Consider the following 70,832-nt stretch of genomic DNA (forward strand, 5'->3'; position numbering starts at 1 on the left):
TCATCTTCCAAAAGAAAGGATTTGGCTCTCAAAGCAAATCACGAAAGAAAAGGAAAAGCAAAAATACAAGTTGAGGAAGAATCCTCAAGTGATGATGACCTTGATGCAAACATTGCCTTGATGGTAAGGAAGACCACCAAGATGTTGAAGAAGCTAAATAGAGAAGGCATCAAATTTGATTCAAGAAAGAAGAAGTTTTTTTCCAACAAAAGAAAGCCCATTTCTGAGATGGACTGCTACAACTGTGGTGAGCTTGGTCATCTTGCTCATCAATGTAACAAGCCCAAGAAGAATAAGTTCAAGGGCAAGAAAGAAGATGACAGCGATGATGAAAAGAAGGAAAAGAAATTCTTCAAGAGGAAGGATGGGAAGCAAAAGAGGTTCCACAAGAAGAAGAATGGAAAGGCATATATTGTTGGCGACTGGCTCACCGACATCGAATCATCAAGTGGGTCTTCTTCAAGTGAAGAAGAGAATGATGAAAAAGTTGCGGCCATCGCCGGGGACTTCTCTTCACCACCACCATCGCCATCATCCACTTCTCACCTATGCCTCATGGCTAGGGGTGAACGAAAGGTACAAAATGATATTAATATTGATGATGATAGTGATAGTGATAGTGATGAAGAATTTGCTTCACCTTCATATGATGAGTTAGCTGACTTACTTAAAGAATATACTCAAATCATTAGAAAGTCAAAAGCTAAATGTGATAGGTTGAAAAATGAAAATGAATCTTTAAATGCCAAGTATGACATAGTTATAAAGGCTAGTGATGAAATAAAAGAAGAAAATAAAACTATGTCATCAACTGTAAATGAGCTCACAAACTCCCTAAAAGATGCTAAGGAAAAATATGACAAATTAAATGAAGCTAATAGGGAGTTGCAAAATAGACTAGTAAAGATCAAGGAAGACTATACTCAAATTAAATTTGATCATGACAATCTTCTTGTTGAAAATGAACTTTTATCTTGCAAAACACATGAGGCTATTAACCCTGTTGTTAAGCTTGATGTAGCAACCTCATGTGATGATTTGATTCAAGAAGAGCAAACTAGTCTACATGCTGAATTGACTGAAAAAGTTGAAGTCCTGACTTTAGACAACCAAAAATTGAAGAATTACTTGACTGATGCAACTACTAGAGGAAAAGTTGCTATTGAGAACAATGATTTCAACAATGAGTTGGCAGTGGATAATCAAAGGCTTAAGAATGAGGTCAAGAAACTAAAAAGTGAAAATGAACATCTCGCAACAAGTGTGCAAAAGTTCAACAAGGGTCAATACCTCCAAAATGAGCTGCTTATGAACACTGTTATGAAAAATAACAAGAGTGGTATTGGATACAATGCTTTTGTGCAAAAGAAAGCTATCACTCAATACAAGCCAAAGCAGACTCACAAGCCTATCAAATGCTTTGAGTGTGGAAATGAAGGTCATTTTGCCCACAACTGCAAAGCTAAACCACCAACTCCCTTGCCTAAGCACTCAAGACCATTTGCTTTCAATGCTCACTATGTTCTAAGAAAGGTTGCAAATGGAAAGATTAAGGTTACATTCCTAGGTCCACCAAATAAGAGTAGACCTAGACAAATCTGGGTGGCAAAGTCCTTAATTGAGAGAGTCACTGGTCCTATGCAATATAGGGCCCTCAAAACTCAAGCTTGAATTGTCTGTGAATGTAGGTGAACTACAAGATCGGTGGGAGCCATTGGGTTATTGACAGTGGATGCACACAACATATGACAGGCAACCCACGGATGTTCACCTCACTAGATGAGAATGTTGATGGTCAAGATAAAATCACATTTGGAGACAATTCAAAAGGAAAAGTGCAAGGACTTGGCAAGGTGGCAATCTCAAATGATTTATCAATATCAAATGTTCTCTTAGTTGCACCTTTGAGCTTCAATTTATTATCAGTGGGACAACTCTGTGATCTTGGACTTCAATGCTTATTTACTCCATCAGAGGTTATTGTAACAAAAATGGATGATGAATCAATGGTATTCAAGGGATTTAGATACAACAACCTCTACTTAGTGGATTTCACTTCAGAAGATGCAGACTTAAGAACTTGCCTCTTCACCAAAGCTTCTCTTGGATGGCTTTGGCATAGGAGGCTTGCACATGTTGGGATGAGCACACTCAAGAAGGTATTAAAGAAAGATATGGTTAGAGGATTAAAGGATGTGGTGTTTGAAAAAGACAAGCCATGCAGTGCATGTCAAGCTGGAAAGCAAGTTGCTAATACACATCCTACTAAAGCTTTCATGTCAACATCAAGGCCACTGGAACTACTTCATATGGATTTATTTGGACCTACAAATTATGTCAGTGCCGGTGGCAACCTCTACTGTCTAGTGATTGTTGATGACTTCTCAAGATACACTTGTGTGTTCTTTCTCCATGACAAATCTGAAGTTGCATCGATATTCAAGAAATTTGCCAAGAAAGCACAAAATGAATTTGATTGCAAGATTAAGAAGATTAGAAGTGACAATGGCAAAGAATTTGACAACACCAACATTCATGAGTACTGTGATGAAATTGGGATCAAGCATGAAGTATCTGCCACATATACACCTCAACAAAATGGAGTTGTTGAAAGGAAAAATAGGACCTTGATCACTCTTGCAAGAACAATGATTGATGAGTATAACACACCGGAGAGGTTTTGGGCCGAAGCTGTCAACACTGCTTGTTATGCATCAAACAGGCTATTTCCTCACCGGCTACTTGCGAAGACTCCTTATGAACTGCTAAATGGGAAAAAGCCAGACGTCTCTTTCTTCCGGGTATTTGGGTGCAAATGCTACATCTACAAGAAACGCCATCACCTAGGGAAGTTTCAAAGACGTTGTGATATTGGTTTTCTTTTGGGTTATTCATTAAAGTCCAAAGCATATCGAGTATTCAACCATGCCACTGGCGTGGTAGAAGAAACATATGATGTGGAATTTGATGAGACTAATGGCTCCCAAGGAGCACTTGAAAATCTTGATGATGTAGGTGATGAGCCACTTAGGGAAGCAATGAAGAACATGCCTATTGGAGCTATCAAACCAAAAGAAGATGAAGAAGAGGTGCAAATCATTGACATGCCTTCTTCATCAAATGTACCACAAGATGATGAAAAAGATGAGAGGCATGCAAATGAAGATACATTTGTCTCTCATGAACAAGCAAGGGTACAAGCCGAAGATGTTGATGCTCCAGGATCTTCTTCCCAAGTGGTTGACAGGAGAAATTCATCACTACTTCAAGCTCATCCTCAAAACCAAATCATCGGGAGTCCTTCACAAGGGGTTATTACTCGATCACATAGACATGCTAATTTTATTGAACATCACTTTTTTGTTTCTTGTGTTGAGCCTACTTGTATAGATGAGGCGCTACAGGATCCGGACTGGGTGAATGCCATGCATGAAGAACTTAACAACTTCACCCGTAACGAAGTTTGGACCCTGGAGAAGCCCCCACAAGATGCAAGAATCATTGGAACAAAGTGGGTGTTCAGAAACAAACAAGATGATCAAGGTGTGATTGTAAGAAACAAGGCAAGACTTGTCGCAAAGGGATTCTCTCAAGTTGAAGGCTTAGATTTTGGAGAGACATTTGCACCGGTTGCTCGACTGAAAGCCATCCGTATCCTACTTGCATATGCATCATGCTATGATATAAAACTTTATCAAATGGATGTAAAAAGTGCATTTTTAAATGGCTTCATAAATGAACTTGTATATGTTGAGCAACCGCCTGGATTTGAAGACCCTAGATATCCTAACCATGCTTACAGGTTGTCTAAGGCGCTTTATGGGCTAAAGCAAGCTCCAAGGGCTTGGTATGAGCGTCTTCGCGACTTCCTCATCGAAAAGGGCTTCAAGATCGGGACCGTCGACACAACTCTCTTCACAAAGAAACATAATGGTGATATTTTCATTTGTCAAGTATATGTTGATGATATAATCTTTGGCTCGACAAATGACTATCATTGCAAGGAATTTGGTGAGTTGATGTCGAAGGAGTTCGAGATGTCAATGATTGGTGAGCTAACATACTTCCTCGGCTTTCAAGTCAAGCAAATGAAAGATGGTAACTTTCTCTCACAAGAGAAGTATACCAAAGACTTGTTGAAAAGATTCAACATGGAGAAGTGCAAACCAATCAAGACCCCCATGCCTACAAATGGACATCTCGACTTAGATGAGGGAGGTAACCCGGTTAATCAAACTCTCTACCGTTCTATGATTGGTAGTTTATTGTACCTTACCGCATCTAGGCCCGATATTATGTTTAGTGTCTGCATGTGTGCTAGATTTCAATCTAATCCTAAGAAAGCTCATCTTCGCGCTGTTAAGAGAATTCTTAGGTATCTCAGGCACACCACAAGCGTTGGTCTGTGGTATCCCAAAGGAGCTACTTTTGATTTAATTGGCTATTCCGATTCGGATTATGCCGGTTGCAAAATTGATAGGAAAAGTACTTCTGGGGGATGCCATCTGCTTGGTAGATCACTAGTTTCATGGACACCCAAAAAGCAAAATAGTGTTGCCTTGTCAACTGCCGAAGCGGAATACATTGCCGCAGGTGCTTGTTGCACACAGATTTTATAAATGAAACAAGAGCTAGAAGACTGGTGATAAAATATAAGGTGAAAACATAATACACACAGTCAATCATACGCAACGAGAGTATATGACGAGTTTGTGAGCCAAAAACATCAAGCTAGTACAGAGAGTAGCAAGCACATATATTACATCAAAATGACTCTGACTCTCTACTAACTCTCTAACTCCCCCTAGCTCTCACAACTCATATCTCTCCCCCTTTGGCGTCAAACACCAAAAGGGACCTGAACCTAAACACCTGAAGCAGGAGGAGGCGGCGGGGGCGCATCCGGTCGTGGTCGAGGTAGCAGAGTGAACGCCGGTGGAGGGTCAGAGTCAGTCTCGGATCCAGGATCTGCGGTAGAAGCTGGAGCTGGTACTGACTCGGACTGAGGCCGCGCTGCGGGAGCTACCGGAACAGAAGCGGTCACAGATACTGCCACAACGGTAGTGGTAACAGCAGATGCTGGTGGCACTGGCGGCTGCGGACAGACAGAGCTGAGAACCGGAGAGGTGAACGCCAAAGTGACCGGCCGGAGCGGAGAGGTACCAACAGGGGGTCCTGACAAAATCGATGGCACCACTGGAGCGTGAAGCGGAGGAGGTGGAGCAGACTGAACCGGAGGTGCTGAGATACCAGAATGCTGAAGCATAAGGGCCATGAATGCCCTACTCTTAGCCCGATCCTGAAGTAACTGCTGCTGAAGTGCATCCTGCCTGTCCTGCATGCTCTGAAACATCGAGAGCATCGTCTCGGATAACCGGGCCTGCTCGGCTGCCAGGTTGGCCAGAATCGTCGCAAGAGCAGGGTCCATAGCCGGAGGAGGAGCAGGGGCAACACGAGAACTCCCAGCCTCATGATCATGTGAGCGTGGAGGCATAGGAGGCGGAGGCGGAGGAGGAACCCCAAAATCATCATCATCATCAGCTGCTGTACCCTGAGAGTCAAACACAGAAGCAGAAGCTGGCACAGGAATCTCAGGAGCAGGACGGTAAGATCCAAATACAAGGCGTGAGGCCTCAAGGGTGCTCTGAAAGCGAGGGGGCTGAATCAGCTGCGCAAAGATGTGGCATAAGTAGTGAGCATAAGGCAACTGCCGACGAGCACGAATCCCATCCAGAACGGTGTCCTCGATCTCACAAATCAGGAAGTCCACAACGTCAAACTCAGAGTGGGAGACCAAGGCACCAAGGAGCCAAAGCTGAATATGAGTGGTAGCCTCCCTGTATCCCATCCTCGGCAGAAGAGTCCGTCTGATGAGCTCATATAAGTACTTCGCTGCTGTAGTAAAGTCTGCCGGTGAACGTCGCGACCCATCTGTGAAAGGCGGGCGAAACAGAGCCGCGACGTGAGCTGTCCCTGGTGCCACACCGCCGTGAGGGCGACGAGGAGGGTCAGAAGAGCCGTAGCAGAGACTGTGTAGGCGAGTCGTCGACTCTGGGAATCCAAAGAGCTGACGGATCTGACTGGCAGTAATTGTGACATCCTCTCGCTCAAAGCGGAACCTCATCCATTGATGATCCGGGTCAATCCAAACAGAGGCGTAGAAGACTCGGACCCACTCCTCAACATATCTGCCGCTGATAGTCAGAAGGGTCAGAAGGCCAGGCAGATAGGTGAGATGCGCCTCAGAGTCTGCACCGGCAGCCGCGCGCTAAAATTCAATTTTCCTGTGCGCTGTCCGGTGGTTCACCGGACAGCTACTGTGCGCTGTCCGGTGTGCACCGGACAGGCACTGTAGACTGTCCGGTGCGCCCATATCGCGTTTTTAAAAAAAAGGTCTCCAGCCCGACCGAGCCAGAGGCTCAGTCTTTCTCCCTGCTGCGCTCGTTTCCACTCTGTCTCTGGCGTCTCCTCCCCGTCGCTGGCGATCTCCCCCACCGGCGACCACCCTGCTCCGGCAATCGTGTGCCTGGGCTCGCCTCTTTCCCCTCGGTGAGCAGTCCTTCCCCCTCTCCTTCCCTCTGCTCTCGGTTTGAAAGGCACCCTGGCACTCAAGTCTCCACCCCTGTCCACCTTTTGAATTCTTGTCAAATCCAGTGAATCCCAACGGTGGAATGTGTTCAGTTGTCCCCATTATGTATCCCTGCAGGATCCTAGCTCCTTCGGGAGGGTTCTCACTCCTCAAATGGCCGTTTCCCGGAAACCCTAACTCCCACAAACTCGTCATATACTCTCGTTGCGTATGATTGACTGTGTGTATTATGTTTTCACCTTATATTTTATCACCAGTCTTCTAGCTCTTGTTTCATTAATTTAACTTCACTTTTATATGAACAAGAATCTGATGATGTGTATGCGCTCACTATTATTATTATGGTACACATTCTTTCTGTCAAAGAATACTGAGTATAACTAACCATTCTTTCTATTGACAGAATCTTCAAAACAAACTACTCTCACAAAACTTGTAGGGTTGTCATCAATCACCAAAAAGGGGGAGATTGAAAGCATCTAGGCCCCTGGTTGGTTTTAGTGATTAATGACAACGTAATATTATATGTGACTAACGTGTGTTTTGCAGAGACAAATGGTAAGTTAGGTCGCATGACAGGTAAAAGTACTACAACGTGAAAACAATCCAGGAGATAAGAACTCGAAGCGACGGCTAAAACGACGGAACAAAAGGTGAAGGTCTATGGAGTCCGAGTGTCAAGGAGATGTGGACACTCGCGATTTAGTTAGGTCTTTTATTCTCTTTTAGCCGTACTATAAAGAGGGGTTGTCTATGAGTAGTTTGACCAAGAGAGTTCTAGTGTAGTGTTCGTGCACAATCACACTCATATATAGTGCTAGGCGTCACTCCAGAACTCACACACAAGTTAGAGCGAAAACCGATTTGAAAATCAGCTGAAAAACAAGACTTAGTGTTTCTGGCTTAGGGGCACCGGACTGTCCGGTGTGCACCGGACTGTCCGGTGCACCCTCTGCTAGGTGGGGCCAGGCTGGTCCACGGCAGAGTCTTTCCCTTCGCAGAAACCCGAGAGCGCAGCTTTCAGAGTTGAATTTTAGTGGCACACCGGACACCGCACCGGACTGTCCGGTGCACCGGACAGTGGACTGTTCACTGTCCGGTGCGCCATGAGTCCAACGGCTCTCTGTCAGAACTAGCCGTTGGAAACGACCGTTGGCGCACCGTTGGCGCACCGGTGGCGCACCGGACTGTCCGGTGCGCCATCGCGCAGTAAATTGCCTGTAACGGCTAGTTGGTGGGTGAGGGCTATTTATACCCCCTCCACCCACCATATTCAATGTCTTGCACTCCACATTTATTCCAGCACATTGCTAGAGCATTGCAAGCACCAAAAGCCTAGTGAGGAGATTAGAGAATCATAATCCGCGCTTGTTCCTCATTAGCGCTAGTGAGAGCCACCTAGAGCACACACCACTTGCATTAGGCTTCTCTTGGACAAGCGAAAGTCTACGACTTGTTACTCTTGGTGATCGGCATCACCTAGACGGTTTGGTGGCGTTGGGAGCTCGGTGATCACCGTGAAGATCTTGTTGGTGACCCGACTCAAGTTTGTAAGCGGTCTCGAGGGATCCACCGTGCCGGAGTGGCAAAGGATCATCTCGTAGTGAGCACTTGGTTCTTGCGAGGACCAAGGGGGAGCGATACCCTTGCGCGGGTGCTCCAACGAGGACTAGTGGAGAGTGCCGACTCTTCGATACCTCGGAAAAAATTGGAGGAGTCTTCTAAACTTTGCTTTACATTCCGCACTTAATTCAAGCACTTTACATTGTGTATTTGTTTAGCAAGTATTTGAAGTATTATCTTAGCTTTGTTGCATTTCTAGTATTATATTCTTAGTGCTAGTTGTTGGGGTGAAGTTGGGCTCTTGTTTAGCTCTTGCTTAGGTTTTAATTAGTGTTGATTTTTAGAAAAGCCCAATTCACCCCCCCTCTTGGGCATCGTGATCCTTTCAATGTCCATTATTTTAAAATTGAACTAACATTCAGATGTTACAACTGACGTCTCAGCATGTGATTATGATTAATAGCAACTCCACCTGCCATCTTGTACAACCTTAGTGACTTGATTAGAACATCTCACTATATTTCTTCGAAGTGCCTAGCTGATCATTTCTGTTAAACCATTATTGTCTTACATGATTTTGTCCCTTTTCTTTATACTAGATAATGAGGACAGGCCTCGAGAGAAAAAACAATCAAGCTCAGCCTCAGGGTCATCCCAAAATGCTAAAAAATCAAATTCAAGTAAGCTTTTTAGTGCCTCCACTGGTGCAGTGATGCTTGAATTAAAGTCTGAGGTTGCCCGCCTATGATTGTTTTAGAAAAAATATTGTCTTTAACTTTTCTATAGCAAGAATCTAATTAAATCTGAGTTATCATGTTTTCAGCAGAACAATTCAACACATTCATATTAGGGTCATGGATATGTTCTCAGTCAAGAGTCTCAATAACTACCTTTGGAACTGTATAGACTATCTCGACTCGGTAAATACTTTCTTCAGAGATCAATCTATTAACTTGTTTTTGAGGCTAGCAGATCACTTAACTGATTTTGTTCTGGCACATGTCCAGAGAAGTCGCACGGCGCACGGCGTACCATGAAATCTGAGGATAAGGTGGCGAGATACTGAATAAGTCTCAGACGACAGCCACCAGCAGGCATCAAGATCTCTGGTGCAGGTCAAGGTAACTTTGTTTGCTCCTTCTCCTTCCTTCGTCGTTAGTCAGATACATCATGTGTGGATTTTGGCTCGTGAATTCTGCATACCGTTTGCTCGGTGGAGGAATTGATGCCACCATTTTCTAAACTAGGACTTCTGGAGTAAATATTTGGGCTCATGAGAACACTTTATCTCCGTATTTAAGGTAGTCATGAGCTTGAATGCCACCACGGTAAATAATATGGTTCTTTCTTATATTAACTGAATTCATGTCAATGGAGTGTTGTATTGCCCTTCCAAGATGTAGTTTTGGGCTTGTTGTATGTCTCAAAAACATAATAGCAGAGAGAACAAACTTTTTTCGTTCTTTAGAGTGATCAAAATAAACAAATTGAAGATAGAGGAATCCTGAGACCTGATAGTGTAAAGGTGGATGCAAAGTTCATTTCCTTTGGGAAGGATGATACTCTGCCTATTTTCCTCATCATGAATTGAATGGTTATTAGAAACCTCAACTGTTTTCTGCTAATAGTTGAGAACAGATCGTTCTCTGTCTTCTTGGCCTATATTTGACGCAAACTTCAGGCGCATCGTTGTGGACCTATAGGCAGATCCTTCCACCGACAAGGCGTTCGCGCTACGCGAGGCGCTGGCGTGGCACCGACGCATCGTTGTGGACCTATAGGCGGATCCTCCCTTCCGCCGCCAGCTCCGTATAGATCTCTCTTCTTCTTCCACATTTTTCATTTTGCTTGGAGCCAATGGCGGCGAGAGCAGCGAGATCTTCTCGGGCGGGTGGTTCTCGTCTCGATCTGATGCGGCCCCTAGGTTCTCGTCTCGATCTGATGCCGTCTTCTGGTAATGACCATGACCATTCAGGATACGATGAAAACAAAAACTGCATCACTCACTCAAGCAATATGGATGATACAAACATTGCAGATGAAGGTTATAATTTAGAGCCAGCAACAAATGGTTATCCCATGACCCATGTCCACGATCTTGACTCTTCATCCGCAGACGAAAATAGTCCTCCAACATCAACAGGGCAGGATATAGTAGTTTTGAGTGACTCAAATGATGATGCTCTCATGGTGTTGTCTCCTAGTGCTGTGAACTGTGGCTCGATGCATAACAACACTGGAAATCTGTTTCCACCCAACACACCTGAAAATTTAGGAGTGTGTAGTGGAGAAACTGGTGGATGCCCCAAGGAGACATCATTCCTTGCATTAAAAGAAGGTTTTGGTGATCTAGGGTTGCCATTTTGGGAAAGTCATGATAATCCAGGTGAAGTGGACAACTACCCTGCCAATGATCAATCTAAGCAAGGGCAAGTTTCTGGGGCTGATTTTGGAGTAGCAGCAAATCCGGTGCCATTGGAAGATGGGCATGATAGCGCACTGCAACCTTGTTCAATGAGTGAAAGAGATAGTGCCATGGGTCTTGCTAGCCTGGGAGCGGATACTCAATCATGTGTTGATGTCCATTCTGACAAATGGACATGTGTCAGCATTAGTGGCCGTGATGAAGTTTTAACTGCTGCCAAAATTGCATCTAGGAAAAGGAGCAATCCTAGAGACAGAATAGAAATTTAGATGGTATGGAAGAAGTCTTCACTCCTTTTTGTTGTGTGATTTTTTTGTTATTATCTGTTCATTACAATGTTTTTTTCTTGCGCTTAGATGATTTTGAATCTGCGACCGTTGTTCCTACAATTTCATCACCATCACTTTGCCACTGCACAAACGTATCGGAATCTTTGGCAGGCTTGTGACACTTTGAGTCGCTAATTTATCTGGTTACCATGCCGCTGCTTTTGTCCCTAAAAAAAGATGAACATTTGATTCCCTTGTGTGCAGCTTCACTTGTGGGAAGCCCAAACCAAGATGAGTGCAGCGGAAGGAGATGTTCAGTTCGACCGAGATTGAAACTAGAGATTTGGACCCTCTGCTTCTGCCCCTTTGCCCCTATGGCCCAGTGACGTTTCTGCATGGACACTGAATCATTTGTCATCTTCAGGCTAAAGTCATGCTAAATCTACTCATTATTGCTTGCAGAAAGTTTTGGCTATAACTGTTCCTTTTTCCTAGCAGATTATGGCTGGAGAGTGCAAACTGGTGGGCTCAGCAAGTTGCTGCGACTACAGGGAAATCGTGTGGAAGATAATGGAGCAAGTAAAGGTAGAATCTGATCAATGGACTGAGATGCAAGATATGTTGGAGCAGGTGAGGTTGGAGATGCAAGAGTTGCAGGCTTCCAGAGATGCATGGCAGCATCGGGCTATGGCTTCTGACATTAGTCTACGCTCCTTGAATTCCCAAGTAAGTAGAGGTTCTAGGCAGCTATGCTTATGCCTTCATAATTGAATTTATTCGTGTCAAACGTAAATGCACTGAAGTACTGAGCGTAGATCAATTTTGAATGGGGCATTTTGGTGTCTATTAGACTCATGGTAACCAAGGTGCTGCATTGTGAAGGCTGTGGACCTGTGGTGAATCGATGACAACACTTGAATACTTAACGGAAATTTATCTGAATTTTTCACTGCATTTGCTATCATGATTCTTACTCAAGAATTCTGCTGAACTACACTATTTGTCGAAAAGAACTTCAAAATTTCTGGCATTGAAGTACTGAACCCTGAATGCTTCTGGCATTGAACTTTTTAATATCAAGTAATCAATTTGTTAATTTCAGTCATTGAGGTAGTCAATCTAATCGAAAATTTTCAACATGGGACAGGTACTAGAGTGGAAAAACCGGGCACAAGCGTCCGAACAGCGTGTGGAAGAGCTGCATATGGAGATTTCAGAGCTCGAAAGCAAGCTACACACTTTCAAAGCCCACTTACCAGCCCCAGCTGCTATTCCTAACCAAAAGCAATGGTCGGATGCGTGCAAGATGGAGTACCCAAGAGCAAAGCCTCAGCACCCGCAGTCCCAGGAATCCGGCAAGGAGGAGATCAAGAAGCACGTCCTCATCTGCCGCGTGAAGCGCTCACCCAGCAGCATGCTCTCGGAGCGGTCGCCGTTCCAGGAGATAGGCAACATCAGCTTGCCGCGCCATCGGTGAGGACCGAGGAGCATGGGTGGCGATGTTGCTCTGTGAAAATGCGAAAAGTTCAGCCGTAAGCGGGAGAGAGAGCTCTTTGAGTTTGGCGTCCCCAGTAGCATCGTGATCGATCAACATGTACGCAATAAATAATTTATGTATGACCCACTGATGAGTAACGAGGTCTGACTTCTCGTCAGATTGGCAGTAATAATTATAAGTAGTCAGTGAGTGAGCTGAGAGCCTGAGACGGAGTTAATCTGCCCGGAGTACTGCCAGTGAATAGGTTAGATATGTATGTAACGATAACGCCTCTTTTTGCTAATATATATGTGCAATTTTGTTCCTCCTGCATTCAAATTTTTGTTCATTGTGTTCTATGACTACATGACCAGATGATGGCGGTGTTCATGGTACATTGATTGGTGTATGAGCTCGAGTCAAACTCTGAACCAATTTAGCGCTACAATGATCTGTTTGTTTCAACCTTTTTCAGCTTGTGGCCAATAGAAGCTGCTACAGACAGCCAAACGCTCAGCTTTTCAGCTCGCTTCTATAAGTACCAGTTTAGTCAAAATCGTCCAAAATCAACGTAAATATGGTATTAGTCGACTCGTTGCGATAATAGAAAAACCGTCATTTTATACATTCTAAACCCTACCACACGTAATCTGCACAATATTAGAATTCTCTCTGGTCTTCATAACTAAATTCTCACAGCAGCTAGATTCTCAAAAGGACCATGAGAAAAAAGCTGAACAAAAAAGGTGACTGTGCAGCTACTCCGTGAATGGTTAATTGAGGCACTCTTAGTCCTGGAGTAAGTATCACACGTTTACTGGACCCACATTCAGCACTAAAATCTGTAGACATGAGAATTGGATCAATTAAAACTATGACCCGTGTGTGGTTCGTTTGCTCTCAGAACATTCGACTAGCAAAAGACCCAGTGATCTATCAAAATATTTAATTGTTTTACTAAGTCGTATGATCAATGACACTTACAAATACATCTGGCTATGAATAATTTGCAGGTATCATTGGAATTTAGTCTTTAGTTTGACAAATAACGGCTTAGTAGCACCAGAAAAAGAGGGAGTCATGATTCCACAGTCTGTGCAGTGTGCTGGTTCAAAGATATGGAACCACCAGACAGTTGTTCTGGACAGTTTGAGGACTAAATATCTCCAGTCATGTATACAATAATCTTACAGTTAGTGAGAGTAATCACCGCATGGATTTTACATATCATAGTGATATTTGTCGTTCCGTTTATATATTTCATACAAATTTTTTTACTTATGTCGCAAAGCACGGGCACTCACCATTGTATTCACGCTGCCCCTTGCTAGGACTCTAAGTCCATTGTAGACTCGCAATTTGTGTTCCGTGGCATAGCACGGGCACCTACCTAGTAACTTTCTTAAGCTCTTACTTTTGACCTTACCCGCAAAGATAGGAACCTGGTATCTTACTGCTGTTCCTGAATAAACAAACCTGATGATATAGCTGATTCTAATCTGCTAGCTAGTTTTGCAGATCAAACTGTAAATCTAACTAGTAACTCTTTAGTTCCTAGCACAAGTGAATTTGGCTTTGATGTCTTGTAGCAGTTACCCAGTTAAGCATAAAAACTGCTGTGGTGCAATGCATAATGAAGCTCTATTAAATAAAAAGATACTGGGAATCTGCTGTGAGTGGGCAGTGGGGCGCTTTTCGGTGTTGTTTAGGTCACAGAACTTAAGTGGTGGTATCTATTAGAAGTATGGAAACGGTAATGCTAGCTAATTCTTCTCACCATTCATACGTTTGTCATATATGACTTTTAAAATGAAGTTTCAGCATAGCATTTGTTTAGGTAATGCTAATTCTTCTCACCATTCATACGTTTCACCATTCGTACATACAGGTTTCTTCTCCTCGCGACAATCCCCATCTTAGTAGTTGCGCTGGTTGTCTTGGTCGTGATCAACATTGTGGACATGGGAAGCATGGTGCACACTGTGCTCTCCACGATCAGCGTCGTCGTAGTCTACTTCTGCTTCTTCGTCATGGGGTTTTTGGGCCTATCCCCAACATCCTCATCTTCCCCACCACCGTACGTGGCGTCTGCATAGCCATCTGCGCCTTGACCTTCTGGATTGGCGACATTATCGTGACGTACACACTCCTCGCCGTGATGCTGAACTCCATCGGGCTTGCTTGGTGTCTTTGGGATATACGCCGTTGTCTGCATCCTGGCCCTTGTGTTCGTGTTCGTCATCCAGAGACGAAGGGCATGCCTCTAGAGGTCATCACCGAGTTCTTCTTCCGTAGGATGTGCAGATCATCTGTTGTTGTTGATGTTTTTTTTTTTTGCTTGGAGACGTTGTGCTTGTGTCCGTTGGATTTTTTTTTGTTTGCCTCTGTAACTAGTGGTGTATGACAGTCATGCTATTGGTTTCTTTTGCGCAGCCTAGTGCGTGGTAATCCCGTTGTTGGCAGAATGATGGTGCAGTCGTGTTTTCAGTTTACAGGTAGCTGCTAAAGCGAAGGGCCTTCGACTTCCCATTGTTAAGGAAAAAGATCACATAATAGAGTTCCAGCTAACCGAGTGCATGAGTGCGTCTCCAATGGAGTCGGAACAAACAAAGAATTATAGCCGTCTGATGTGAGGTTGAGGGCTGGCAAGTGGCAGGCACAATTCCTGTTGGTTGTTTTTCAGTGTAGCCAGTGACCAGTTCTAGGGTGTTTCATGGCTGCTTTTGGCGACCCATAATAGAGCACAGAGAAAGAAGAAGAAGGAAAAAAAAAGAGGCAATGTGTTCGCTTCTAGTGGTCCCTTTTGGTTTGGAGGATCGGGCTGGAAAAGCTGAGATCGACCATGCATCCCGATGAATTTCGTGTCGATCGGGTGGAAATGAAACCACCTTTTCACCTGCAGATCGACCATGCATCCCGATGTTTCTGGTTCAGTTTACAAAAAAGTTTATTCAGTGTGAGCCGTTGAGCCAGCACCGCTGGTTTCATCTGATGGCAGGAATAATGAAATGGACGCAGCAACCGATGATGCTTCCCATTGTCTGATGGAAGACAAAGGCCTCGCGCTCAGGCACATGCTTTCGTTGCCATCCTGGCGAGGCAGCGACCTGGACCCTGAAGCGGACGACTGCTCGACCACTCCACGCACAGCCTCCGCAAGCCACATCACATTTGACACCTTGCTAGAAGATGATGCCACGGCCTGTCAGCTTCCCAGCTGTAAGCATCACAGAAATATACTGTGCCAAAGTACACCTAGTCCAGTCTACTGATCTTTTTTTAATAAAAATATCCATGTTTTAAATCCTCTCTACTTCACTGACTACAAACAGCATTTTTTTTCTGTACAAACTATAAACTGCCACCACTACGTATATATAACACAAATATATACTCTTTTTTACCGGAACTCCAAAAGGTTGTAAAAAAAAGAATCACATCTCTTATATACGAATCTTGGGTTCGTTTCCTGGCCCGTCATCGCGCCACGTCACCAACAAATCTCGGCCGTTAGAGCTTCCGTGATTTGCAAAAAGACACTGTGTTTCATCGAAATTGAACCCGCCGTCCAGGCGGCACATGTACTTCGTCCTTATCACCTCCGTCTCTCACCCCCGATCTCCCTCCCCTCCCACGGCCAGCGCCCCGGCTCCCTCCCCTCCGGTTCTCGCCCCTCTTCCTCCTCGCCTCTGGGTCCCGACGCCTTCCGCCGTCGGTCGGAGCAGCACCTCCGCCACGCCACCGCTGGGTCCCGCTGTCTCCAGCCATCGCCGCTTCACCTCCGCCACCTCACCACCGGGTCCCGTCGCCATCTGGCTGCTGCTACCGGTTGTTGATAGTCGCCTAGAGGGGGGGTGAATAGGGCGAAACTGAAATTTACAAATATAAACACAACTACAAGCCGGGTTAGCGTTAGTAATAAAGAAACGAGTCCGCGAGAGAGGGCGCAAAACAAATCCCAAGCGAATAAGCAAGTGAGACACGGAGATTTGTTTTACCGAGGTTCGGTTCTTGCAAACCTACTCCCCGTTGAGGAGGCCACAAAGGCCGGGTCTCTTTCAACCCTTCCCTCTCTCAAACGATCCCTCGGATCGAGTGAGCTTTCTTTTCTCAATCACTTGGAGCACAAAGTTCCCACAAGGACCACCACAAGTTTGGTGTCTCTTGCCTCAATTACAAGTGAGTTTGATCGCAATGAAGGAATCAAGAAAGCACGATTAAAAAGCCAAGCGACAAGAGCGACGAATAACACACGGATCACTTTCTCTCTCAAGTCACTAATCACTAGTGATCTCTTTTCTCAATTGTGAAACTTGGAGAGATGGAGGCTTTGAATGTGTCTTGGAATGGATTGCTAGCTCTTGTATTGAATGTTGAAGGTTGGAATGCTTGGTTGAAGTGAATGGAGGTGGTTGGGGTTGTATTTATAGCCACCAACCACTTCCTAGCCGTTGGGCCATTCTGCTGAGCGCGGACGGTCCGCCCTTCTGGTGCGGACGGTCCGCCCCTGTAGATCAACGGCTGAAAATGCAACGGTCAGCAGTAACGGCTATATCAACGGCTATATTGCATTTAATGCGTCGTCAGATGTCAGACAGAGCCAGTCGCGGACGGTCCGGTCGAGCACCCCGGACGGTCCGCGAGGCCCTCTATAATTCATTTCTCCGAACCCGTCACCTTCGGGTTTTTCGGTTTCTTACCGACCGGACGGTCCGCGCCTGAGGCCGGACGGTCCGCGCGAGGGCTCGGACGGTCTTTGCTTTTCCTCCGGACAGTCTGTAGTGGAAACTTGTGTTTTTGCATTGGTTCTGTCCGAGGGGTATCCCGATGTCGCGGACGGTCCGCCGCAAGAGCCCGGACGGTCCGCGCTTGGCCTGTTTTTCCAAAAAGCTTCTCCTGTCCGGAATAATCTACGGTATTCCGGACAGTCGAATTAGTATAGTTGTAGATGAACCTTTGGCACCTGTAGAACGTATAATCTAGAGCAAACTAGTTAGTTCATCAATTTGTGTTTGGCAATTCAACCATCAAAATAACTTAGGAACTAGGTGTAAGCCTAATTCCCTTTCAATCTCCCCCTTTTTGGTGATTGATGCCAACACAAACCAAAGCAAATATAAAGGTGCATAATTGAACTAGTTTGCATAATGTAAGTGCAAAGGTTGCTTGGAATTGAGTCAATATAAATACTTACAAAATATGCATGAATTGTTTCTTTCTTATATAATATTTTGGACCACGCTTGCACCACATGTTTTTGCAAACTCTTTTGTAAATCCTTTTCAAAGTTCTTTTTGCAAATAGTCAAAGGTAAATGAATAAGATTTTGAGAAGCATTTTCAAGATTTGAAATTTTCTCCCCCTGATTCAAATGTTTTTCCTTTGACTAAACAAAACTCCCCCTAAATGAGATCCTCCTCTTAGTGTTCAAGAGGGTTTTGATATATCATTTTTGAAATACTATTTTCCCCCTTTTGAACACAATAGGAAACCAATTGATAATATTCTTGGAAACACGAATTTTTGAAATTGGTGGTGGTGCGGTCCTTTTGCTTTGGGCTCTTACTTTCTCCCCCTTTGGCATGAATCGCCAAAAACGGAATCATTAGAGCCCTTTAAGTGCTATCTTCCTCTGTGGTCATAAATAAATGAGTTAAGATTATACCAAAGACGAAATCCGGTCCTTTGGCTTTGGGCTCATTTCTCCCCAAAGTCCTTTTCTTTGATGCTCATGCTTGTCTTCCCCGAGAACGGAGAGTTGCTTGAAGCGACGGCGAAGGATGAGTTATGGAGTGGAAGCCTTTGTCTTCGCCGAAGACTCCAATTCCCTTTCAATATACCTATGACTTGGTTTGAAAATAGACTTGAAAACATATAAGTCATAGCATATAAAAGAGATATGATTAAAGGTATATGAATGAGCTATGAGTGCAAGTTAACAAAAGAAATTCCTAGAATCAAGAATATTGAGCTCATGCCTAAGTTTGTTAAAAGATTGTTCATCAAGAGGCTTGGTAAAGATATCGGCTAATTGATCTTTAGTATTAATGTAAGAAATCTCGATATCTCCCTTTTGTTGGTGATCCCTTAAAAAATGATACCGAATGGTTATGTGTTTAGTGCGACTATGCTCGACGGGATTGTCGGCCATTTTGATTGCACTCTCATTGTCACATAGCAAAGGGACTTTGGTTAGTTTGTAACCGTAGTCCCGCAGGGTTTGCCTCATCCAAAGCAATTGCGCGCAACAATGACCTGCGGCAATATACTCGGCTTCGGCGGTGGAAAGAGCGACCGAATTTTGCTTCTTTGAAGCCCAAGACACCAAGGATCTTCCCAAGAACTGGCAAGTCCCCGATGTGCTCTTCCTATTGATTTTGCACCCCGCCCAATCGGCATCCGAATAACCAATTAAATCAAATGTGGATCCCCTAGGATACCAAAGCCCAAACTTAGGAGTATAAGCCAAATATCTCAAGATTCGTTTCACGGTCGTAAGGTGAGCTTCCTTAGGGTCGGCTTGGAATCTTGCACACATGCATACGGAAAGCATAATATCCGATCGAGATGCACATAAGTAGAGTAAAGAACCTATCTGTCGGCGTTTCGAGACAGGGGGGTCCCTAAGCCGACGAGTGAGTGTGCTGCGTGCCCCAGCCCAGATGGGTCGAGCGCGTGGGCGAGCGCGAAGGGGGGAGAGGCGAGGTGGCCGGAGTCGAGTGTGAGAGAGGTGGAAGTCCCGCGGCCTTCGTGTTCGTCCCGCGCCCAGGTCAGGTGCGCTTGCAGTAGGGGGGTTACAAGCGTCCACGCGGGTGAGGGAAGCGAGCGGCCCCAAGAGAGCGCATGTCCCGTCCTCGGTCCCGCGCGGCCAACTTTCTCTAAGAAGGCCCTGGTCCTCCCTTTTATAGTCGTAAGGAGAGGATCCAGGTGTACAATGGGGGGTGTAGCAGAGTGCTACGTGTCTAGCGGAGGGAGAGCTAGCGCCCTAGGTACATGCCAATGTGGCAGCCGGAGAGATCTGGGCACCCTGCTGGCGTGATGTCGTGGCTGTTGGAGGTGCGGCGGAGCCTGGCGGAGGGACAGCTGTTGGAGCGGTCGAGTCCCTGCTGACGTCGTCCTGCTTCCGTAAGAGAGCTGGGGGCCGCCGTCGTCATAGAGCTTGTGGAGCGCCATCATTGCCCCTCCGGCGGAGCTGGCCGGATGGGACGCCGGTCTTGTTCTCCGTGACCCGAGTCGATTCGGGGTAGGATGATGATGGCGCTTCCTGTTGACGTGGCGGTCTGTGCCCTAGGCAGGGCGACGTGGGGGTTCCTCCGAAGCCGAGGTTGAGTCTGTCTTCCGTTGCCGTGGCCGAGCCCGAGCCAAGGGGTCGGGCGAGGCGGAAGTCGTTCGGCCGAGGCCAAGGCGGAGTCCGAGCCCTGGGGTCGGGCGAAGCGGAGTTTCGTCGTCTTCCGGGTGTTAGCCCGAGTCCGAGCCCTGGGGTCAGGCGGAGCGGAGTTCGCCGTCTTCCGGGTCTTAGCCCGAGTCCGAGCCCTGGGGTCGGGCGGAGCGGAGTTCGCCGTCTTCCGGGTCTTAGCCCGAGTCCGAGCCCTGGGGTCGGGCGGAGCGGAGTTCGCCGTCTTCCGGGTCTTAGCCCGAGTCCGAGCCCTGGGGTCGGGCGGAGCGGAGTTCGCCGTCTTCCGGGTCTTAGCCCGAGTCCGAGCCCTGGGGTCGGGCGGAGCGGAGTTCGCCGTCTTCCGGGTCTTAGCCCGAGTCCGAGCCCTGGGGTCGGGCGGAGCGGAGTTCGCCGTCTTCCGGGTCTTAGCCCGAGTCCGAGCCTTGGGGTCGGGCGGAGCGGAGTTCGCCGTCTTCCGGGTCTTAGCCCGAGTCCGAGCCCTGGGGTCGGGCGGAGCGGAGTTCGCCGTGGCGCCTTTGGCAAGGCCTGACTGCCTGTCAGACTCACTCTGTCGAGTGGCACTGCAGTTGGAGTGGCGCAGGCGGCGCTGTCCTTCTGTCAGACTGGCCAGTGGAGCGGTGGAGTGACGGCGGTCACTTCGGCTCTGCCGGGGGCGCGTGTCAGGATAAAGGTGTCAGGCCACCTTTGCGTTAAATGCCCTTGCAATTTGGTCAGTCGGTGTGGCGATTTAGTCAAGGTTGCTTCTGAGCGAAGCCAAGGCCTCGGGCGAGCCGGTGATGTGTCCGCCATAAAAAGGGGGCCTCGGGCGAGACGGAAGTCTCTCGAGGTCGGCTGCCCTTGGCCGAGGCTAGGCTCGGGTGAAGCGTGATCGAGTCACTCGTGTGGACTGATCCCTGACTTAATCGTACCCATCAGGCCTTTGCAGCTTTATGCTGATGGGGGTTACCAGCTGAGAATTAGGCGTCTTGAGGGTACCCCTAATTATGGTCCCCGACAGTAGCCCCCGAGCCTCGAAGGGAGTGTTAGCACTCGCTTGGAGGCTTTTGTCGCACTTTTTTGCAAGGGGACCAGCCTTTCTCGGTTGCATTTCGTTCCGGTGGGTGCGCGCGAGCGCACCCGCCGGGTGTAGCCCCCGAGGCCTCGGAGGAGTGGTTACACTCCTTCGAGGTCTTAATACCTCGCGTAACGCTTCGGCTGGTCTGGTCGTTCCCTCATGCGAACTGGCCGTAGCCCGGGTGCACGGTCGGGGCCCGAGCTCTCGGGCTGGTATGTTGACGCTGTCAACGATTTGGCCGGAGCCGGTTTTTGCGAGAGCAGCCCCCGAGCCTCTGCACAGGGCGAGAGGACGATCAGGGACAGACTCGACTTTTTACATACGCCCCTACGTCGCCTTTCCGCAAGGAGGAGGGGGGGAGTGCGCCATGTTACCCTCGATGGGCACCGAACATGGTGTCTCCGGTGAGCTGCAAGCGGGTAATCCGAGTGGACGTCCGTGCCCCGTTCGTTGGGGGTCGGCTAGGGGCCCAGAGGCACGCCCAAAAGTACCTGCGGGTGATTTGCCGGACCCAGTCCCCTGGCGACGGGGTCCGAGGGCTCGATGCCTCCCTCCGATGGGATTCCGTTACAAGATCGTTCCCGCTGGTCTCGGAAATGTCCTAGGGTACCTCGGGAGCGCAGCCCGAGCCTCGATTATGTATCGAACGTACCCCTGGTCATCCCTCGCTCGGTGTCTGAGGCGACTGTGAACCCTTCGGGGGCCAGCCTTCGAACCCCTGATCAGTAATGGGCGCGGAGCCCGAGTAGCCTGAGGCGGCCATGGAACCCTTCGGGGGGCTGGCCTTCGAACCCCTGACCAGTAGTGGGTGTCGAGCCCACGCGATCTGAGGCGGCTGTTGAACCCTTCGGAGGGCCAGCCTTCGAACCCCTGATCAGTAGTGGGGGGCTCGGAGCCCGGTTCCTTCGCGGAGAAGGATCCCTTTCGGGGTATCCCCCTTTCCCGGTCCCTGTTGCAAAAGATAGAGAAAGAGGAAAACGGAAAAGGATACGAAATCGGACGACGTGGCGTACCTTTTCTGACGCGGTTATTATGGCGAAGGTGAAGCGTCGCGCGCTCCTCCCGTCAGAGACGCCGCCTGTCCCGCCGCGGAGTTAATGCGACGGGGCGAGTGGTTGGCGGGGTGGCCGTTGCGCGCGTGCGATCCGTTCGAGGAACGGGTCACGGGTGCACCGTCTCCACGCCGTGAGAGGAGGCTCTCTTGCTGTCCCAGGATGGGACGTGAGCCTGGCTGACGACGTGACCGCTGCGCCCGCCCGCCTGCCACCGCTATTACAGCCGGCCCACTTTCGGTCGCTTTGACCGACGCGCCAGGCTGGCGCTGTTGGGTCGCCTCGAGTCGCGGCATAGGCTCCGCAACCGAAGAGGCGCGATGGTGGCACAAGTGGCGGTGCGGTTGCTTGCATGCAGCAACTGGCGCGCCGGTTGCTCGACGCGTGGGCCTGGGTTCCCAAGCTGGCGTGTCAGAAGTCGGAGAAGCGCGTCCATCTGGCGCGGTTGCATGCCGCCTGCATGGCTGCCCGCCCCTTCTGCCCGTTGGTCTGGGCGAAAATGGGGGGTCGCTTGTAACCGCTGGACAGTCGTGCGCACCACGCGCGGCGGTTTGGCTTCTTCTGCCCTGAGCTGGTTTGTATGACATGCGGGACCCAGCCTCCGAGTCGCAGGGGAGGGCCTTGGAGCGTGTTGGAGAAGACTCAGCCCGCGGCGCCTGGGGGCGCACGTAGGGAGAGTTGCCTTTAAAAGGAGGGAGACTCCTTTCGGAAGGCAACCATGTCTTCTTCCTCCCTTAAGCGTCGTGTCTTCCCATCTTCCAAGCCCCCGGATGGGGGGTATCCGCCGCCTTTCCGCCTCCTCGTTGGAGGAACGCAACTCCATGGGAGTTGGTACCTCTCAGCCATCAGCCGGCCCGGCCGTACCCCCATGCCGACGATCACCCAGGATGGTGACCGCCGGTTTCTGGGTGGGGAAGAGCAAGCCGGGCTGCGATCTTGGTCCCACCCTCAGCTTCAAGGATGTTCATCATCCCCGCTGGGGCGGGAGCCACGCTGAGCCGGCGCTCTACCTTCCGCGCGGGTCCGCGGGTCGCCCTTTCCGGCGGCGTTTGGGGGTGGAGGCGCTCGCTGGCCCTGCGGACGGCGCGGACTTAGACAACGTGGGGCTGATCGACGGCGGGCGTCGTCACCTCCAGCGTGTCGGAGTCGTCGGCCGGGCTTCCGGCGGCCCCTCCCGCCGGAGGGTGACCGCCGCATCGTGTGCACGGGAGGACCACCCACGATTCCGCGCGCCGTTAGGGCGGCGTTCGTGTTCTGGGGTGGTCCTGCTTTTGCACCAGGACGGCGCCCTTGCGCAGAGGCCGGCGCCCCACTCGTCTGGGAGGATTTGAGTGGGGATCTGCCGGGGGGCTGGTGTCCCCTGCCATCGGCGCCGAGGCGGAGGCGGCTCGAGAAGTCCTCGTCACCGACGGGATCACTGCCACCACCCGCGCCCCGGGCCACCGCGCCGGCGTGCTTGTCCTCGCCCCTCGAGCGTCGGCGGGGGCGAGGGCAAGATCGCAGCAGCGCCGGCCCACTGTCGCCGTAGTCAGGATGGGCGGCGGCGAGCCGGCCGTCGGTCTTCTGTTGCTCCGCAGGCCTTCCCCATGGAGTGGGGTCGTTCGTACCTGCGGAGGGGGGAACCGGAGTTCCGTTCGTAATGGCACTTCGAATGCCAGTGTTTTTTGTTCATTGTGGCTGTCGGGGCCTGAACATGTATGTAATTTCAGCGCGGAGCCGTGTTTTTTCCTCATTCTCGAGCACTAAGTCTCGCCTGTTGATTATCTGAACCGCTTTACCAAGCATGAGTCGCCCCGTGTCAAGGTGACGGGTGAGGTATCCGTATCCCGGAGGCGTAGGAATCCCTCGGCCCGTTCGGCCTTGTTGTCTGGGGCTCCTCTAGCTTAGTTAAAGAGACCCCTCGGCCGCCCTTCGGTGGACCGAGGCCAGGGGTAGCGATATCAGTATGAACAGAGGCGGAGTTGGCTCGAGAATGGGAACCTGGTTGGCCGGAGCCTAGCCGTGTTGTCCGTCAGCGGAGCCGACGCCAAAGTCGATCAGTCGAGGCCTCGGGTCGGGCTGGCGCCCTTGGAAGCCGGTTGACCGAGGCCCCAGGGGTAACCGGTCGAGCCGCCTGCTCGGGCCGGATTCCCGGAGGAGTCCCTGGACCGCGTCGCCGCCCGAGGCTGGGTCGGACTTTGCTGAAGACGTCGTCGATGCCGAGGGTGCTACGGCTCCCTTCAGCGTGAAGACCCGAGCCTGCAGGATCAGATCATCTTGTAGCGTGTGCTTTCTGCGGCCGCCGAGGCCAGAAAAACACACCCTCGCCGCGCCTGCGAAGCTGCGTCTTTTTTCCTCTTGTTTCGAGCATCTGGACTCTGTCGGTAACAGGGATGTTTGTGTGAGCGAGAGTTGCTTTTCGCGGAAGGGACGAGTGAGGTATCCGTATCCCAGAGGCGTGGGAATCCGTCGGCTCGGTCGGCCTTGCCGCTTACGCGTACTTTCACCCGTCCATGAGGCCCTGTCCCCGACTTAGTCGAGAAAGCTTGAAGGACTGCTTCGGCAGGAGAGCTTCCGAACGTGAAGACTTGTTCGGTCCACGGAGTCGCTTTATCCGAGCGCAAGTTACTTATCGCAGAAGGTGATGAGTGAGGTATCCGTATCCCGGAGGCGTAGGAGTCCCTCGGCTCGGTCAGCCTTGGCTGCTTACGTGTACTCCGTCGTTTCCAGGATCCGCTTTCCGAAGTAGTCAAGAAGCACGAAAGAAATCCTGCTAAAAAGAGATCCTTTTTCGAGGAAAAATTCGACGCAGAGGGGGTCTCCCCCCTTTTAGCCCCCGAGGGAGGGTCGGGCTTTGCCGAGGCTAGGCCGACCCTTCCTTGACGACTAAACTTTGCGTAGGTGCGAGGTATATGAACAACTTGAAAACATCTTAAGGGTAGAAGCGACGTAGCTATTTGATGTTCCAAGCGTTGCCGTAGATCTCGCCTTGATTGTTGGCCAGCTTGTATGTTCCGGGCTTCAGAACTTTGGCGATGACGAATGGCCCTTCCCAGGGGGGCGTGAGCTTGTGCCTCCCTCGGGCGTCTTGCCGCAGCCGAAGCACCAGATCGCCCACCTGGAGTTCTCGGGACCGGACCCCTCGGGCGTGGTAGCGTCGCAGGGACTGTTGGTACCGCGCCGAGTGTAGTAAGGCCCTGTCCCGAGCTTCCTCCAGCTGGTCCAGCGATTCCTCTCGGCTAGCTTGGTTGCTTTGTTCGGTGTAGGCCCTCGCCCTCGGGGAGCCGTATTCCAGGTCAGTGGGCAAGATAGCTTCAGCCCCGTAGACCAGGAAAAACGGCGTGAAGCCCGTGGCACGACTCGGCGTCGTCCTTAGGCTCCAGACCACCGAGGGGAGTTCCTTCATCCATCGCTTGCCGAACTTGTTGAGGTCGTTGTAGATCCGAGGCTTGAGCCCTTGTAGAATCATGCCGTTGGCACACTCTACTTGCCCATTCGACATGGGATGAGCCACGGCGGCCCAGTCCACCCGGATATGGTGATCCTCGCAAAAATCCAAGAATTTTTTGCCGGTGAACTGGGTGCCGTTGTCGGTGATGATGGAGTTTGGGACCCCGAAGCGATGGATGATGTTGGTGAAGAACGCCACCGCCTGCTCGGACCTGATGCTGTTCAGAGGTCGGACCTCGATCCACTTGGAGAATTTGTCGATGGCGACCAGCAGGTGCGTGTAGCCCCCGGGCGCCTTCTGCAAGGGACCGACGAGGTCCAGACCCCATACAGCGAAGGGCCAGGTGATGGGTATTGTCTGCAGAGCCTGAGCGGGCAGGTGTGTCCGCTTCGCATAGAATTGGCACCCTTCGCAGGTGCGGGCAATTCTAGTGGCGTCAGCCACCGCCGTTGGCCAGCAGAAGCCTTGCCGGAAAGCATTTCCGACAAGGGCTCGGGGCGCTGCGTGGTGGCCGCAAGCCCCCGAGTGTATTCCTTGCAGCAGTTCCCGACCTTCGGCGATGGAGATGCATCGCTGGAGGATGCTCGAGGGGCTGCGATGGTAGAGCTCCTCTTCGTCGCCCAGCAAGACGAATGACTTGGCGCGTCGCGCTACCCGCCGAGCCTCGACTTGGTCGAGGGGTAGCTCTCCTCGACGGAGATATTGCAGGTACGGGGCCTGCCAATCTTGATCTGGCGTGGCCCCGCTCTGCCCTTCCTCGACGTTCAGCGCCTCGCCCTCGGGGGCCGAGGGTACCTCGGGCTGTGCCGAGGGTACCTCGAGCTGAGCCGAGGGTACCTCGGGCTCGGGCGCGTCGTCGAGCTTGACGGAGGGTTGATGTAGATCCCGGGAGAAGACGTCCGGGGGGACTGTCGTTCGCCCCGAGGCTATCTTAGCCAGCTCGTCTGCGGTTTCGTTGTAGCGCCGAGCGATGTGGTTGAGCTCGAGCCCGAAGAACTTGTCTTCCAGGCGCCGAACCTCGTCGCAGTAGGCCTCCATCTTCGGGTCGCGGCAGTGGGAGTTCTTCATGACTTGGTCGATGACGAGCTGCGAATCACCGCGGGCGTCGAGGCGTCTGACCCCTAGCTCGATGGCGATCCGCAATCCGTTGACCAGAGCTTCGCACTCGGCCACATTGTTGGACGCCGGGAAATGGAGGCGCAGCACGTAGCGCAAGTGCTTTCCGAGGGGCGAGGTGAAGAGCAGGCCCGCGCCGGCCCCCGTCTTCATCAGCGACCCGTCGAAAAACATGGTCCAGAGCTCCGGTTGGATCGGAGTCGTTGGCAGCTGGGTGTCGACCCATTCGGCCACGAAATCCGCCAACACCTGGGACTTGATGGCCTTCCGAGGGGCGAACGAGATCGTTTCGCCCATGATTTCCACCGCCCACTTTGCGATCCTGCCCGAGGCCTCTCGGCACTGGATGATCTCCCCCAGGGGGAAGGATGACACCACAGTTACCGGATGAGACTCGAAGTAGTGTCGCAGCTTCCGCCTTGTCAGGATCACAGCATACAGCAGCTTTTGAACTTGTGGGTAGCGGATCTTAGTCTCGGACAGCACTTCGCTGATGAAGTAGACCGGCCTCTGAACGGGCAATGCATGCCCTTCCTCTTGCCTTTCGACCACAATCGCGGCGCTAACCACCTGAGTGGTCGCGGCGACGTAGACCAAGAGGGCTTCTCCGTCCGCCGGGGGCACCAAGACAGGCGCCTTTGTAAGGAGCGCCTTCAGGTTGCCGAGGGCTTCCTCGGCCTCAGGGGTCCAAGCGAAACACTCGGCCTTCCTTAAGAGGCGGTACAGAGGCAGACCTCTTTCGCCGAGGCGTGAGATGAAGCGGCTCAGGGCCGCGAGGCATCCCATGACCCTCTGTACCCCTTTTAAGTCCTTGATGGGTCCCATGCTGGTGATGGTCGCGATCTTCTCCGGGTTGGCTTCGATGCCTCGCTCGGAGACGATGAACCCTAGGAGCATGCCTCGGGGCACCCCGAAGACACACTTCTCAGGATTAAGCTTGACTCCTTTCGCCTTGAGACACCGGAATGTCACTTCAAGGTCGGAGAGGAGGTCGGAAGCCTTCCTTGTCTTGACTACGATGTCATCGACGTAGGCCTCGACTGTGCGACCGATGTGTTCGCCGAACACATGGTTCATGCACCGCTGGTACGTCGTGCCCGCATTCCTCAAACCGAACGGCATGGTGACATAGCAGTACATGCCGAACGGCGTGATGAAAGAAGTCGCGAGCTGGTCGGACTCTTTCATCCGGATCTGGTGATACCCTGAGTAGGCATCGAGGAAGGACAGGGTTTCGCACCCAGCGGTGGAATCCATGATTTGGTCGATGCGAGACAGAGGGTAGGGAACCTTCGGACATGCTTTGTTGAGACCAGTGTAGTCTACACACATCCGCCATTTCCCCCCTTTCTTCCTCACAAGCACAGGGTTGGCAAGCCATTCGGGATGGAATACCTCTTTGATGAACCCTGCTGCCATTAGCTTGTGGATCTCTTCGCCAATCACTCTGCGCTTCTCCTCGTCGAATCGGCGCAGAGGCTGCCTGACGGGTCGGGCTCCGGCCCGAATATCCAGCGAGTGCTCGGCGACATCCCTCGGTATGCCGGGCATGTCCGAGGGACTCCACGCAAAGACGTCGGCGTTTGCGCGGAGAAAGTCAACGAGCACTGCTTCCTATTTGGGGTCGAGCCCGGAACCGATCCGGACCTGCTTGGTGGTGTCGCCACTGGGGTCGAGAGGGACGGCCTTGACCGTCTCCGCTGGCTCGAAGTTGCCGGCATGGCGCTTCACGTCTGGCACCTCCTTGGAGAGGTTCTCCAGGTCGGCGATGAGGGCCTCGGACTCGGCGAGGGCCTCGGCGTACTCCACGCACTCCATGTCGCATTCGAACGCGTGTTTGTGCGTGGGGCCGACGGTGATGACCCCGTTGGGGCCCGGCATCTTGAGCTTCAGGTAGGTGTAATTGGGGACGGCCATGAACTTCACGTAGCATGGCCTCCCTAGCACGGCGTGGTAGGTTCCTCGGAACCCGACCACTTCGAACGTCAGGGTCTCCCTTCGGAAGTTGGAGGGTGTCCCGAAGCAGACGGGGAGGTCGAGTCGCCCGAGGGGCTGGACGCGCTTCCCAGGGATGATCCCGTGGAAGGGCGCAGCGCCTGCTCGGACGGAGGACAGATCGACGCGCAGGAGCTTGAGGGTCTCGGCGTAGATGATGTTGAGGCAGCTGCCCCCATCCATCAGGACCTTGGTGAGCCTGACATCGCCGACAACGGGGTCGACGACGAGCGGGTATTTCCCCGGGCTCGGCACATGGTCGGGGTGGTCGGCCTGGTCGAAAGTGATGGGCTTGTCGGACCAGTCTAGGTAGACTGGCGCCGCCACCTTCACCGAGCAGACCTCCCGGCGCTCTTGCTTGCAGTGCCGAGCCGAGGTATTCGCCGCATGCCCTCCATAGATCATGAAGCAGTCGCGGACCTCGGGGAACTCTCCTGCTAGGTGATCTTCGTTCTTGTCGTCGTTGCGGGCCCTGCCACCCTCGGCGGGTGGCCCGGCCCTGTGGAAGTGACGCCGAAGCATAACGCACTCCTCGAGGGTGTGCTTGACGGGCCCCTGATGGTAGGGGCACGGCTCCTTGAGCATCTTGTCGAAGAGGTTTGCACCTCCGGGGGTCTTCCGAGGGTTCTTATACTCGGCGGCGGCGACAAGGTCCGCGTCAGCGGCGTCGCGTTTCGATTGCGACTTCTTCTTGCCATTCTTCTTGGCGCCGCGCGGAGCAGACGCCTCGGGAGCTCCTTCCGATGGGCGGCCCTGGGGCTGCTTGTCCTTTCGGAAGATAGCCTCGACCGCCTCCTGGCCAGAGGCGAACTTGGTGGCGATGTCCATCAGCTCGCTCGCCCTGGTGGGGGTTTTGCGACCCAGCTTGCTCACCAGGTCGCGGCAAGTGGTGCCGGCGAGGAACGCGCCGATGACATCCGAGTCGGTGATGTTGGGCAGCTCGGTGCGCTGCTTCGAGAATCGCCGGATGTAGTCCCGGAGCGACTCCCCCGGCTGTTGCCGGCAGCTTCGAAGGTCCCAGGAATTCCCGGGGCGCACGTATGTGCCCTGGAAATTGCCAGCGAAGGCTTGGACCAAGTCGTCCCAGTTGGAGATCTGCCCCGGAGGCAGGTGCTCCAACCAGGCGCGAGCAGTGTCGGAGAGGAACAGGGGGAGGTTACGGATGATGAGGTTGTCGTCGTCCGTTCCACCCAGTTGGCAGGCAAGGCGGTAGTCCGTGAGCCACAGTTCCGGTCTCGTTTCCCCCGAGTACTTCGTGATAGTAGTCGGGGGTCGGAACCGGGTCGGGAATGGCGCCCGTCGGATGGCCCGACTGAAGGCCTGCGGACCGGGTGGTTCGGGCGAGGGACTCCGATCCTCCCCGCTGTCGTAGCGCCCCCTACGCCTGGGGTGGTAGCCTTGGCGCACCCTTTCGTCGAGGTGAGCCCGACGGTCGCGTCGATGGTGCTCGTTGCCGAGGTGGCCCGGGGCCGCAGGCGCGGTGTTGCGCGTGCGCCCGGTGTAGACCGAGGCTTCCCGCATGAATCGGGAAGTCACGGCATGAGGTTCCGAGGGATATCCTTGCCTTCGGGAGGCAGCGCTCTCGGCCCGCCGGGCCGCAGCGCCTTCCAGGAGATTCTTGAGTTCCCCCTGGATTCGCCGACCCTCGGTGGTTGACGGCTCCGGCATCGCGCGGATGAGCATTGCTGCGGTTGCCAGGTTCTGACCAACCCCGCTGGATGCGGGCGACGGCCTGATCCTGACATCGTTGGCGACGCGGTGCTGGAGACCTTGGGGCAGGTGACGTATTTCTCCGGCCAGGGGTTGGCCCACCCATGCCTGTCCGACGTCCCGACGGATCGGCTCAAGCGCTCCTGTTCCCTCGTTGAGCCTGGCCTGCGCCTCGCGGACTTGCTCGAGTTGTGGGTCGTAACCCCCCGCCGGAGCGGGGACCACAGCTAGCTCCCGTGGGATGTCGGCGCGAGGCACCGGCCTAGGGAGATCACCGTCCTCCGGCATGCCAAGATGGTTGTCTTCGGAGGGATCCCCTAGCTCGATGTGGAAACATTCGCGGCTTGGGCCGCAGCTCTCGTCGCCAAGGCTGCGGCTTCCATCGGAACAGTCGGATAGGCAGTAGTCACATGCGGTCATGAAGTCCCGCACGACACTGGGGTTGCCAAGTCCGGAGAAATCCCATCCGATGCTGGGATCGTCATCTTCCTCGGACCCAGAGGGCCCGTAGGTCGAGACGTCCGTCAGTCGGTCCCAAGGCGACCGCATACGGAACCTCAGTGGGGTTGCACTCACCTCAATGAGAGCGCCCGCCAAAACGAGGTCGTTTGGCGGGTTGAGGCCGAGTCGAAATGACGCAAGATGGGAGTTAGTCGGTACCTTTTGGTCGACGAGGAGCGACGTAGTCACATCGGGACTGGTTGCACCGTCATCTCTGGTTCGAGGGCGACGTCCTGCAGGCTTTCCGCGAGCGCGCCGGCGTCGTCTTCTTGCTCGGGGTCAGCGTGCCGCGGGGGGATGGCGCTTGCCTCCGTCTTGAACGCGAGGTCGACGTCCGGCGTGCCTTCCGTCGGGGCGTCGGGGGCGTCGATTCGCTCGACGGCCGACGAAGCGCGGCCTCCCACCTGGCCTTGACGGCCCCGCCTCCTCCTCCGTTGGCGGGGGGAAAGAACGGAGCGAGCCCGAATGTTGCCCTTCCACCACGCGGGGAAGACGTCGTCGATTCCGCCGCCGGCGGGCGGGTTGTCGGCCGCCATTGTCGTAGTCGCGCGGCGGTGGAAGAAGTATCATGTCGTAGCTGCCGTCGAAGGACATGAACTCAAGAGTCCCGAAACGAAGCACCGTCCCGGGCCGGAGAGGTTGCTGGAGACTGCCCATCTGGAGCTTGACGGGGAGCTGTTCGTCAGCACGCAGCAGGCCCCTACCTGGCGCGCCAACTGTCGGCGTTTCGAGACAGGGGGGTCCCTAAGCCGACGAGTGAGTGTGCTACGTGCCCCAGCCCAGATGGGTCGAGCGCGTGGGCGAGCGCGAAGGGGGGAGAGGCGAGGTGGCCGGAGTCAAGTGTGAGAGAGGTGGAAGTCCCGCGGCCTTCGTGTTCGTCCCGCGCCCAGGTCAGGTGCGCTTGCAGTAGGGGGGTTACAAGCGTCCACGCGGGTGAGGGAAGCGAGCGGCCCCAAGAGAGCGCCTGTCCCGTCCTCGGTCCCGCGCGGCCAACTTTCTCTAAGAAGGCCCTGGTCCTCCCTTTTATAGTCGTAAGGAGAGGATCCAGGTGTACAATAGGGGGTGTAGCAGAGTGCTACGTGTCTAGCGGAGGGAGAGCTAGCGCCCTAGGTACATGCCAATGTGGCAGCCGGAGAGATCTGGGCACCCTGCTGGCGTGATGTCGTGGCTGTTGGAGGTGCGACGGAGCCTGGCGGAGGGACAGCTGTTGGAGCGGTCGAGTCCCTGCTGACGTCGTCCTGCTTCCGTAAGAGAGCTGGGGGCCGCCGTCGTCATAGAGCTTGTGGAGCGCCATCATTGCCCCTCCGGCGGAGCTGGCCGGATGGGACGCCGGTCTTGTTCTCCGTGACCCGAGTCGATTCGGGGTAGGATGATGATGGCGCTTCCTGTTGACGTGGCGGTCTGTGCCCTAGGCAGGGCGACGTGGGGGTTCCTCCGAAGCCGAGGTTGAGTCTGTCTTCCGTTGCCGTGGCCGAGCCCGAGCCAAGGGGTCGGGCGAGGCGGAAGTCGTTCGGCCGAGGCCAAGGCGGAGTCCGAGCCCTGGGGTCGGGCGAAGCGGAGTTTCGTCGTCTTCCGGGTGTTAGCCCGAGTCCGAGCCCTGGGGTCGGGCGGAGCGGAGTTCGCCGTCTTCCGGGTCTTAGCCCGAGTCCGAGCCCTGGGGTCGGGCGGAGCGGAGTTCGCCGTCTTCCGGGTCTTAGCCCGAGTCCGAGCCCTGGGGTCGGGCGGAGCGGAGTTCGTCGTCTTCCGGGTCTTAGCCCGAGTCCGAGCCCTGGGGTCGGGCGGAGCGGAGTTCGCCGTCTTCCGGGTCTTAGCCCGAGTCCGAGCCCTGGGGTCGGGCGGAGCGGAGTTCGCCGTCTTCCGGGTCTTAGCCCGAGTCCGAGCCCTGGGGTCGGGCGGAGCAGAGTTCGCCGTCTTCCGGGTCTTAGCCCGAGTCCGAGCCCTGGGGTCGGGCGGAGCGGAGTTCGCCGTCTTCCGGGTCTTAGCCCGAGTCCGAGCCCTGGGGTCGGGCGGAGCGGAGTTCGCCGTGGCGCCTTTGGCAAGGCCTGACTGCCTGTCAGACTCACTCTGTCGAGTGGCACTGCAGTCGGAGTGGCGCAGGCGGCGCTGTCCTTCTGTCAGACTGGCCAGTGGAGCGGTGGAGTGACGGCGGTCACTTCGGCTCTACCGGGGGCGCGTGTCAGGATAAAGGTGTTAGGCCACCTTTGCGTTAAATGCCCCTGCAATTTGGTCAGTCGGTGTGGCGATTTAGTCAAGGTTGCTTCTGAGCTAAGCCAAGGCCTCGGGCGAGCCGGTGATGTGTCCGCCATAAAAAGGGGGCCTCGGGCGAGACGGAAGTCTCTCGAGGTCGGCTGCCCTTGGCCGAGGCTAGGCTCGGGTGAAGCGTGATCGAGTCACTCGTGTGGACTGATCCCTGACTTAATCATACCCATCAGGCCTTTGCAGCTTTATGCTGATGGGGGTTACCAGCTGAGAATTAGGCGTCTTAAGGGTACCCCTAATTATGGTCCCCGACACTATCATCGACCGATATACCTTTTGATCCACGGACTTACCTCCCGTGTCGAGGTCGAGATGCCCATTTGTTCCCATGGGTGTCTTGATGGGTTTGGCATCCTTCATTCCAAACTTGTTTAGAATGTCTTGAGTGTACTTCGTTTGGCTAATGAAGGTGCCCTCTTGGAGTTGCTTCACTTGGAATCCTAAGAAATACTTCAACTCCCCCATCATAGACATCTCGAATTTCTGTGTCATAATCCTACTAAACTCTTCACATGTAGACTCGTTAGTAGACCCAAATATAATATCATCAACATAAATTTGGCATATAAACAAGTCATTTTCAAGAGTTTTAGTAAAGAGTGTAGGATCGGCCTTTCCGACTTTGAATCCATTTGCAATAAGAAAATCTCTAAGGCATTCATACCATGCTCTTGGGGCTTGCTTGAGCCCATAAAGCGCCTTAGAGAGCTTATAGACATGGTTAGGATACTCACTGTCTTCAAAGCCGGGAGGTTGCTCAACATAGACCTCTTCCTTGATAGGTCCATTGAGGAAGGCACTTTTCACGTCCATTTGATAAAGCTTAAAGCCATGGTAAGTAGCATAGGCTAATAATATACGAATTGACTCAAGCCTAGCTACGGGTGCATAGGTTTCACCGAAATCCAAACCTTCGACTTGGGAGTATCCCTTGGCCACAAGTCGAGCTTTGTTCCTTGTCACCACACCATGCTCGTCTTGCTTGTTGCGGAAGACCCATTTGGTTCCTACAACATTTTGATTAGGACGTGGAACTAAATGCCATACCTCATTCCTCGTGAAGTTGTTGAGTTCCTCTTGCATCGCCACCACCCAATCCGAATCTTGAAGTGCTTCCTCTACCCTGTGTGGCTCAATAGAGGAAACAAAAGAGTAATGTTCACAAAAATGAGCAACACGAGATCTGGTGGTTACCCCCTTATGAATGTCGCCGAGGATGGTGTCGACGGGGTGATCTCGTTGGATTGCTTGGTGGACTCTTGGGTGTGGCGGCCTTGGTTCTTGCTCATCCTCCTTTTCTTGATTATTTGCATCTCCCCCTTGATCATTGCCATCATCTTGAGGTGGCTTATTTGATTGATCTTCTTCTTCATCAACTTGAGCCTCTTCCTCATCTTGAGTTGGTGGAGATGCTTGCATGGAGGAGGATGGTTGATCTTGTGCATTTGGAGGCTCTTCAGATTCCTTAGGACACACATCCCCAATGGACATGTTCCTTAGCGCGATGCACGGAGCCTCTTCATCACCTATCTCATCAAGATCAACTTGCTCTACTTGAGAGCCGTTAGTTTCATCAAACACAACGTCACATGAGACTTCAACTAGTCCAGTGGACTTGTTAAAGACCCTATATGCCCTTGTGTTTGAGTCATATCCTAGTAAAAAGCCTTCTACAGTCTTAGGAGCAAATTTAGATTTTCTACCTCTTTTAACAAGAATAAAGCATTTGCTACCAAAGACTCTAAAATATGAAATGTTGGGCTTTTTACCGGTTAGGAGTTCATACGATGTCTTCTTGAGGATTCGGTGAAGATATAATCGGTTGATGGCGTAGCAAGCGGTGTTGACCGCCTCGGCCCAAAACCGATCCGAAGTCTTGTACTCATCAAGCATGGTCCTTGCCATGTCCAATAGAGTTCTATTCTTCCTCTCCACTACACCATTTTGTTGTGGCGTGTAGGGAGAAGAGAACTCATGCTTGATGCCCTCCTCCTCAAGGAAGCCTTCAATTTGAGAATTCTTGAACTCCGTCCCGTTGTCGCTTCTTATTTTCTTGATCCTTAAGCCGAACTCATTTTGAGCCCGTCTCAAGAATCCCTTTAAGGTCTCTTGGGTTTGAGATTTTTCCTGTAAGAAGAATACCCAAGTGAAGCGAGAATAATCATCCACAATAACAAGACAGTACTTACTCCCGCCGATGCTTATGTAAGCGATCGGGCCGAATAGATCCATGTGTAGGAGCTCTAGTGGCCTGTCGGTCGTCATTATGTTCTTATGCGGATGATGAGAGCCAACTTGCTTTCCTGCTTGGCATGCGCTACAAATCCTGTCTTTCTCAAAATGAACATTGGTTAGTCCTAAAATGTGCTCTCCCTTTAGAAGCTTATGAAGATTCTTCATTCCAACATGGGCTAGTCGACGGTGCCAGAGCCAACCCATGTTAGTCTTAGCAATTAAGCAAGTGTCGAGTTCAGCTCTATCAAAATCTACCAAGTATAGCTGACCCTCTAACACTCCCTTAAATGCTATTGAATCATCACTTCTTCTAAAGACAGTGACACCTATATCAGTGAATAGACAGTTGTAGCCCATTTGACACAATTGAGAAACAGAAAGCAAGTTGTAATCTAAAAAATCAACAAGAAAAACATTGGAAATAGAATAGTCAGGAGATATAGCAATTTTACCCAAACCTTTGACCAAACCTTGATTTCCATCCCCGAATGTGATCGCTCTTTGGGGATCTTGGTTTTTCTCATATGAGGAGAACATCTTCTTCTCCCCTGTCATGTGGTTTGTGCAACCGCTGTCGAGTATCCAACTTGAGCCTCCGGATGCATAAACCTACAAAACAAATTTAGTTCTTGACTTTAGGTACCCAAATGGTTTTGGGTCCTTTAGCATTAGACACAAGAACTTTGGGTACCCAAACACAAGTCTTGGAACCCTTGTGCTTGCCCCCAACATATTTGACAACTACTTTGCCGGATTTGTTAGTCAACACATAAGATGCATCAAAAGTTTTAAATGAAATGTCATGATCATTTGATGCACTAGGAGTTTTCTTAGGCAACTTAGCACGGGTTGGTTGCCTAGAACTAGATGTCTCACCCTTATACATAAAAGCATGATTAGGGCCAGAGTGAGACTTCCTAGAGTGAATTCTCCTAATCTTGCTCTCGGGATAACCGGCAGGGTATAAAATGTAACCCTCGTTATCCTGAGGCATGGGAGCCTTGCCCTTAACAAAGTTGGACAATCTCTTAGGAGGGGCACTAATTTTGACATTGTCTCCCCTTTGGAAGCCAATGCCATCCTTAATGCCCGGGCGTCTCCCATTATAAAGCATGCTACGAGCAAATTTAAATTTCTCATTTTCTAAGTTGTGCTCGGCAATTTTAGCATCTAGTTTTGCTATATGATCATTTTGTTGTTTAATTAAAGACATGTGATCATGAATAGCATTAACATCAATATCTCTACATCTATCACAAATAGACACATGCTCAATAGTAGATGTAGACGGTTTGCAAGAATTAAGTTCAACAATCTTAGCACGTAATATATCATTTTTATCTCTAAGATCGGAAATAGTGATATTGCAAACATCAAAATCTTTAGCCTTAGTAATCAAATTATCATTTTCTACTCTAAGGCTAGCAAGAGAAATGTTTAATTCTTCAATCCTAGCAAGCAAATCATCATTATTATCTCTAGGATTGGGAATTGAAACATTACAAACATGTGAATCAACCTTAGCATTTAAACTAGCATTTTCATGTCTAAGGTTGTCAATCATTTCACGGCAAGTGCTTAGCTCACTAGATAACTTTTCACATTTCTCAATTTCTAGAGCATAAGCCTTTTTAACCTTAACATGTTTCTTGTTTTCTTTAATTAGACAATCCTCTTGGGAATCCAAAAGGTCATCCTTTTCATGAATAGCACTGACTAATTCATTTAATTTTTCTTTTTGAGCTATGTTAAGGTTGGCAAAAAGGGAACGCAAACTATCCTCCTCATCACTAGTATTATCATCACTAGAAGATTCATATTTAGTGGATGAGTTAGATTTAACCTTTTTCCTTTTGCCGTCCTTTGCCATGAGGCACTTGTGGCCGACGTTGGGGAAGAGAAGTCCCTTGGTGACGGCGATGTTGGCGGTGTCCTCGTCGTCGGAGGAGTCGCTTGAGCTTTCGTCGGAGTCCCACTCGCGACAAACATGGGCATCGCCGCCCTTCTTCTTGTAGTACCTCTTCTTCTCCTTTCTTCTCCCCTTCTTGTCGTCGCCTCGGTCACTGTCACTTGATATAGGACATTTAGCAATAAAATGACCGGGCTTACCACACTTGTAGCAAACCTTCTTGGAGCGGGACTTGTAGTCTTTCCCCCTCCTTTGCTTGAGGATTTGGCGGAAGCTCTTGATGACGAGCGCCATTTCCTCATTGTCGAGCTTGGAGGCGTCTATTGGTTGTCGACTTGGCGTGGCCTCCTCCTTCTTTTCTTTCGTCGCCTTGAATGCGACGGGTTGAGCTTCGGATGTGGTGGGTTCGTCAAGCTCGTTGATTTTCCTCGAGCCTTCGATCATGCACTCAAAACTTACAAAATGCCCGATAACTTCCTCGGGGGTCATTTTAGTATATCTAGGATTGCCACGAATTAATTGAACTTGAGTAGGGTTAAGGAAAATAAGAGATCTTAGAATAACCTTAACCACTTCGTGGTCATCCCACTTTACGCTCCCGAGGTTGCGCACTTGGTTCACCAAAGTCTTGAGCCGGTTGTACATGTGTTGTGGCTCTTCCCCTTTGCGAAGCCGGAACCGACCGAGCTCCCCCTCGATCGTTTCCCGCTTGGTGATCTTTGTGAGCTCGTCTCCCTCGTGCGCGGTTTTGAGCACATCCCAAACCTCTTTGGCGCTCTTCAACCCTTGAACTTTGTTATACTCTTCTCTACTTAAAGAGGCGAGGAGTATTGTTGTCGCTTGAGAGTTGAAGTGCTCGATTTGGGCCACCTCATCCTTATTATAGTCTTTATCCCCTACGGATGGTACCTGTGCACCAAACTCAACAACATCCCATATACTTTTGTGGAGTGAGGTTAGATGAAATCGCATTAAATCACTCCACCTAGCATAATCTTCACCATCAAAAGTTGGTGGTTTGCCTAATGGGACGGAAAGTAAAGGTGCATTTTTAGAGATGCGAGGGTAATGTAGGGGGATCTTACTAAACTTCTTACGCTCTTGGCGTTTAGAAGTTACGGAGGGCGCATCGGAGTCGGAGGTCGATGTTGATGAAGTGTCGGTCTCGTAGTAGACCACTTTCCTCATCCTCTTATGTTTGTCGCCTTTCCGATGCGACTTGTGAGAAGAAGATTTTTCCTTCTTCTCTTTGTGGTGAGAAGAGGAAGATCTTTTCTCCTTCCGTTTGGAGGAGTCCTTCTTCTTCTCCTTCCTCTTGGTGCGGGACTCTTCCGATGAAGTGCTCCCGTGGCTTGTAGTGGGCTTTTCGCCGGTCTCCATCTCCTTCTTGGCGTGATCTCCCGACATCACTTCGAGCGGTTAGGCTCTAATGAAGCACCGGGCTACGATACCAATTGATAGTCGCCTAGAGGGGGGGTGAATAGGGCGAAACTGAAATTTACAAATATAAACACAACTACAAGCCGGGTTAGCGTTAGTAATAAAGAAACGAGTCCGCGAGAGAGGGCGCAAAACAAATCCCAAGCGAATAAGCAAGTGAGACACGGAGATTTGTTTTACCGAGGTTCGGTTCTTGCAAACCTACTCCCCGTTGAGGAGGCCACAAAGGCCGGGTCTCTTTCAACCCTTCCCTCTCTCAAACGATCCCTCGGATCGAGTGAGCTTTCTTTTCTCAATCACTTGGAGCACAAAGTTCCCACAAGGACCACCACAAGTTTGGTGTCTCTTGTCTCAATTACAAGTGAGTTTGATCGCAATGAAGGAATCAAGAAAGCACGATTAAAAAGCCAAGCGACAAGAGCGACGAATAACACACGGATCACTTTCTCTCTCAAGTCACTAATCACTAGTGATCTCTTTTCTCAATTGTGAAACTTGGAGAGATGGAGGCTTTGAATGTGTCTTGGAATGGATTGCTAGCTCTTGTATTGAATGTTGAAGGTTGGAATGCTTGGTTGAAGTGAATGGAGGTGGTTGGGGTTGTATTTATAGCCACCAACCACTTCCTAGCCGTTGGGCCATTCTGCTGAGCGCGGACGGTCCGCCCTTCTGGTGCGGACGGTCCGCCCCTGTAGATCAACGGCTGAAAATGCAACGGTCAGCAGTAACGGCTATATCAACGGCTATATTGCATTTAATGCGTCGTCAGATGTCAGACAGAGCCAGTCGCGGACGGTCCGGTCGAGCACCCCGGACGGTCCGCGAGGCCCTCTATAATTCATTTCTCCGAACCCGTCACCTTCGGGTTTTTCGGTTTCTTACCGACCGGACGGTCCGCGCCTGAGGCCGGACGGTCCGCGCGAGGGCTCGGACGGTCTTTGCTTTTCCTCCGGACAGTCTGTAGTGGAAACTTGTGTTTTTGCATTGGTTCTGTCCGAGGGGTATCCCGATGTCGCGGACGGTCCGCCGCAAGAGCCCGGACGGTCCGCGCTTGGCCTGTTTTTCCAAAAAGCTTCTCCTGTCCGGAATAATCTACGGTATTCCGGACAGTCGAATTAGTATAGTTGTAGATGAACCTTTGGCACCTGTAGAACGTATAATCTAGAGCAAACTAGTTAGTTCATCAATTTGTGTTTGACAATTCAACCATCAAAATAACTTAGGAACTAGGTGTAAGCCTAATTCCCTTTCAGTTGTCCTACACCGCCGAGACGCGTCCTTCTCCGTTCTCCATCCACCTCCATCTGCTGACTGTCAACTCCATTCGTCTCCAGGTGCAATGGCGTGGCGAGGAAGCGCGGGAGGAGCCGGTACGGCTGGGCGCGGTCGCCTGGTCCGCAACAATCTGCATCCTGGGAGGCCATGAGAGAAAAATAAGGTGAGGGAGAGTTGATGATTCGTGTAGATTTGATACAACCATCAGTCGACCCTACAAGATTGTTGTCATGAAGAGGAAGATAGAAAACAGCTCGAACATGACATCCATAGGGAATGCAGTCACGTTGCAAAGCACCACACCAACAATTACGTTGAGCAATATATGGAATAAATTCATGATTGTTCTTCGTGCTCCGTCTGGAATGTACTGGAACCTCTTCTTCACGATTGATGGCCCGAATATGCCAACGCAAGCCTCAAAGGTTCAAAAACCAAGAAGCTGAAGACAACCTCCAATTAATATGCTACTTCCTTTCACCAAAGACGTCGATACTAAGATGTTGGAGACACCACGGAGGATAATGGTGACAATCGATATTGAGAACACAATCTGCATGTAACCTTGAACCTTGAGCTTGCGGGCTAATAGACGAGATGTAATGGAGCTAGCCAACATGGATGACAACATGAGTGTTGCAAAAATAAAACCATGAGGAATGTTTTCTTCATTTAAACTCAATGCAGGAGTCCCCAGGACGACAATTGTGTACATCGAGCCCTCAAACAACGACTGTATGGCTCCCCATAATGCAATCTTTTCATCCTAAGCAAGACCACCATAGTTTCTTTTCATGAATACCATTATTTCTTTACATAGCTTGTGCTGACCACCCAAGAAAACCAGCAATAAAACCAGCCACCCTTTCTTCTTGACAAAAGACATATTAGTCTGTTGCATTGGCAAGTCCCTAAGCCCTTAATAAACTGAAATTCAGTAAGCAAACATGGTTCACCACCTGGATCCCACAAAAACAGTTGCTGGACAGCTATACTGTTATTCAGTTGCTGCTATTTATGTACATACTTATATTTTAAATATACTTCAAAAGGCTTTATTCATAGCATATTTAAATTTGAGCATGCTGTTATGCCACCATATCTTCTATTTTACTGCTAGGCTCAGCAAGGTTGAGCATGCTGTTGTGTCATCCATAAAAAAATTGACATACCAAATGTTATTTTCCAGTTCAATTGAAACTTCCAAAGGTTGAATTTTTTTCCTAATTATGCATTCTATCATAATCTTTATGCAATATTCAAGGCTCGTTGTTGATCCAAGCTTTTTACAACTTTATAAGACACAATGCATTCAGGCTGCAAGCTTTTGTTACAAGGTCAGTAAGCCAAGTCGCAATGCATTCAAGCTGCAATCTTTTGCTACATGTCAGTAAGTGTTGGCTCCATAAACAATTCATGCTTTAACTAGATGCTATATATGTATTTTAGTGTAAAAATGAATTATCAAAATCTATGCACCTAGAAAATCCAAACAACCTACATTTTGGGACGGAGGAAGTAGCTATTAATATCCAAATCAAAAATCACGGGCTATAAAACTATAAAACAGACACCACTGGCCAATGATAATGGCGCGGCAACGCCGCGCCCCGTCCTTTCTAGTTTCTTTCTAGTTTTATTCTTCGTTTTCACTACCTTTCAAAAAGAGAGATCTTCTTCTACTCGCTGCGCTAATGACATGTGGGTCATGGCCTCACGGGCTGATGGGAGCAGCTCAACTACCCAGGACCTGCCTGGCCTGGCCCCGCCCGTCAGACACAGACAAACAACCGGCCAACTACTGCTGATGCTACGGCAAGAATCCCCCACCGCCGCGGCCTCCGCCGGCGGCGGACGAGGAGGAGGAGGATGCGAGGACGGCCTCCAGGACGACGGCCTCGCACTTGAGGCACCGCTTCGGCGGCGCCGGGTCGTCCAGGACGATGGGGCGGCGGCAGGACGGGCAGGAGGAGTTGGAGCGCAGCCAGGTGTCGACGCACGCGACGTGGAACCCGTGCCCGCACTGCGGCATCACGCGCACCTCCTCCCGCTCGCCGAACTCCGCCAGGCAGATGGCGCACTCCGCCAGCAGCTCCTCCTCCTCCTCGCCCTCCGCCGCCGGCGCCGCGCCCCGCGCCGCCGCGGCCGCCGCCACCGCGTCCGCGTACGCCAGCTTCGGCAGCGCCTTCAGCTCCTTCTTCTTCAGCCCCTTGCTGGCGGCGGTCGCGGTCGCGGTCGTGGCCGTGGCCGTGGTGGCCACGCCCGCTCCGGCGCCCTGGTGCGCGTGGTGGTGGTGGTGCCCGCCGCCGTCGCCCGGGTTGCTCGAGGGCGACGCCGGGGCGCCGTCGGCCCCCGCGCCCCTGCTGCGCCGGGACCGGGCGCAGCGGGCGACGGCGGCGAGCCCCACGACGCAGATGAGCGCGCAGAGCAGGGCGGCGATGATCACCACGACATCGGAGTTCACGGCCGCGGGCGGGTCGGCGGCCGGGATGCCCGGGATGCGGTTCGGGTTCGGGATGGCGCCGCCGCCGCTGTCGCTGCTGCTCTGGAGAAGGCGCCGCGAATTCGACGGCCGGAGCATCGCCGGCGTCGGTCGCGCGCCGGTGGGTGAGGGGCGTTTCCGTAAAAACGGAGCCGCGAGAGGACGGAAAGGGAGGTCCCGGTCTTGGAGGTTGGGTTGGTTAATGACGGAGGGGGCAAGCGTCCGGGTGAAGCTTTCGGGTAGGGAGTGGGCTGCCGGACTGCCTCTGAGCTGTGGGCGGAAGGCGCATTTGACGATTATGCCCTTCGTGTTCCCCGCGGTGCAAGCTTCCTACAGTACACTGTTTAGCTATTGGAGGATGGAGGGTGGAAAAATCCAACTACATTTTTGGTCGTAGACTCCTAGCAACACACCCCATCCATTGGCTCTGCCCTCTCTACCAGTCTGGTATAACAAGGTCCGTGCAAATATGCACTTAATACAGGACTTTTAGATTTTTTATTTGGTGCTACTAGATTATATAAGCAACGATCAATTAGATAAGAGAAGAAAGATAGAGAAAGCATTTAGAGAACTTTGAAAAAGAAACTTTAGAGGTAATATATACTTCTATGTTGTGTATTAAGTACTACTAGTTGCAACGGTTTCCATTTATATTTAAGTATAGAATACAAAATACAAAGATATGTGTCTTCTGTTAGCTAGATGGATGTGAATGTGGACTTAGAGTTAACGACCATGGTTCGAATATCCATCTGTATATAGTTTTAGCTTTTATCATTTAAATGCGAGGAAGCACGACGAAGGTGGAAAACATGGAGCCGTGAAAACTAGTGCTTTATATAGTAGAGACTAGTACAATACATGTGCATTACGACAACACACCAATCATATTTTGTATGAAACGCGAGGGTCCAGTGGCAACTCAGTGTGATGGTCTCTCCCACAAAAAAAAATAAAGTGGACCCCAACAAAATCTAAAATTAAAGTGGACTTTTGACCCAACCAGATATTAAACTGCATATACTGCACTTTATCTTATCTAGAAACTTAAGAAAGATATGAGTTAAAAAGGAGACTTGACTTTTTTTATAGCTCGCCCGGTCGCTCGTCTTCCTTCTGCTAGCAAGATGGTACTATCCAGAAGTGATGCATTGCGTGTGACTTCGTGTTAGGCTTGGGTACTTTCTCATGGCCCACCTACAAGGTAACGACCCACGTCATTTCACAACGCACGATGATAGTGGAACCATGGAAGCTGCTTTTATAGAAGTAGAGAAAAAAGGACTATTAAGCATACATCAATATTGAACTTATTCTATGATTTAATCAATTATTATAAGGATAATATTATTAGATTAAAATTTATATATAGAGTACACACAATTATTTATCATATTTATGAACTTAACCATTAACTTTTAGCAGATTTCATTGTCGATCCACCATCAAATCTCAAGCCTTAGTATATCTCATTGTCTACTGGACCCCAAAATGATCAAGAGCCCATTCTAGTTTAGGATTAAGCTATCTAGACTGTAGTTTATGATGGCTCATGTGGCTCAACAGACGTAGGGCTTCAACTATTTATATGTTGTCAAACTCATTTTCACTGTCACTTCTTGTTTCCTTATTTTTTCTTCAAACTTGTTTTGTGCTTTGTTGGCAAAGTTCTTAAAATATTTATGCATTTTCGGTCTTATCTTGACGGAAAACATCCAAGTATATCTTGAATAATTATCTATTATCATGATATAATATCTTGAATAATTATCTATTATCATAATATAATAGAGGTTGCCTCCGACACTTACATAAGATATTGATCCAAATAAATCCATGTGTACAAGCTCTAGCAACCTTGATGTTGACATGGAAGTTATTGTTTGATGGCTTGACATGCACTACAAAGCTTTCCCTTTTCAAACACAACATCGTTCAAACCACTAATTATGTATTTCTTCAATAGTTTATTGAGTATACTCATTCCCACGTGAGCAAAACTTCTATGCCATAGCCACCTAAGTGACGACTTGGTGAACATGCATGTTTTTAAATTTGCATCTTCGAACGTGAAATCCACTAGATATAAGTCGTTTTATTTAAAGCATTCGAATATGACTTGATCATTATCCTTCTTTGACACAACAACTTCCCGTGTTTCATGTAAAGACTCAAATTTGAAGCTACACTATCTAAATACTACCCGTATTTCGTATCCGTTCGAGTATGAAAATATTTAAATCCGTACGGAAGAAATGATTATTTGCATTCTCCGTATCACGTACAGACGTACCCAACCCACGTTTTTCACCCAAAATCCACGAGCACCTCCCCCATCGTCCTCACGGACCTCACGCGCCCTGCCCCTCTCGCTCTCCGCCTCCCCGCCCCACACCCATCGCCACCCACCAGCACCTCCGGCGGCCCCCACCCCCGCCTCCTCCCCGCGTGTCCGCGGTCTGCACCCGGCGTCCCTCGCGGCGTTGACGCGCGAACGTCCCGTCGCCCGGTGGTGAGCTCCCTTCTCTGATCTAATCTCGTCCACACGACTCTGCATCTGTCGTTCGGTTGGATTTCGTCTCTGTCGCTGGAGAAACTGGATCTTCTTCGGCAGGGTCAGCGGAGGACGGGTTCTCCTCCCGTTCGGGCTGCCGCATAGGTCTTCGAACATCGGAAATGGCGTCGTTTGGTCATCTCTTTTGCTCCCAACCAAAACATCAGAATAACGTTTTCCCGTTTCTCTCCTGTCGTTGATGTTTCGGATGCCCCTCCTGTTTCTTTAATTTCATTCCACTAATGCTCGAGACCTCATAATGGATGCTGGATTGAGATAAATGGATTTTAAGTTTCCAAGAAAAGAAATCGACTCCCCCTGCTCTAAGCCTCTAACCATTCTTCTGGCACAGGGACGGTATCCAGTGTGAAAGTTGCGCCTCTGTTTCTAAAATGCTTTCGTTTCCTGTGTTGTTCCTAACCACCAACAGAGTAACGGAGAGACCGAACCATGAGCGGAGGGGTGGAACCGGAGACCCCGCCGGGTAGCAGCAGCAGGAGCGGGGGCAGCAGGAGCGTCGGTGGCAAGCCGCCACGCCACCACCTCACGTCTATCCGCCACTGCGCCAGCATCGCCCGCATCGCCGCCGCCTCCGCCGGATTCGTAAGCAAGCTCGCTGCCAGCCCAGCCATTTGTCCATCTGTCTCCAACACGAATTTTGACGTTTGTCCTTTTGTTCTCCTGCTGCAGGGGCTGGATTCGGGGACGCTCAGCTTGATCTCACCTACCGCAGACATCCATCCGGGCTTCTTGCCTGTGTTCAGGTCGGGGAGTTTCGCTGATATTGGACCCAAAACGTACATGGAGGACGAACATGTCTGTGTGGACAACCTGGTTGAGCACCTCGGGTTCTATGGCCCGGGCATCCCTGCACCGGGTGCTTTCTATGGGGTGAGTTGGAATTGCATCTGTCATCATACCTAAGTGAGGACTAACTGCTTTTGTTAAATAGTATTTAACAATGCCTAGTTTTTATAGATCTATGATTTGTTCTTTTGTGAGTGGCAATAATGTTGCTATGATAGCTTCTAGGCTTACTAGTTTAATATGCCTGGAGATGAATGAATAGTCATCTAGTGTATTCATGAATCATGGTGGTAGAAATGATTGAACTCAAGAGGAATCGGTTCCACATGGTCAATGATAAATGCCTTTGATCGAAAAAGAAGAAAACCCAGATGATAAATGTTTTTCTTCCTATTCTGGACCTTTAAGTACTGCACACTACAGATGGGAATTTTGCGTGAGAAATAAATGTCTTGCTCTTTTGCCATCTCACTTTGCAGATTTTTACTGTTTTGTTTATGAAAAAACTAGGTGTTTGATGGCCATGGTGGCACTGATGCTGCCTGTTTTGTCCGGAAAAATATACTGAAGTTCATAACCGAAGATTGCCACTTCCCCAACAGCATCGAGAAGGCAATCAGAAGCGCTTTTGTAAAGGCCGACAATGCAATTGCGGATTCCCATTCTCTTGACCGGAATTCTGGGACCACAGCATTGACGGTCCTTATATTTGGCAGGTAAATTCTCATGTTAATTCATCAATATGTATGCTTTAGAAATTTATTGACACTTCAACGTATAGGTCAATATTATTATGTTGCTATATAAGTATAGTCCTAATATTTGCTGATAACATAATAAATTTAGTGGTCCAAAGGATTTGGTGTGGTGAAGATGAGTAGAATATTTGAAGCTATAACATTTTTCTGTACCTTTTTACTTTTTTGTTACATGAAATTACTTAGTTGATGACAAGTTTGGTTTCCATGAGAAACTTTTTAGTTAAAGCACTATTCATGGATTTATGAATCACTAGGGGCACCTTCTTTCATTTTACCTTTATGAGTTCTGTTCTCAGGAGAAACTTTTAGTTAAAGCCCTGTTCATGTTACCTTTATCTGACAGTCGCTTCACATTTACTGCCTCAACCAGTGGCGGAGCCAGAATTTCCAACTTGGGTATTCCCACCCCCAAAACAAAGAAAAGTTCAACCTAATATTCATAATATAGTTTATAGGGAACTTATAAAATACTTAGAGCTTTGATTTTACTTTAACTTTGCTATCCTTTATGGCTTGGAAGTGGTTGATGATGTCGCTCAGAATGCCCGCTTAGTAAAATTGGCCAGGTTGTATTTTGAAGGCAGTAAATTAGAAATTAACTGAATTAGTGAATTAAAAATCAACTTGATCTAGTGAATCATTGAATCCTCACGTTTGTTGAATCACTGTATCCTCAACCTCAACTAAATTAGTGAATCACAATCACTAAACCAGCTTGTCCAGCTAGGGATCTGTGACCGCCCCTCAGCCACTCATGCATCCCCCTGCGCCCTCTATTAGTCATGGCCCTCCGGTTGCCATGACACCAGCGGCCATTGCCCCTCTACCCCTGATGGCTAGCTGCCTAGGCATGGAGCACCCATCCTGGAGCCCCACCAGCCACTCGCCAAGAGCCCCGCCACTGCCCGATACTAGGGACTAGAGTTAGGGATGGATGTTGTTTGGCCTTGGCAGATTGGGGAATCGTCACTGAATGGAGAATTGGAGGTGGTCGGGGTTGTGGGTCTGAGTTGGGAGAAGGCTGGAAGGGTGAGCTGGCATGTCACATGTGGACTAAGTGTGGGCCTTGGGGGTCGGTCTGACGGTTTGGGTCTGGAGAAGGGAGGCCGACTTTAGTGGCTCCATGGCTCAATTTTTTTAGTTGGAAAAACAGAGAACAAGTCAAATATTCATTGTACATAATACATATGAGTATACATACATATATACATAATGTTGCAAAAATGTTGGGTATGCCTGGGAATGCCCAGGAATCATTGTAGCTCCGCCCATGCCTCAACCTCCAATATTACATCTGTACCTAAAAGGTTCATTGCTGGTTCAAACTGTTCTTGAAGCTTCATTACCTGGTTGATAAATTCGAACATTACAGCCTGTACTATGGCATCTCAAAGTATGCACTATGGCATCTCAATGTATGCACTCACCAACCTCATTAAAATGGTGCAGGACACTGCTTGTTGCGAATGCCGGTGACTGTCGAGCTGTATTAGGAAAGCGAGGCCGAGCTGTTGAACTCTCTAGAGACCACAAACCCAGCTGCATAGTTGAAAGGCTCAGAATCGAAAACCTGGGTGGTACCGTCTTTGATGGCTACCTCAACGGTCAGCTGGCTGTAGCAAGGGCAATCGGTGATTGGCACATGAAAGGCTCCAAGGGCTCTGTATGCCCTCTTACACCAGAACCTGAGTTTAGGGAGGTTAGGCTTACTGAGGAAGATGAGTTCTTGATAATAGGCTGTGATGGCCTTTGGGATGTGATGAGCAGCCAGTTTGCTGTTTCCATGGTCAGGAAAGAGCTGATGGAACACAATGATCCACAACGGTGCTCGCGAGAGCTTGTCCACGAAGCGCTTAGGCGCGACTGCTGTGATAACCTAACCGTAGTTGTTGTGTGCTTCTCAGCGGACCCACCCCCTCAAATCGAGATCCCAAGATTCCGAGTACGAAGAAGCATCTCAATGGAAGGGCTTCATAGGCTGAGGGGTGCTCTTGACAGTAATATCTGAAGCTTAAAAGTGTCCCTTCGGCTGTAACTTCTGTCGTCGTTGGTATGTTGAAGTTTTGCTCCACCCATTGGTGTTTTGAGATAGTCTCAGAATAAGTTTTGTAGAATTATTTTGGAAGAAATTTTGTTGAGGTGTAGGCTAATTAATCTTTTTTTTGTTGAGGCAGTGATTTATATGTACCGGTCACCATTTGATTGTTGGATGCTCACGATGTAATCGAGCAATTAACCGACATTGTTCTGGTACGAATGAGAGTTATAGGAGTTGATCATTTTTTTCTCTGGTTCAGAATTCCACTTGTATGATTGGATGAGCTCCCTGTTTATTATGAAAACTAAAAGATAATGATGTCATTATGGGATGAATCATGTGTATGGCTTGGTACAGATTTTGTCCATCTTTGTGCATATTGGCAAACTTATAAAAATTAATCCTTGCAGCCCCTACGTAAAGTGAAACCCATGCGTGAAACCCATGTGAGGACCAAGACCAAGTAACTCCATAGATAGTTATAGGCCTTCTCTATACGCAGGCGGTGCTCTGCTTTCTCCATGCTCAAGTTGTTCTCTTCCATCTCCACTACTAAGCTTTCGATTGAAACGCTACAAGTCTCGTCCCTCCAATACACAATGGCGGTCACACCATAAACACAGAGTGATCTCGCATTACTCGGTATAATTACAATGATGCACATAAGCGTCGAGGGCTTTAAGATGTCTATTCATCACTTCTCTCACTAGGGACATATAACAAGCATTGTAACAATGGTCTAACTAACCTAAGCACTTTATGAAACACCTATAATAATCATCGAGTGATTTTATTAAACACTTGGATGTCAAAGAGCTCTAAGATGGAGTCCTGACTCACTTGAATTGTTCCTTAGCTCTCACACGACCTGAGAAATGGTCGTTTGGCGGTGCAAAAGAGTCAATGAAAGTGTGGCAGACTTTTCTGCGCGTCATCGCTCGACACGTCTAGTGCCATCTATGTGTACTAGCCGTTAACGACCGTTGAGCCTCTAGGTATTCGGTGTGTCACCATTGTTAACATCGGCCATGTGCAGTGTCTTATACTCGGCTCGGGTGCATTTTGCACCCTCTTTGAGTGTTATATCCGGTACAACATTCGATGTGCCACCGGACACGTTCGGTGTTGTAGTCGCCTGGGAACGCCCTGCAAAGCTCTTTGTGCTCCTTGTCCGGTTCACACCGAGGCATCTAGTGCACTTGTCTTTAGCCTAGTCTTTAGTCGAGACACGTCTCATGTCCAGTGTGCCACCCGACACGTTCGGTGCACTTTGTGCGATTGTTTCTCTGTGTTTATTTGCTTGAGCGTTTTTTGTCTTGTGTCTTGGACTCTTGCATAATCTTCATGTATCTTCAATGAGTCTTCTAATGTCTTGCTTGGAGGTGTTAATCTCCTTAATCACCTCGTTGAATTCATCCAAATCCATGTTGTATCCTTTGAACTATAAATATAAACACTAGCAAACAAATTAGTCTAAATGATTATGACCTTCATTCAAATCAGTTGAGGTCCATTTTCTTTACAACGTGAGGCAGAATGATAACAGAACACCCAACTTGTATATGTTGCCTTCTCCATCATAAAAGATACACACAATTTTAGCCATGATGGTTATTTTAATCGGTAGTGTTGAGCATCAAATTGAGCGCGGACGGTCCGGCCCTGAGGCCAGACGGTCCGCGGTCCGGACGGTCCGCGCCTGTGGGCCGGACGGTCCGCGCGTGCGCAGAACAGATTAGGGTTCCGAGTTTTGTGCTACGGTTGTTAGCTAACATCATGGGATAAGCTCGGAAATTAGTTTGTAAAGGGTCCAGCCCCCCTCCTCTATAAATAGAGAGGTATACGACCGATTTGTAATCATCAACAATCGAATCAATACAACTTTTATTCGCATTTTATCCTAGGAGTAGTTCTAGTTTAGCCCTAGTTTAGCCTTCCAATCCCCAAATTCTCCGCCTCTCTTCGACTCTACGTCGATTAGAGGAGTCTAGGTCGGCCGACCCGAGCCTAGACACCACCTAGGATCTCTCCTCCCCGACGGGGTCCCTCCCGGGAGCGAGATCCAGGCGCCGTCGGCGGTCTTCCGCCGCCCCTGCGCACGCGCGGACCGTCCGGCCCTAGGGCGCGGACCGTCCGGCCGTCAGGCAGGGAAACCGAGCTCCTGCACTAGGTCGCGGACCATCCGGCCCTGCGCCGCGGACCGTCCGCGCCTGACCAGAGAGCACCGCCGCCTCGCGCCAGGTCGCGGACCGTCCGGCCCTGGGCCGCGGACCGTCCGCGCCTGACCAGAGAGCACCGCCGCTGGTTCTCTTGAGTAATTGGCGCATCCAAAAAGGCGTCAACATACTTTTTGGCGACTCCGCTGGGGACAACACATATAGACCTATCAAATCGGCCCTCAATGGCCGGTTCAAAAGATAGCTCTGAGGTTTCCACCAGCAATATCATCACACCGACATGGGAAGCCTTGCCAGCTGAAGAACAACTTCTGTTCGAGGAACGCCAGGAGCAGCTGATCCAAGAAGCAAAGGCGAAGTTCCTGGCTGACTTCAAAGTGGACAGGAACAACAAAGTCGTTCGGCAACGGGCGACAGATCTGGCTTCGCTCCGACCTACTACGATTACCCCAAATGTAAGTAGCACCAACGAACTCCAATCTCTTAAAGCTTACATAGACGAACAGCGAGAACAGATGCAAAATATCATAGGGGTTATGCAAAACGATTGTAGGAGACTAGTACGTGCATTTGATAAATCTAGTATAGCAAATTTTCCTTCACACGAGGTTGAATTAGGAGATAATACACGTAATACATCGGCTAAAGGTTGTCACGACCAGTCACAACCCCCTTATGGGATGCCGATGGACACGTACCCTGAGCAAACGCAAATCGGCAGTAAACCAGCCGATCTACACATGTCCGGACCGTCCGCTCGCGAGCGCGGACCGTCCGGGTCAGCCACAGTCGGGCCCATTTTTAATGAGTTACCTAGACACGCACCCGAGCCACCACATAGGGCACCGAATTTAAACTATCCAGTCGGACGGTCCGCATACAACGACGGACGGTCCGCATATAATCACGGACGGTCCGGGTACGTATCCGGACAGTCCGCGCATGAGTCTTTTGAGGGGGATTATTACCTGAATCCTCGCCCGTCCCAACAACACTTCCCATCACATTATGCAATGCACCAGCCCATTAATTCAGGATCCAGAGCCCAGGAAAGCTTCCCGGCCCCACCTAGAAGGCCGGAAAGAAACGATCAAACATATGAGCCATATAGCGCAAATGGAAATGCACCACGTAGCTCAAACCAATGGGGGGAACGACAACATACTAACATGCAACCAACCCCACCTATGTTTGACCAGAGAGCCGGTGGTCTTGCACCGGCTGCCATTGGTATAGTGAGGGAAGAAATAGCCGGGGCGTTCCGAGATAAGCTCGGAGTAAGCATGATCCCTGGGGGGCAATCATATCGGAAGCCTTATGACAACCGATTTGATCACCACCCCTACCCACAGGGAACTAGAATACCCGAGTTTGCAAAGTTTTCGGGTGACCAAGGAAAGAGCACGCGTGAGCACATAGGCCAGTTCCTAGCACAATTAGGAGAATTGGCTGATACCGAAGCATTCCGTGTGCGTTTATTTTCATTATCCTTAACAGGGACTGCATTCACATGGTATGCCACGCTCCCTCCTAATTCCATTTTGTCATGGGGAGACTTAGAGCAAAAATTTCATGAACACTTCTTCTCTGGTGATTATGAGCTAGATTTAGTAGACTTAGTGACCCTACGACAAGAAAAGGATGAATCGGTTAGTGATTATATCCGGAGATTCCAGGATACGAGAAACCGATGCTTTCAAATTCATCTAACAGATAAACAACTGGCGGGAATAGCCTTTGATGGATTGCGCTATTATTTAAAAGAGAGATTAGAAGGCATCCAGTTCTTTACTCTAGCACAATTACATCAGAGAGCTTCGGCTTGTGAAAGCCGAAGCAAAGAACTAGTCAGAACGGTTCATCATAATGTCCCTATAGTAGAACACAATCAAAGTAGTTCGGACGATGAACCAAAGAAAGTTTACACTGCCGAAATAGTTTGGCCCGAGCAGGCCAAATCTTCGGCTTGCTACTCCTTGCAGTCAGTTCAAAAGGAACGACAAGAGGAGGTTAAGTTTACATTTAATGTCGGCAAATGTGATAAGATATTCGATGAATTACTAAAAAATGGTAACATTAAAATTGATTATATCGTTCCACCTGCCGACGAACTAAAGCGTCGCGCATACTGCAAGTGGCACAACTCATTTTCACATGCCACTAATGATTGTAATGTGTTCCGACGACAAATTCAATCGGCCATTAATGAGGGACGATTGAAATTTCAGGAGGACACGGAGCCCTTCCCAATGAATGTGATCGACTTTAATGGCAAAAAGGTCCTAATTCGGCCCAACACAGCCGATAAGGGCAAAGACAAAGAAGTCATCATCGGCAACGCACGGGAGGCCGATGGAAACAACAAAATTTCTTGCAGAAAAGTGATGGTCGAGAAGACTCCTGATGGAGGGGAGACACTGAAGGTAACCATCACAAACTCCAGCGCTGGGGGGCAAGCACAGACAAGGGGATATGCGCGAGAACCCATACTACGCATCGCAGACGGTCCGGTGTCTAGGCGCGGACGGTCCGTAACATCACCGGACGGTCCGAAGCGTTCCGACGGACGGTCCGGCAACGTCAAAGAGCCGCGGCAACCACGTACCTTCAAACCACGACGACCAGAAATAGGTACGTGGAAAACTAACACATTCAAGGCAACTGGTCGGTTGGTAAAATCTAGCCCGACCTTTGATCAATTATTGTCTAAATATGTGAAAAAGAAGGCTGGCTCCAGTGACCGGCCACCAAAGGGACCTCGCTTACCCACCCAGGAGCGACGGCAGGTTAGGCCGATTGGACCACCACACCAATCGGAAAGGACGGAAGGTCATAATGTTCAATTAAGACCTAACGTACCTGCATGGACACCTCCACCACCATATCCACCTATGCCATATCCATACACATACATACCTCCACCATATGTCCCAAATCAAATGTGGGGCATGCCACCATATCCATTTGGGATGCCACAGTACCCCGCTTGGGGGGCACCCCAAACATCTGTATTCAATAGGTTGACACCTCCAGTACAAGACCGATTGAGAGCCCCTCAATCTGGTCCACGAGCACAGGCCCAGCAAGATTGCCGAACAACTCAGCCCCAAAGGCTGACTAATCCGGCAGGGGGACATACAGCTATAACCTCCAACAGTACGAAAAAGGGAGAGGTCATTAAAATAGGAGCGACAGATGTCGTCGTACAACAAAATAACGAAGGGCCGATGATTTTTGGTGAATCGGCCAACACAAACAAAAAAGAAAGTACGACTGTCAATAAAATAGCCGATCCAAAATACTCCATGCCCCGATGGTGTCCATCGGGATTGACACGATCGCAAAAGCGAAAATTACAGCGCCTCAGAGCAAAGGAGAATCAGGAAAAAGAGGCAGAAAGAATATTCAATGACACGCATCCGCAGTATCCGCCACCGCAAAAGAGATGGAGACCAAAGGCCGTTGAGAAAAGTCAAACGGCCACAAAGATAGTAAATAAAACAACAACTGTGCATCTCTCTGCAGGTATGGTAGACTGTCCGGCTATAAAGGCCGGATCATCTGCACAGGACGCGGACCATCCGACCCCTGAGGCCGAACCATCCGCACTACACCAAGACACCTCCGACGACGTACCGACAGACGACCTGCAAGGAGAAGACCTGGTCGACTACGGAGCTACGCCAGAACACTTAGAGAAATAGGAAGGCAAGGTGACGAATTGGTCAGGACCAGTATGACGCTCGGCGATGTTGGGACTGACAGTTCGATCAAATCTAAAGGGATCACGTCCGTTGAGTCAACCATCGAGACCAAGGCCACTGCGTACCATCCTAGTAAGTGGCAAGATGCCTAAGAAAACCGATGTGATAACATCGAGTTAGTTGCTTTTGGTTCGCTCAGCTCCACCAAAAGGCAGGGGGGCATATGTTGAGCACCAAATTGAGCGCGGACGGTCCGGCCCTGAGGCCGGACGGTCCGCGGTCCGGACGGTCCGCGCCTGTGGGCCGGACGGTCCGCGCGTGCGTAGAACAGATTAGGGTTCCGAGTTTTGTGCTACGGTTGTTAGCTAACATCATGGGATAAGCTCGGAAATTAGTTTGTAAAGGGTCCAGCCCCCCTCCTCTATAAATAGAGAGGTATACGGCCGATTTGTAATCATCAACAATCGAATCAATACAACTTTTATTCGCATTTTATCCTAGGAGTAGTTCTAGTTTAGCCCTAGTTTAGCCTTCCAATCCCCAAATTCTCCGCCTCTCTTCGACTCTACGTCGATTAGAGGAGTCTAGGTCGGCCGGCCCGAGCCTAGACACCACCTAGGATCTCTCCTCCCCGACGGGGTCCCTCCCGGGAGCGAGATCCAGGCGCCGTCGGCGGTCTTCCGCCGCCCCTGCGCACGCGCGGACCGTCCGGCCCTAGGGCGCGGACCGTCCGGCCGTCAGGCAGGGAAACCGAGCTCCTGCACCAGGTCGCGGACCGTCCGGCCCTGCGCCGCGGACCGTCCGCGCCTGACCAGAGAGCACCGCCGCCTCGCGCCAGGTCGCGGACCGTCCGGCCCTGGGCCGCGGACCGTCCGCGCCTGACCAGAGAGCACCGCCGCTGGTTCTCTTGAGTAATTGGCGCATCCAAAAAGGCGTCAACAGGTAGGAACAAGTTGTGCGAGTGGTCAAGAGTGAAAACGAACTAATCGTATACCCTGATGGTGGTTTTAGCCAATAGGGGCAAACAAGTTGTGTGGCTATATGAACAACTATCTTATCCATCCCAATCCGTGCTACAACCAAAGCAAAATTAGATTCTCCACTAAGCATATTTCCTATATGTAAACCATCCGGATCAAAGCTGTGTATGACCCAGACTTTGATACCACTGTAGAGAAACGTGTACGCTATGTACCAGCGTATTTACCGCGTTCAATCAAGAGAGCATACGAGTAGAGGATCATGGACCATTACCACTAGACACGGCACAAAATAATTGGAAGAAATACACGTCGATATAAATCAGATAGCAAACAATCTTTCTACTGCTCTGTCATGCATGGTTTTGCATCGTCCATCATGTTTATTTCCCATTGTTGCAGCTTACGATATCTGTGTGTATCTGGCACCTATGTTTATGACAGAGAAACTCACCATGTTTATTCTATTGACATTCATTTTCATGCAAATTACATAACGTATGCTAGAACCAAATGCAAATTACTGCTAATAAACATGTTGCATAACGTACTCTCTGCCGCTGCGGTCGCCGTGCCTCTCGCGTCCATTGATGCGATGTGAATCATCGATGCAGAGACTAGACATCCCTTTTCTCGCGCCGCAACATGTTATTGGTTATTGATCTACTGGTCATGTACTCATGTCATTTAGATGTAAGGTCAGATTTGTTCATTTGTACGTATTATTTAGGTGCCGTGAATGTGAAGCGAATGTCTCTGTATGCGTGTGAGTTGGGTGCCGTAGTTCTGATGAGCGCATGTGGATATATACTATGTATATATGACACGACACAAAACTTCAGTACAGCGATGGATTATATTTATACCGGTTTGGAATCAGAATGCAGCATCCTGTTTTTTTTTGGATTGATTGATCCTGCATGCATGGCCGTGTGTTGGGGGAATCTGAGCGTCAATCACTGTGATGAGTATCAGTGGTGGTGCTTTCTGTGAAGGCACGGACGGTCCGCAACGGGAAACTGGACGGTCCGTGACCTGGCGCAGAGGATACGGTTTCTGTCTGACCAGACGAACGGACGGTCCGCACGTGCGCAGGGACAACGGAGTTCGCCGAACAGTACCTGGATCTTGCTCTCCGGAGAGACCCGTCGAGGAAGAGAAATCCTAGGATTTGTCTTGAAATCAGTAGGCCACCTAAGACGCCTCTAAACGAGAGAGGTGAAGATTAGAGAGAGAAAACTATGTTACTGTCTACTCCTAGGGGAAAAGGTAAATAACAGAAGATAATTTGATTATTGATTCGATTGTTGGTTCTTCAATCGGTCGTACCCCTCAAATATATAAGGGGGGTCTAGATCCATTCCAAAACGTTCTCCAACAGCTCCCACGGGATTAAAGGGCTAAACACACGAGGAGATAGAAATTTTAACCGCTTGATTTGATCTATTCGTGGACCGTCTGCACCTATGGGCGGACCATCCACGGGCCGGACCATTTAGCCGTGCTCAGTGTCACAAATGGAGCTCAACACATGCCCTCCTGCCTTTAGGAGAAGCTGAGCGAACCAAAAGCACTGACACAGGCCGGAACCGACTCGAAATGTTCACATCGGTTCTCTTAAGCATCTGCCACATACTAGATGACGTTAACAGAAAATCACGTCAACGTCTGCACAGTCATGGCTCGCCCGAGGTCTCCCCCAGGATGGCCTCGCGCGAGCGTGACTGTGTCTCCCGTCCGAGGGTGGCCTCAAGCGACAAACATAGAACCATGATGTACTATAGATCTATATCTATGTTTACAGTACATCAACAGATTATGAAGTCTATTTCAGGTTGAATGAGGTTTATCCTCGGACGAGTGATATTTGTCGTTTCATATTTATGTTTTATATAAATTTTTACTCTCGACACAATGCATTGTCACATACCGATTCAAATTCAAATATATGTGCGATTCTGTGCTCATATTGTGCGATTCTGCGCTCATATGGCACCTATGTTTATGACAGTGAAACTCACAATGTTTATTCTATTGACATTCATTTTCATGCAAATTACATAACGTATGCTAGAACCAAATGCAAATTACTGCTAATAAACATCCTGCGTAAGCGCAATGGCGCACCATTTACCAATAGCTGTAACGGTGCAAGTAAGTAATAGTTGGAGCGTTATGTTTCTCTCCTCTCTTCCCACCGTACAGGATCATATATATACACATGCCTCTAGAACGGCTTCAATATATAGTTCCACCACATTACTTCCATATATTTCCCTTGGATTGGATCGTCGGCGCCAAAACGAATAATAATCCGGCAATGGAGTCTTCACGAGGGAAGCTGTCTGCCGCCGGCGTCCTCCTGCTAATGACGCTCCTCATGGTGGCCGCCATGCGGGCGGTTGAGGCACGAGACTGCCTGACGCAGAGTACCCGGTTACCGGGGCATCTGTGCGTGCGGTCGGACTACTGCGCGATCGGGTGCAGGGCGGAGGGCAAGGGCTACACGGGCGGCAGGTGCCTTATCTCTCCCATCCCGCTCGACGGGATTCTCTGCTACTGCGTCAAGCCTTGCACATCCACCACGACAAAATGATGAGACAAGACAAGAGCGGTGGGTGCAATGCAGGCTGACCGGGGGTTATCAGTTATATATGGACATCCTACCGTGTCTGTTAATAACTTGTAAATGTCTTGGGAAAGTTTGTGGTGATAAGTTTTAAATGTCTTGGAATAAAGTGGGTTCTATACAGACTTCTACTCGTTAAGTTGTTGGATTACTACTACTGCTGTTTTTTATTTGAGGAATTACTGCTTTGTTTTTGCTCGATATTGTTGAGAATCGGCTTATGCACAGCTGATCGCTACATCCATTTTTTCCGTTTCTGATATCAAGAGAGAGAGAGAGAGACAGAGAGGTAGATGTTGTACATAGATCATATAGTAAATTGATTTAGCCGAAGACTTCGACACACAAAAGATGGTGTGCGGCATCTATAGCAATAATCATCATCGTAGGTATGACTAGCACCGGAACTAGACACTAGATTTGTCATCTAAGGGCTTGTTCATTAGGAGTAAGGATACCTGAGAGGATTTGATAGACTAAAATCATCTTGATATTCAATTTTGAATAGCAATTAGCCCCTCCATTTCGATATCCCAAACTAGCCCTAAATAATAAATAGCAAATAGTACTTACTAGACCAGTTGCATGACACTCTAGAGCCTAGAGCGGGTTGGCGTCAACGTCTCGTCTAAACCATATATAATAGTCCAGAACCCACGTCATACCAAAATATATAGAGAGAGAGCTCCATTGAAAAGACACCTTGCTTACTACCACACTTTTAGGTTTCCAACAGTTTCTTTAGCCAACACATGTACTAGAGCCAAAGCCAAGAGTATAAAACTGTAGAGCTTAGAGCGAGTTGTCCACACCGTATACACTACTTTGCCAACGAGTAGATGGTCGACGTAGTGATCTACTTCAACGGACCGTGGCAATGAAGGTGCATGGTCGAAATAACATGGATGATCAAGGTCAAGACACACTGGTAGAGAGATCGACATCCAAGTTGCGTCGACAGGCCGATGGGGTAGGATCAAGTAGACAGTGGCGTAGCTAGAATTTTAACTATAGATGGTTTAGGCTAATTTTTCTAACAATATATAAGTGAAACACCTCAATATGTAAATAAAAAAATTACAAAATAAAATACGATTGAATAAAAAAATCTTACAATCATCTAACACGTTAAAAGTAAAAGTGCAAAAAAATATCTTACTAATAATGATAGTTTAAAAAGAATATAATTCTACATTTTTATCGATGCATATTTCTGAAAAAACAGATGCAATATCTTCACTTCTCTTCATGCTTCAACAGACATGCTTCAACAGACGTACAATACAGTTATACAATATTTAAAATTAGTATTACATGTGGTCATCTTAATAGTTTTATTGATCATTTTTTCTTGACTTGATCAACAACAAAACTATATGATATTTTGAATTATCATTTCAAATATCTAATGTTGTACAAAAATCATACCATTAGTTTTTTTAAAAAAAACTGACAATAGAAAGGTTAATGACCTGTTTGGTTGGGCTGTGGCTGTGAAAACGCGAAAGAAGTTGTTGTGAATTGTGAACTAACAAAAAAACTAAAAACCATCTGGTAGAAACCACTAAAAGATGCTAAAAGTGCCTCTCTATATATATTTGTACAGTTTCATCCGAAAAGCCACTAAAAATAGTCCAGAGATACTTTAACTTTGCACTACGAAAAAGCCGACTTTTAAAGAAGAAAAATCTGCTTTCCAATTCGGGCTATTTGGTTTGATTTTTGGCTTTTAGAATCCAAAAGCCAAAGCCAAACCAAAAATACCCTAAAGACATCAAGATAGGCTAATTAGCTTTTAGCTTTGCGCCTTATTACGAACTTCAACTTTGTGCCAAGAGTGTAGCATTACTCGTTGCCAGATTGCCAAGACGCAGGGGCGTACCACGTGGATGGTCCATATGGGCCTCGACATACCCTATAATACGTAGTGGTACTTGGTATAGTGGTGTAATTACTAAGTTTTAAACTTCGTAGTCAAGGTTTAGTCAAGGTTGGATACTTGATGATCCCTATTTTTTATATATTTTTTCGGGCACACCTTAAGTATGGCATCTAGGTACGCCGCTATCACGTCAAGTTACCTGCTCACTCATGCAGCGCTGCTAGATGTTAGATTGCCAGGGTCGCTGGAGGGCGTGTTTGGTTTGTTTCTCACACCAGCCTGGCTGCGTGAGCCAGGCCCATTGGATCCTAGCTATAGAGATGCGACCAATCTACTCATATCCATAGAGTCGGATCCAGATTGTTTTGAGAATCGTGCGAGTCTTGCTCTAAATCTACGTGCAATAACCAAACATAGATATTGCACGTGTAGAACCTGGCTCACAACAATCAAACAATAACTCTCTGCATCCTACGATATAAGTATGCGCAGATGCGGACAACCAAACATATCTTATATGTTTGCGTCACCGATGAAGACACCCGCCACAGCTGCCAACAACCTGTCTATAGCGGTATCGCTCGCCCCATCCATTGTTTTGGCCCTAGATACGGATATGGAGTATGGACTTAGCCAAACGTAGAATGGTCTATGGTCCACATGGACCACTATGGATGTGTTTGGTTGCCTGGCCCAACCCACAACCAGGCCCGTTTCGTACAGTATGGACTTAGCCAAACGTAGAATGGTCTATGGTCCTATGCTATGATGCCATTTCATTACCTCTTCTTATGACTTCAATTTTATAAATATCTTATCAATTGTATATAGACTATGGAAGTTGAGCAAGTTGTCGCTGGTAGTACCTCAAGGACTGCCATGCGCTGGACCCCTGTGATGTCAGGCTTTATCCTGAGGAAGTTTGCAGACTTGGTTGGGCAAGGAGTAAAAACAGATAAAGGGTTCAAGGAGGTCCATGTCAACTTTGTTGCCAAGGCACTGACTGAATTCAGTGGCCAAGAGGTCACAGGCACCCAGGTCTACAATCATTTGAGGAAGTGGCGTCAAAAATGGATTAGGGTTTGTAGGCTCAAGGACCTAAGCGGTGCTCATTGGGATGATAATACATTCACAATCATCCTTGATGATAAACATCTGCTGGGCCATACAAAAGTGTCGGCATTCGGACTCGGGGGGTCCATAAGCCAACCAGTAAATTTGTCACTGCGTGCCCCTGCCTAGATGGGTTGGCGCAAGATGGAACATAAGGGGAAAACGTGACTTGTATTATCTCGCGCCAGGGGTGTGCTCGTAGTAGGGGTTACAAGCGTCGCGAGAGAGAGAGAGAGAGAGAGAGAGAGAGAGAGAGAGAGAGAGAGAGAGAGCCTGTTCGTTAGCTCGTTCCCCCGCGTGACCCCCTTTCGCAGGAAGGCCCTGGACATCCCTTTTATAGATGCAAGGAGAGGGTCCAGATGTACAATGGGGGTGTAGCTATGCGCTAACGTGTCTGGCAGAGGAGTGCCTGAGCCCTGTGTACATGCCAACGTGGCTGTCGGAGAAGTGCTTGAGCCCTATGTACGCGATAACGTGGCCGTCGGAGAAGTGCCTGAGCCCTGTAGAAGCACAGTTGTCGATGCTGCTGGGATCCTGCTGACGTCTCCTTACTTCCGTAGGGGGCTGAGAACCACCGATGTCATGGACGTGCGCGGGGAACCATCATTACCTATTACCGGGGCGAGCCAGATGGGACGCCGGTCTTGTTCCCTCGTAGCCTGAGCTAGCTAGGGTAGGGTAATGATGTATCCCTTGTGGCGCGGTCGGTCCGAGCCCAAGGTCGGGCGAGGCGGAGACTTCTCCTGAGGCCGAGGCCGGGGTCGGGCGAGGACGCGATTCCTCCCAAGGCCAAGGTTGAGGCCGAGCCCTGGGGTCGGGCGAGGCGGAGACCTCCTTCCGAGGCCGAGGCCTGAGGTCGGGCGAGGCGGAGCTTCCTGTTGCACCCGAGGCTGAACTCGGCTGTTGTCAGTCTCACCCTGGTGGGTGGCACAACAGTCGGAGCGGGGCGAGCGACGCTGTTTTCCTATCAGGTCGGTCAGTGAAAGGGCGAAGTGACTGTGGTCACTTCGACCTTGCCGACTGAGGCACGCGTGTCAGGATAAGGTGTCAGGCGATCCCCGCATTAAATCTGCATGCGATACGGTCGGTTGGTGAGGTGATTTAGCCAAGGTTGTTTCACAACGAAGCCTGCCCGAGCTGGGCTTCGGGCGAGTCGAGGGTGCGCCCACCGCCTGAGGAGGCCCTCGGGCGAGGCGTGAATTCGTCCGGGACTATTGTTCCCGCCCGAGGCCGGGCTCGGGCGAGGCGAGATTGCGTCCCTTGGTAGACGAGGCCCTGACCTGAACAGCGCCCATCAGTCTTCGCGGTTTATGCTGAGGATGGTTACCAGCCGTGTTTTAGGAGTGTTGGGGGTACCCCTAATTACGGTACCCGACAGTAGCCCCCGAGCCTCAAAGGGAGTGTTGGTACTCGCTTGGAGGCTTTGCCGCATTTTTTGTGAGGGGACCGGCCTTTCTCGGTTATATTTTGTTCCGGTGGGTGCGTGCGAGCGCACCCGCCGGGTGTAGCCCCCGAGGCCTCAGAGGAGTGGTCTGACTCCTCTGAGGTCTTAATGCTTTTCGTGATGCCTCGACCGGCCTGGTTGTTCCCTCATGCGGCTTGGCCGTAGCCCGGGTGCATGGTCAGGTTCTGAATTTTTAGGCTGGTTTGTTGACGCTGTCAACAGTTTGGCCGTAGCCGGGTTGCGAGAGCAGCCCCCGAGCCTCTGCACGGAGCGAGAGGACGATCAAGGACTATCTCGACTTTTATCATACGCCCCTTCGTCGCCTTTTTGCAAGGATGAAGGGGGGGGGGGGAAAGCGCCATGTTGCCCTCTAAGGGCGCCGAACATGGTGTTTCCAGTGAGTTGCTAACGGGTGATCCGAGTGGACGCCCGTGCCCCATTCGATAAGGGTTGGCTAGTGGCCCAGAGGCGCGCTCCAAAAGTACCTGCAGGTGATTTGCCGGACCCGGACCCATTCGATAGGGTCCGAGGGCTCAATGCCTCCCTCTGGTGGGATTCCGTTACAAAATCGCTCCTGCTGGTCTCAGAAATGTCCTAGGGTACCTCGGGAGCGTAGCCCGAGCCTCGGCCATGTAACAGACGTACCTAGAGTCATCCCTCACTCTGCGTGCTCTGGGGCGGCTGTCGAACCCTTCCGAGGGGCCAGCCTTCGAACCCCTGATCAGTAGTGGGCATGGAGCCCGAGTGCTCTGGGGCGGCTGTCGAACCCTTCCGAGGGGTCAGCCTTCAAACCCCTAATCAGTAATGGGCTTGGAGCCCGAGTGCTCTGGGCGGCTGTCGAACCCTTCCGAGGGGCCAGCCTTCGAACCCCTGATCAGTAGGAGGGCTCGGGGCCCGCTTCCTTCGCTGAGAAGGATCCCTTTTGAAATATCCCCTTTCCCAGTCCCTGTAGCAAGAGAGAGAAAGGGGAAGAGGAAAAGGATATGAATTTAAATAGTGTGGTGCACCTTTTTTGACGCGGTCATCATGGCGGAGGTGAAACGACGCCCTCTTCGCCTGCCAAAGGTGTCGCTTGCCCTGCCGAGGAGTTAATGCGACGGGACGGGCGGTTCGCGGGGCGGCCGTCGCGCGTGCGCGAGTCGTTCGAGGAACGGAACACGTGCGCGTCGTCTTCATGCCGTGGGAGAGGGCTCTCCTGCCGCTTCATGAGAGGACGCGAGCCTGCAGGCGATTTGACCGCTGTTTCCGCCCGTCTGCTGCTGCAATTACTGTCGACCCACTTTTGGCCATATCAACTGTCGCGCCTCCTCTTGCGGCTGACTGACCCATGATCGTTGCACCCAATTGGCACTATTGTGTCACGCGCAGGGCTGCCTCGAGTCACAGCACTGGTTCCGCAGTCGAGAAGACACGACATTGGTGCAAGTGGCAGTGCGGTTTCTTGCACGTAGTAACCGGCACGCCGGTTACATGACGTGTGGGCCCGGGCTTCCATGCTGGACCGCCAGATGCGACGAAGCCGAAAGGGTGCACCATCGCAGTGAGGTTGCACGCCACTTGCATGGCGGTCCGCCCTTTCGACCGCTGGTTTCGGCGAGGATGGAGGGGTGCTTATAACCGTGGGGCGGTTACATGCTCCGCATGCGGCGGTTTGCCTTCTTCGCGTTTTGGGTCAGCTCGCATGACGTGTGGGACCTAGCCCTCGTGTCGTAGGGGGAGGACCCTGGAGCACGTCGGTGGAGACTTTGCCCGTGACGCTTGAGGATGCGGGTGGGGCGAGCCGTCTTTAAAAAGGGATCGATCCCCCGGGCAGTAGCCATGCCTTCGCACTCCCCTCATACATCGCAGCCTTCCACCTTTCGAGCCCCCAGATGGGGAGCACCCGCGTTGCCCTCCTATTGCTGTTGTCGGAGGAGCGCGACCTCGCGGGGGTTGGAGCTCTTCAGCCATCGCTCGGCTTCAAGGATTTTCATCATGCAGCCCGGCTGCAGTCCCTCACCAATGGTCATCCAGGATGATGACCACCAGCTTGGTGGTGGGGAGAAGCAAGCCGGGCTGCAGCCTCTGCCCCGCCCTAAGCTTCAAGGATCTTCATCATCCGTGCTGGGGATGAGGGCAGGGCGAGTTGGGGCCTACCTCCGTGTGGGCCGGCGACCCGCCTTTTCCTCCAGCATTCGGGGGAGAGGGGCATCCTCCAGCTGTGCGGAGGAAGGCGAACTGCTGATGCCTGGCCAGGGTGCAGCTGTCCGTCCTCTGTCCGGGCGACGGTCGTGCTGTGCGCAGATGGCTACTGTCGCCGGTGCTGAAGTGGTGGCAGCCAGAGGAGGTTATCTCCGCCGACGAGACCGTCAGCGCCACCTGTGGTCGGGGCCTCCAGCTCTTTGGCTTTAATGGCTGGTTCTCGTCCCCCATGAGGGGACGTGAACGAGGGCCTTCTAGCGGTAGCGTTTGCCCTGAGGCCATCGCTACTGCTGTCTAGCCACCTGAGACGGAGGTCGTTGCCGCGCTACTGGTGCAGTGGTCGCCGGCGAGCCACCTGGAGTTTGTTGTCCCGCAGGCCCTCTGGTGTGGAGGTTGTTCATACCCGCGGGAGTGGAACCGGAGTCCCGTTTGTAATGGTACCCTGAGTATGGGTGTTTGTTCATTGTGGCTGTCGAGGCCTGAACATCTGGGCATTTGAGTGTAATTCCGTGTTTCTTCCTCATTTCGAGCACTAGGACTCGCCTGTCTGCTAGCTGAACCACTTAGCCGAGCGTGAGTTGCCCTGCGCGGAAGGTGATGAGTGAGGTATCCGTATCCCGGAGGCGTAGGAGTCCCTCGGCTCGGTCGGCCTTGCCGTTTAAAGCCTCTCTTGCTCGGTTTTAGAACCTTCGGCCGCTCTGCGATGAGCTGAAGCCGGAGGTAGCGGTGTCAGCGTGGACGGAGGCGGTGTCGGCTCGAATAGAGGCTTCGTCGGCCCAGGAGCAGGTGGCTTCCCAGGCCGAGGAGGTGCAACAGTGGTGGCTGGAGCTTGGCCAGGTCATCCGCGAGCGGGACCAACCCCGAAGTCACGCTGCCGAGGCCGTGAGCCGGGCTGAGGTCCTCGGGGGACAACCGGTTGAGGCTACGGAGCGGCCAGCCGAGGTGTCTGCTCGGGCCGGGACCCTGGCGGAGGCCCTGGCTGCGAGGGCCCAAGCGCGGTGCTGGCGTCCTCCTTCGAGGTGGAGATCCTTCCGCCCGTGTCGCCGTCTGAGGCCGGGCCAGATTCCGCCGAAGGTGGAAACGACGCCAAGGGTGCTGCTGCTCCCTCTGCCGATGTCTGAACCTGCAGGAACAGTTTGTCTGAAGTATGCATGTGTCTTTTGCGGCCGCTGAGGCCTAAACATCTTATTGTCGTGTTATAAAGCTGCGTTTCCTTTTCTCTTGTTTTGAGTATTCGGACTTGTTCGTCGGTAGCAGAATCGCTTATCCGAGCGAGAGTTACTTTTTGCGGAAGGTGATGAGTGAGGTATCCGTATCCCGGAGGCGTAGGAGTCCCTCGGCTCGGTCGGCCTTGCCGCTTACGTGCACTCTTACTCGTTTGCAGGATTCTGTTATCGATATAGTCGAGAAGGCACGAAAGTCGTTTTCTACCCAAGCTTTAGGACTTGTTCGGTAGCAGGATCGCTTATCCAAGCGTGAGTTACTTTTCACGGAAGGTGATGAGTGAGGTATCCGTATCCCAGAGGCGTAGGAGTCCCTCGGCTCGGTCGGCCTTGCCGCTCAAGGTCCCTCTCGCCGTTTTCAGGGTTTCGTTATCGATATAGTCGAAAGTCGTTTTGGTAGAAAACTTTTTCCGAGGAAAATTTTGACGCAGAGGGGGTTCCCCCCTTCTAGCCCCCGAGGGAGGGTCGGTCTTTGCCGAGGCAAGGCTGACCCTTCCTTGACGGTTAGACTTTATTTACGTATGTAAAGAAAACGAGGTACTTGAACGACTTGAAACATTTTAAGGGTAGAAGCGACGTAGTTGTTGGATGTTCCAAGCGTTGCTATAGACCTCGCCTTGATCGTTGGCCAGCTTGTATGTCCCGGGCTTCAAAATCTTGGCGATGATGAACGACCCTTCCTAGGGAGGAGTGAGCTTGTGGCGTCCTCAGGCGTCTTGCCGCAGCCGAAGTACCAAGTCTCCCACCTGGAACCCTCGGGGCCGAACCATTCAGGCGTGGTAGCGTCGCAGAGACTGCTGATACCGCGCCGAGTGTAGTAAGGCCACGTCCCGAGCCTCTTCGAGCTAGTCCAGTGAATCCTCTCGGCTGGTCTGGTTGCTTCGGTCGTCGTACGCCTTTGTCCTCGGGGAACCATATTCTAAGTCCGTGGGTAGGACGGCCTCGGCCCCATAGACTAGAAAGAATGGCGAGAAACCCGTGGCTCGGCTTGGTGTCGTCCTCAGACTCCAGACCACCGAGGGTAGCTCTCTCATCCACCACTTGCCAAACTTGTTGAGGTCGTTGTAGATCCTCGGTTTAAGTCCCTGCAAAATCATACCGTTGGTACGCTCCACCTGCCCATTCGTCATGGGGTGAGCTACGGCGGCCCAGTCCACACGGATGTGGTGGTCCTCGCAGAAGTCCAGGAACTTCTTCCCAGTGAACTGCGTGCCATTGTCGGTGATGATGGAGTTCGGGACCCCAAACCGATGGATGATGTTTGTGAAGAACGCCACCGCCTGCTCGGACCTGATGCTGGTTAGGGGTCAGACCTCGATCCACTTGGAGAATTTGTCGACGGTGACCAGCAGGTGCGAGAAGACCCGGGTGCCTTCTGCAAGGGACCGACGAGGTCCAGACCCCACACGGCAAACGACTAGGTGATGGGTATTGTCTGTAGGGCCTGAGCGGGCAGGTGCGTCTGTCTTGCGTAGAATTGACACCCTTGGCATGAGCGTACAATCCTAGTGGCGTCGGCCACCGCGGTTGGCCAGTAGAAACCTTGTCGGAAGGCATTCCCCATGAGGGCTCGAGGTGCTGCAGGGTGACCGCAAGCCCCCGAGTGTATTTCTTGCAACAGCTCCTGTCCTTCGACGACGGATATGCATCGTTGGAGAATGCCTGAGGGGCTGCGGTGGTGGAGCTCCTTTCCAGTAAGACGAACGACTTGGCGCGTCGCGCCAGTCGCCGAGCTTCGGCCTTGTCGAGGGGTAGCTCTCCTCGGAGGAGATATTCCAGGTACGGGTCCTGCCAGTTCGGGTTAGGCGTGACCCCATTCCGCTCTCTCTCGACGAGCAGGGCCTCACCGTCGGCGGCCGAGGATACCTCGGGCTGGGCCGAGGCCTCCTCGGGCTGGGCCGAGGCCTCCTCGAGCTCGGGCGTGTCGTCGATCTTGACGGAGGGTTGATGTATGTCTCTGGAAAAGACGTTCGGGGAAACCGTTGTCCGTTCCTAGGCTATTTTAGCCAGCTCATCCGCAGTCTTGTTGTACCGTCGAGCGATATGGTTGAGTTCCAGCCCGTAGAACTTGTCTTCCAGGCGCCGAACTTTGTCGCAGTAGGCCTCCATCTTCTGGTTGCGGCAGTGGGAGTTCTTCATGACTTGGTCAATGACAAGCTGCGAGTCACCACGAGCGTCGAGGCCCCAAACCCCTAGCTCGATGGCGATGCGCAACCCATTAACCGGAGCCTCGTACTCGGCCACGTTGTTTGACGCTGGAAAATGGAGGCGCAACACGTAGCGCACATGTTTCCCGAGGGGTGAGATGAAGAGCAGGCCAGCTCCTGCTCCTGTTTTCATCAGCGACCCGTCGAAGTACATGGTCCAACGTTCGGCCTGGATCGGAGCTGTCGGCAATTGGGTGTCGACCCATTCCGCCAGGAAGTCCGCCAAGACTTGGTATTTTATGGCCTTCCGAGGGGCAAATGAAATTGTTTCGCCCATGAGTTCCACTGCCCACTTTGCTATCCTACCCGAGGCCTCTCGGCACTGGATGATCTCCCCCAGGGGGAAGGATGACACCACAGTCACCAGATGAGACTCGAAGTAGAGTCGCAACTTTCGCCGCGTTAGAATTACCGCGTACAGTAGCTTCTGAATTTGTGGGTAGCGGATCTTGGTCTCGGATAGTACCTCACTGATGAAGTAGACCGGCCTCTGGACGAGCAGTGCATGCCCTTCTTCTCGTCTCTCGACTACGATCGCGGCGCTGACCACCTGAGTGGTTACGGCTACATAGATCAAGAGGGCTTCTCCCGCAGCGGGGGGCACCAAGATGGGCGCGTTGGTAAGGAGCGCCTTTAAGTTTCTGAGGACTTCCTCGGCCTCGGGGGTTCAAGTGAAGCGCTCAGCCTTCCTTAAGAGGCAGTACAGGGGCAACCCTCTCTCGCCGAGGCACGAGATAAAGCGGCTCAGAGCCGCAAGGCATCCCATGACCCTCTGTACTCCTTTCAAATCTTTGATCGGTCCCATGTTGGTGATGGCCGCGATTTTCTCCGGGTTGGCCTCAATGCCCCGCTCGGAGACGATGAACCCCAGGAGCATGCCTCAGGGGACTCCGAAGACACACTTCTCAGGATTGAGTTTCACGCCTTTCGCTCTCAGACACTTGAATGTCGTTTCAAGGTCAGAGAGGAGGTCGAAGGCTTTCCTCGTCTTGACAACGATGTCATCGATGTAAGCCTCGACCGTTCGGCCGATGTGCTCTCCGAACACGTGATTCATGCACCTTTGGTATGTCGCAGCTGCATTCCTGAGAGCACCTAGAGGGGGGGTGTGAATAGGTGATCCTATAAAACTTGAAACTTAATGCACAAAACTTGATTAGGAGTTAGCACAATTAAGCCAAGTGGCTAGAGAGGAGTCTTAGCAAAAACCACAAAGATATCAACACAGAGATGGCACAGTGGTTTATCCCATGGTTCGGCCAAGTCCAACGCTTGCCTACTCCACGTTGTGGCGTCCTAATGGACGAGGGTTGCAATCAACCCATTTCAAGCGGTCCAAAGACCCACTTGAATACCATGGTGTTTTGCTTTTCTTTTCTATATCCCGTTTGCGAGGAATCTCCACAACTTGGAGTCTCTTGCCCTTACAATGATGTTCACAAAGAAGTACGGAGTAAGGAAGGGATGAGCAACGCACACAAGACACGAAATCAGAGTACCAACACACACACAAGTCGCAACAAGAGCTCACAACACAACTCGACGAGTTCACAACTCAAATAGAGCTCTAATTGCTATCACAAAGAATCAAATGCGCGGAATCGAAGTCTTGGTGCTTAGGAATGCTTAGAGAATGCTTGTTGTACTCCTCCATGCGCCTAGGGGTCCCTTTTATAGCCCCAAGGCAGCTAGGAGCCGTTGAGTGCATTCCAGGAAGGCAATTCTTGCCTTCTGTCGCCTAGTGCACCGGACAGTCCGGTGCACCACCGGACACTGTCCGGTGCGGATTTCTTTCCTTCTTTGGCGAAGCCGACCGTTGGCACTTGAGAGCCGTTGGCGCACCAGACACTGTCCGGTGCACACCGGACAGTCCGGTGCCCCCTTCCGACCGTTGGCTCGGCCACGTGTCTCGCGCGGATCGCGCGGCCGACCGTTGGCCCGGCCGACTGTTGGCTCACCGGACAGTCCGGTGAATTATAGCCGTACGCCGTTAATCACTTTCCGAGAGCAGCAAGTTCGCCTGAGCCAGCCTGCACCACCGGACACTGTCCGGTGCACCACCGGACAGTCCGGTGCACCCTGACAGAGCTGACTTTGGCTGAACAAAGCCATCTTTATTTTCAACTTGATTTTTCCTGTTTCCAGCACTTAGACACAATACATTAGTCTCCAAAACAATGTACTAAGTCTGAGAAACATACCTTTATACTTGATTTGTACTTTGTCCACCATTCAACATTTAGGCACTTGTGTTGGACAATAAATCACCAAAATACTTAGAAATGGCCCAAGGGCACATTTCCCTTTCAATCTCCCCCTTTTTGGTGATTTATGCCAACACAATATAAAGCAAGTAGAACAAGTGCACAATCAATTCAAATAAGAACTCAAAATTGTTTTGATTCAAATTTGGCATATATGGATCATTCTTTGCCACCACTTGGTTTGTTTTTGCAAATCAAACTCAATTTCCTATCTCTAAGTCAAACACACTTGTTGAAGCATAAAGAGAGATATTTCAAGAGAAATTGGTCAAGGATTAAAAAACTCCCCCTTTTTCCCATAATTAAGCCTTCTCCCCACAAGAGACCAACTTTTGACAATAAGAGATAAACAAGAGTATTTTGACAATCAAAAACTCATACTCTACTATTTTCAAAATTCACAAGTGGTAGTTGATCCATTTCTTGCTTTGGCCTTATTTTCTCCCCCTTTGGCATCACGCACCAAAACGAGATCAATTTTGGCCCTTTAACCCCATTGCCTCACCAAAATCTTCAACCAAGAGTAAAAAAGGCAATAAGAGTACGAAGATGAACTCAGAATAAGTTACTCTTTCATCGGAGTGCAGTGGAAGTCTTGCATGGTCCAAGTCCACCTTTCCCTTTCAATCCACCTTTGAGACTAAATCAAGTAAACTCAAGCACACAATTAGTCTCAAAGGGTCAAGTT

The 70,832-nt window shown here is 50.6% G+C and overlaps 3 protein-coding genes and 1 pseudogene across 4 annotated transcripts; 2 read left to right on the top strand and 2 right to left on the bottom strand.

The window, feature by feature from the left end:
- Positions 1 to 39,604: 39,604 nt before the first annotated feature.
- On the bottom strand, positions 39,605 to 40,500 carry LOC103640291 (uncharacterized; annotated as a pseudogene).
- A 612-nt stretch (positions 40,501 to 41,112) lies between these two features.
- On the bottom strand, positions 41,113 to 42,487 carry LOC100285838 (RING-H2 finger protein ATL80). The gene has a single exon (XM_020546192.3). It carries the CDS (start codon positions 42,274 to 42,276, stop codon positions 41,506 to 41,508), a length of 771 nt encoding a protein of 256 aa, XP_020401781.1. The 5' UTR covers positions 42,277 to 42,487; the 3' UTR covers positions 41,113 to 41,505.
- A 2,003-nt stretch (positions 42,488 to 44,490) lies between these two features.
- Positions 44,491 to 48,677, top strand: LOC100217306 (uncharacterized). 2 transcript variants are annotated; one of them, NM_001371642.1, is made up of 6 exons: positions 44,533 to 44,692; positions 45,165 to 45,337; positions 45,425 to 45,625; positions 46,052 to 46,257; positions 47,752 to 48,352; positions 48,477 to 48,677. In NM_001371642.1, exons 2-5 carry the CDS (start codon positions 45,185 to 45,187, stop codon positions 48,308 to 48,310), a joined length of 1,119 nt encoding a protein of 372 aa, NP_001358571.1. In that variant the 5' UTR covers positions 44,533 to 44,692; positions 45,165 to 45,184; the 3' UTR covers positions 48,311 to 48,352; positions 48,477 to 48,677. The 2 variants fall into 2 exon arrangements, with proteins under 2 accessions (NP_001358570.1, NP_001358571.1); NM_001371641.1 differs by having other exon boundaries at positions 44,491 to 44,692; positions 47,752 to 48,589.
- Positions 48,678 to 57,441: 8,764 nt separating this feature from the next.
- LOC542623 (female gametophyte-specific protein ES4 precursor) lies at positions 57,442 to 58,007 on the top strand. The gene has a single exon (NM_001112150.3). The coding sequence runs from the start codon at positions 57,522 to 57,524 to the stop codon at positions 57,795 to 57,797; it is 276 nt and encodes a 91-aa protein (NP_001105620.2). The 5' UTR covers positions 57,442 to 57,521; the 3' UTR covers positions 57,798 to 58,007.
- Positions 58,008 to 70,832: the final 12,825 nt, after the last annotated feature.

The sequence above is a fragment of the Zea mays genome, chromosome 9, assembly GCF_902167145.1.
Source record: "Zea mays cultivar B73 chromosome 9, Zm-B73-REFERENCE-NAM-5.0, whole genome shotgun sequence".
Lineage (NCBI taxonomy): Eukaryota > Viridiplantae > Streptophyta > Magnoliopsida > Poales > Poaceae > Zea > Zea mays.

Coding starts and splice junctions, on each gene's coding strand:
- LOC542623 (NM_001112150.3), top strand. CDS start 57,522: ATGGAGTCTTCACGAGGGAAGCTGTCTGCCGCCGGCGTCCTCCTGCTA.
- LOC100285838 (XM_020546192.3), bottom strand. CDS start 42,276: ATGCTCCGGCCGTCGAATTCGCGGCGCCTTCTCCAGAGCAGCAGCGAC.
- LOC100217306 (NM_001371641.1), top strand. CDS start 45,185: ATGAGCGGAGGGGTGGAACCGGAGACCCCGCCGGGTAGCAGCAGCAGG. Junction 45,338..45,424: donor CCGCCGCCTCCGCCGGATTC/GTAAGCAAGCTC, acceptor CTCCTGCTGCAG/GGGCTGGATTCGGGGACGCT. Junction 46,258..47,751: donor ACGGTCCTTATATTTGGCAG/GTAAATTCTCAT, acceptor AAAATGGTGCAG/GACACTGCTTGTTGCGAATG.